Here is a 72,089-nt window from a genome sequence, read left to right as displayed (position 1 = left end):
TCAGATTATACTATAAAGCTATGGTAATCAAAATAGTATGGTACTGGTATAAAAATTGAAATATAGGTCAGTGGAACAAAATAGAAAGCCATAAACAAACCCAAGAACCTATGGTCAACTAGTCTATGACAGATGAGACAAGACCATACAGTGGAAGAAAGATAATCTCTTCAATAAATAGTGTTGGGAAAACTGGACTGTTATATGCAAAAATGAAATTATGAAATTTGTCTGTCCTTTTGTCTTTTGAGGGCTGCACCTGCAGCATATGGAGGTTCCCAGATAGGGGTCCAGTTGGAGCTATAGCCGCCAGCCTCCACAAGGGCCACAGCAACATGGGCAGCATCTGTGACCTACATCACAGCTCACAGCAATGCCAGATCCTTAACCCACTGAGTGAGGTGAGGGATCAAACCTTCATCCTCATGGATGGTAGTTATGTTTGTTAATTGTTGAGTCACCACAGGAACACCTAAAATTGAAATTAGAACACTCCATAACATCATGCACAAAAATAAACCCAACATGGATGAAAGATATAAACATACGACCAGATACTATAAGTCTCCTAGAGGAAAACATAGGCAGAACATTTTTTGACATAAATCATAGAAATATCTTGTTTGATCCACCTCTTAGAATAATGAAAATTAAAAAAAATAAATATACAAATGGAGCCTAAGTAACCTTAAATGCTTTTCCACAGCAAAGGAAACCATAAATAGAATGAAAAGACAGCCCAAAGAATGGGAGAAAAATCTTTGCAAATGATACAACTGACAAAGGATTAATCCCCAAAATATATATTAAAAAATTCATGCAGCTTTATGTCAAAAAAATCCAATGCAAAAAAATGGACAGACATAGACAATTCTCCGAAGAAGACAGACAGGTGGCCAAAAAACACATGAAAAGATGCTCAACATCACTAATTTTAGAGAAATGGAGGTCAAAACTACAACGAGTTACCACCTCACATCAGTCACAGTAGCCATCATCAAAAAATCTCCAAACAATAAATCCTGGCGAGGGTATGGAGGAAAGGGAACACTCCTACACTATTGGTGGGAGGGAAAATTGGTGCAAGTACTATATAGGACAGTATGGAAGTTCCTTAAAAAAAGAAATCTAAAACTACCATATGATCCCACTCCTGGGCATCTATACAGAGAAAACCAAAAATATACATGCACCCCAATGTTCACCACAGCAATCTTTACAATAGCTAAGACATGGAAGCAATCTAAATGTCCATGAACAGAGGAATGGATAAAGAGGATGTGGTATATATACACAATGGAATATAATTCAGCCATTAAAAAACTTGAAATAATGCCATTTGCAACAACATGGATGGATCTAAAGATTATCATACTGAAAGAGTTGATTCATACAAAGAAAAAATCATATATCATGTATATATGGAATAAAAATGATACAAAAGACCTTATTTATGAAACAGAAACAAACTCTCAGATTTAAAAGCAATTTTATAGTTACCAAAGGGAAAACCACTGGGGGGGATTGGGAGGGTGGGAATACCATACACACAACTACTGTATAAAATAGTTGATTAACAAAAACCTACTGGATTTCCCATTGTCTCTCAGCATGTTAAAAACCTGACTATTATCCATGAGGATGTGGGTTCAATTCCTTGCCTCACTCAGAGGGTTAAGGATCTGGCATTGCTATGAGCTATGGTGTAGATCACAGAAGCAGCTCATATCCTGCGTTGCTGTGGATGAGGCATAGGCCAGCAGCTGCAGCTTTGATATGACTTCTATCCTGGAAACTTCAATATGCTACAGGTGCAGCCTTAAAAAGAAAAAATTTAAAAAATAAAAAGAACCTTATTCTAGAAGGTGGATCAAACAAGATGTTCCTGTGATTCATGTCAAAGAGCATTCTGCCTATGTTTTCCTCTAGGTGTTTTACAATATCTGGCCTTATTTTTAGGTCTTTAATCCATTTTGAGTTTATATTTGGGTATGGTATTAGAGTTCTAATTTCATTCTTCTACATGCAGCTTTCCAGTTTTTCCACCATTACTTTTTGAAGAGACTATCTTTCTTCCACTCTAAGTTCTTGTCCCCTTTGTCATACATTAGTTCACCAAATGTGCTTGGGCTTTTTTCTGGGCTTTCTACCTTTCCATTGATCTATATTTCTGTTTTTGTGCCAGTACCATAGTGTTTGTTTTTTTTTTAACTATTTTTATTATAGTTGATTTACAGTGTGGTTCCAATTTCTGCTGTATAGTAATGTGACCCAGTCACAAACATACACACACACATATATATGTATATATGCGTATATATACATTTTTTTCTTACACTATCTCACAACACGTTCTATCCCCAGAGCTTGGATATAGTTCCCTGTGCTGTACAATCAGATATCATTGCTTATCCATTCTCAGTGTAACAGTTTGCATCTACTAACCCCAAAATTCCAGTCTATCTCCCTTCCTCCCTTCCCATGTGGCAACCACTAGTCTGTTCTCTATGTCAGTGAGTCTCTTTGTTTCATAAATAAGTTCATTTATGCCATATTTTACTATTTATTTTTTAATTTGTTTTACTAGTTGTTTATCACTTTTAATAGTTATTTCCCCAATACAATTTTTTTATGCTGTACAGCATGGTGTCCCAGTTACACATATATGTACACATTCTATTTTTGCACATTATCATGCTCCATCATAAGTGACTAGACATAGTTCCCAGTGCTACAGAGCAGGATCTCATAGCTAACACATTCCAAAGGCAATAGTTTGTATATATTAACCTCAAGCTCCCCAACCACTGCACTCCCTCCCCCTCGGCAACCTGTTTTAGATTAAACAGGTAAGTGATATCATACAACATTTTTTGTTCTCTTTCTCACTTATTTCTCCTAGTATAACAGTCTCTATTTCCATCCAAGCTTTTGTAAATGGCATTGTTTTGTTCCTAAAAGTCATGTTTTCTTCTCATTGTCAAGCTTCTTTGATGGTCCTCACAGAACATATGAAAAATACATTTCCAGAGTGGTCATCTTTTTGTGTTTCTCATTCTGACAAAGTGATGGGTTTATGCTTTTATGGACTAGTAATTATGTGCACAAACTTCAGCTTCCGGCACCCTAGAATCCTCCCCCAACTATTAGCATGTGGTTAGTGGTTTTCATTCTTGAAAAAAAATAGGAATAAATCCATGCTGTCACAGAGATAGTCCAACAAATTATCTCTGCAATAAATGTGTCCAGGCTTTTGGTTTTGGCTGGACTAAGCATAAGTGTATTGCTAAAGATGTATTAAAATTTGTTAATATTTTTAAGTCTCCTCTGCTTCAGGAAAGTACTACGTGAATCTGACTTGAGACATCGTATCTTCTGAGGGATGGGTTGTCTTATGGAAGTTTTATTTATTTAATTTTATTTTTAATTAATTAATTAATTAAAATTTCTCTTGTACAGCATGGTGACCCAGTTACACATACATGTATACATTCTTTTTCTTAAATTATCATTCTCTATCATAAGTGACTAGACATAGTTCCCAGTGCTACAAAGTCAGATCTCATGTCTAATCCATTCCAAAGGCAACAATCTGCATCTATTAACCCCAAGCTCCCAAATTATCTCACTCCTACCCCTTCCCCTTTGGCAACCACAAGTCTATTCTCCAAGTCCATGATTTTCTTTTCTGTGGAAAGTTTCCTTTATGCTGGATATTAGATTCCAGTTATCAGTGATATCATATGGTATTTGTCTTTGTCTTTCTGGCTCATTTCACTCAGGATGAGATTCTCTAGTTCCATCCATGTTGCTGCAAATGGCATTATGTCATTCTTTTTTATGGCTGAGTAGTATTCCATTGTGTATATATACAACACATATTCCTAATCCAATCATCTGTCAAGGGACATTTGGGTTGTTTCTATGTCTTGGCTATTGAGAATAGTGCTGCAATGAACATGTGGGGGAATGTGTCTTTTAAAGTAGAGATTTGTCCGGATAGATGCCAAAGAGTGGGATTGCTGGGTCATATGGTAGTTCTATGTATAGATTTCTAAGGTACCTCCATACTGTTCTCAATAGTGGTTGTACCAGCTTCCACTCCCACCAACAGTGCAGTAGGGTTCCCTTTCTCCACATCCCCTCCAGCATATGTTATTTGTGGACTTATTAATGATGGCCATTCTGACTGCTGTGAGGTGATATCTCACGGTAGTTTTGATTGGCATTTCTCTTATAATCAGGGATGTTGAACATTTTTTCATGTGCTTATTGGCCATCTGCATATCTTCCTTGAAGAAATGTCTATTCAATTATTTTTCCCATTATTCCATTGGGTTGTTGTCTTTTTGCTGTTGAATTGGATAAGTTGCTTGCATATTTTAGAGATGAAGCCCTTGTCCGTTTCATCATTTGAAAAAATTTTCTCCATTCTGAAAGTTGTCTTTTTGTTTTCTTTTTTTTTTTTTTTATTTTCCCACTGTACAGCAAGGGGGTCAAGTTATCCTTACATGTATACATTACAATTACATTTTTCCCCCACACTTTCTTCTGTTGCAACATGAGTATCTAGACAAAATTCTCAATGCTATTCAGCAGGATCTCCTTGTAAATCTATTCTAAGTTGTGTCTGATAAGCCCAAGCTCCCGATCCCTCCCACTCCCTCCCCCTCCCATCAGGAAGCCACAAGTCTCTTCTCCAAGTCCATGATTTTCTTTTCTGAGGAGATGTTCATTTGTGCTGGATATTAGATTCCAGTTATAAGTGATATCATATGGTATTTGTCTTTGTCTTTCTGGCTCATTTCACTCAGGATGAGATTCTCTAGTTCCATCCATGTTGCTGCAAATGGCATGATGTCATTCTTTTTTATGGCTGAGTAGTATTCCATTGAGTATATATACAGCACTTCTTCCAAATCCAATCATCTGTCGATGGACATTTGGGTTGTTTCCATGTCTTGGCTATTGTGAATAGTACTGCAATGAACATGTGGGTGCATGTGTATCTTTTAAGTAGAGTTTTGTCCGGATATATGCCCAAGAGTGGGATTGCGGGGTCATATGGAAGTTCTATGTATAGATTTCTAAGGTATCTAGTGGCTGTACCAGTTTACATTCCCACCAACAGTGCAGGAGGGTTCCCTTTTCTCCACAGCCCCTCCAGCACTTGTTATTTGTGGATTTATTAATGATGGCCATTCTGACTGGTGTGAGGTGGTATCTCATCATAGTTCTGATTTGCATTTCTCTTATAATCAGCGATGTTGAGCATTTTTTCATATGTTTGTTGGCCATCTGTTTATCTTCTTTGGAGAAATGTCTATTCAGGTCTTTTGCCCATTTTTCCATTGATTGATTGGTTTTTTTGCTGTTGAGTGGTATAAGTTGCTTATATATTCTAGAGATTAAGCCCTTGTCAGTTGCATCATTTGACACTATTTTCTCCCATTCTGGAAGTTGTCTTTTTGTTTTCTTTTGGGTTTCCTTTGCTGTGCAAAAGCTTTTCAGTTGGATGAGGTCCCATGGGTTTATTTTTGCTCTAATTTCTATTGCTTTGGGAGACAGGCCTGAGAAAATATTCATGATGTTGATGTCAGAGAGTGTTTTGCCTATGTTTTCTTCTAGGAGTTTGATGGTGTCCTGTTGTATATTTAAGTCTTTCAGCCATTTGGAGTTTATTTGTGTGCATGGTGTGAGGGTGTGTTCTAGTTTCATTGCTTTGCATGCTGCTGTCCAGATTTCCCAGCAATGCTTGCTGAATAGACTTTCTTTTTCACATTTTATGTTCTTGCTTCCCTTGTCAAAGATTAACTGACCATAGTGTCTGGTTTATTTCCAGTGCTCTATTCTGTTCCATTTGTCTGTCTGTTTTGGTACAGTCCACACTGTTTTGATGACTGTGCTTTGTAGTATTTCTTGAAGTCTGGGAGTTATGCTCTGCTTGATTTTGTTTCTCAGGATTGCTTTGGCAATTCTGGGTCTTTTGTGGTTCCATATAAATGTTTGGATTGTTTGTTCTAGTTCTTTGAAAAATGTCAGAATACACATTCTTCTCAAATGCTCATGGAACATTCTCAAGAATCGACCACATATTGGGACACAAAGCTAACCTCAATAAATTTAGGAGCATAGAAATTATCTCAAGTATCTTCTCTGACCACAATGGCATGAAATTAGAAATCAACCATGGGAAAAGGAAAGAGAAAAAACCTACTACATGGAGACTAAACAACATGCTACTAAAAAACCAACGGGTCAATGAGGAAATCAAGAAGGAAATTAAAAACTACCTTGAAACAAATGATAATGAAGACACAACCTCTCAAAAATCTATGCGATGCTGCGAAAGCAGTGCTCAGAGGGAAATTTATAGCAATACAGGCCTTTCTCAAAAAAGAAGCAAGATCCCAAATTTACAACTTAACCCTCCACCTAAATGAATTAGAAAAAGAAGAACAAAAAAGTCCTAAAGTCAGCAGAAGGAAGGAAATTATAAAGATCAAAGAAGAAATCAATAAAATAGAGAGTCAAGAAACAATAGAGAAAATTAATAAAACCAAGAGCTGGTTCTTTGAAAAGGTGAACAAAATGGACAAACCCCTGGCCAGACTTACTAAAAATAGGAGAGAAAGAACCCAAATAACCAAAATTATAAATGAAAAAGGAGAAATCACAACGGATACAGCAGAAATACAAAAAACCATAAGAGAATACTATGAACAACTATATGGCAACAAGTTTGACAATCTGGAAGAAATGGACAACTTTCTGGAATCTTGCAGCCTGCCAAAACTGAATCAAGTAGAAACAGACCAACTGAACAGTCCAATCACTAGAAATGAAATTGAAGAGGTCATAAAATCACTCCCTACAAATAAAAGTCCAGGACCAGATGGCTTCACAGGTGAATTCTATCAAACATATAAAGAGGAATTGGTGCCCATCCTCCTGAAACTCTTTCAAAAGGTTGATGAAGAAGGAATACTCCCAAAGATATTCTATGAGGCCACTATCACCTCATTCCCAGACAAAGATACACAAAAGAAACTATTGGCAATATCATTGATGAATATAGATGCAAAATTCTCACAAATCTTAGCCAACGAATCCAACAACATATCAAAAAATTATACACATGACAGTTGTTCATCCATGTTCACAAAGATGTTTCAACATATGCAAATCAATCGGCATCATACACCACATTAACAAAAAAAAAAAAGTCAAAAATCATATGATCATCTCAATAGACGCAGAAAAAGCATTTGACAAAGTTCAACATCCATTCATGATCAAGACCCTCGCCAAAGTGGGTATAGAGGGAACATTCCTGAATATAATCAAAGCCATTTATGATAAACCCACAGCAAATATAATCCTCAATGGGGAAAAACTGAAAGCCTTCTCACTCAAATCTGGAACAAGACAGGGATGCCCACTCTCACCACTGCTCTTCGACATAGTTTTGGAAGTCCTGGCCACAGCAATTAGACAAGCAAAAGAAATAAAAGGCATCCAGATAGGAAGAGAAGAGATCAAACTGGCACTGTATGCAGATGACATGATACTATACATAGAAAACCCTAAGGACTCAACCCAAAAACTACTTGAACTGATTAATAAATTCAGCAATGTAGCAGGATATAAGATTAACATTCAGAAGTCAGCTGCATTTCTGTATACCAGCAATGAAACATTAGAAAAGGAATACAAAAATACGATACCTTTTAAAATTGTACCTCACAAAATCAAATACCTCGGAATACACCTGACCTAGGAGGTAAAGGACCTATATGCTGAGAACTATAAAACTTTAATCAAAGAAATCATAGAAGATGTAAAGAAATGGAAAGATATTCCATGTTCCTGGATTGGGAAAATCGATATTGTAAAAATGGCCATACTACCCAAAGCAATCTACAGATTCAATGCAATCCCTGTCTTTTTGTTTTCTTTTTGGTTTCTTTGCTGTGCAAAAGCTTGTCAGTCTAATTAAGTCCCATTGGTTTATTTTTGCCTTTATTTCTGTTGCTTGCGGAGACTGACCTGTGAAAATATTCATCAGGTTGATGCCAGAGAATGTTTTGCCTATATTCTCTTCCAGGAGTTTGATGGTATTTTGTCTTATATTTAAGTCTTTAAGACATTTTGAATTTATTTGGTTTACGGTGTGAGGGTGTGTTCTAGTTTCATTGATTTGCATGCAGATGTCCAGTTTTCCCAGCAATTTTTGCTGAATAGGCTTTCTTTTTTCCATTTTATGTTCTTGCTTCCTTTGTCAAAGATTGACTGGCCATAGATGTCTGCGTTTATATCTGTGTTCTCTATTCGGTTCCATTGGTCTGTATGTCTGTTTTGATACCAGTATCACAGTGTCTTGATGACTGCAGCTTTGTAAAATTGCCTGAAGTCTGGGAGAGTTATGCCTCCTGCTTGGTTTCTGTTTCTCAGGATTGCTTTGGCAATGTAAATTCCATGTAAAATTTTGGATTGTTTGTTCTAATTCTGTGGAAAATGTCCTGAGTAATTTGATAGGGATTTCATTGAATCTGTAGATTGCTTTGGGTAGTATGGCCATTTTTACATTAATAATTTTTCCAACCCAGGAGCATGGAATATCTTTCCATTGTTTACAACTTGTTCATTTCTTTGATTTATGCTTTATAGTTCTCAGCATATAAGTCTTTTACCTCCTTTGTCATGTGTATTCTCAGGTAATGAATTTTTGTGGTGAAAATTTATTTTTATTTTTTTCTGTATTTTTAGGGGTACCCCTGGGTCATATGGAAGTTCCAGGCTAGGGATCTAATCAGAGCTACAGCTTCAAGCCTACACTAGAGCCCCAGCAATGCCAGATCTGAGCCTCATCTGTGACCTATACCACAGCTCATGGCAATGTGGAATCCTTAAGTCACTGAGAAAGGTCAGGGATGTAACCCTAAACCTCAAGGTTCCTAGTTTGAGTCATTTCCACTGCACCATGATGGGAAACCCCTGGAGTGCAATTTTACAAGTTACTGTGTATTTTTTTTTGTCTTTTTGTCTCTCTCTCTCTCTCTCTTTTTTTTTTTTTTTTTAGGGCCCCACCCCCAGCATAGGGAGGTTTCCAGGCTAGGTGTCTAATTGGAGCTACAGCTGCTGGCCTATGACAGAGCCACAGCAATGCCAGATCCAAGCCCTGAATTGAACCTAAACCACAGCTCATGGCAACTCCAGATCATTAATGTACTGATCAAGCCCAAGGATCTAACCTGAAACCTCGTGTTTCCTAGTCGGACTCATTTCTGCTGTGCCATGGCAGGAACTCCGGCATTATATTTTTGTATTCCTTTTCTAATATTTCATTGTTACTATAAAGAAATGCAACTGATTTCTGAATGTTAATCTTATATCCTGCTACTTTGCTGAATTTGTTTATCAGTTCAAGTAGTTTTTGGGTGGAGTCATTAGGGTTTTCTACATATAGTATCATGTCATCTGCAAACAGTGACAGTTTGATCTCTTCTCTGCCTCTTTGGATGCCTTTTATTTCTTTGGTTTGTCTGATGCTGTGGCTAGGACTTCTAATACTATGTTGAATAACAGTGGCATAAGCGGTCATCCTTGTCATGTTCCAGATTTTAGTGGAATTGCTTTCAGCTTTTCTCCATTGAGTATTATATTTGCTGTGGGTTTGTCATAAATGGATTTGATTATGTATGTATGTTCCATCTACACCTACTTTGGTAAGAGTTTTATCATGAATGTATATTGGTATTTGTCAAATTATTTTTCTGCAACTATTGAGATGATCATGTGGTTTTTGACTTTTCTTTTGTTAATATGGTGTATGACCTTGATTGATTTGCATATGTTGAAACATCCTTGTGACCCTGAGATGAATCCCACCTGGTCATAGTGTATGATCTTTTTTATATGTTGTTGGACTCGGTTGGCTAAATTTTTTGAGAATTGTTTCATCTATATTCATCAAAGATATTATCCTGTAGTTTTCTTTTTTGGTGGTATCTTTGTCTGGTTTTGGAATTAGGGTGATGGTGGGGTCATAGAATATCTTTGGGAGTTTTCCTTATTCTTCAACATTTTGGAAGAGTTTAAGTAAGATGGGTATAAGTTCCTCTTTGTTTGCTGGAATTTGCTATAAAGCCACCTTGTCCTGGATTTCATTTGTAGGGAGTGTTTTTATGACATATTCATTTCATTTCTAGTGATTGATCTCTTCAGTTGATCTATTTCTTCTTGATTCAGTTTTGGCAGGCTGTAAGACTTTAGAAAGTTGTCCATTTCTTCTAGGTTGTCAAATTTGTTGGCATATAATTGTCCCTAGTATTCTCTCATGTTTTTTGTATTTCTGTAGTATCTGTTGTGATTTTTCCTTTTTCATTTATTATTTTGTTTATTTGGGGTTTTTTCTCTTCTCTTCTTGGTTGTGCTAGCCAGAGATTTGTCAGTTTTATTACCCTTTTCAAAGAACAAGTTCTTGGTCTTATTGATTTTGTCTATTGTTTTTTGAATTTTATTGATTTCCTCTTTTATCTTTATGATTTCCTTCCTTCTGCTGATGTTAGGTTTTATTTGTTCTTTTTCTAATTCACTTGGGTGCTGGGTTAAGTTTTTGATTTGAGATTTTTCTTCATTTTTGAGGAAGGCCTGTATTTCATGAATTTCCCTCTAAGTATTGCTTTTGCAGTGGCCCAAATATTCTGAGTGGTTCTGTCTTCATTATCATTTGTCTAGATATGTTTTTAATTTCCTTATTGGTTTCCTCATTGACCCATTGGTTTTTTAGTAGCATGTTGTTTAGTCTCCATGTAGTAGGTTTTTTCCTCATTTCTTTCCTTATGGATGATTTCTAGTATCATGACATTGTGGTCAGAGAAGATACTTGAAATAATTTCTCTACTCTTAAAATTGTTGAGGTTAGCTTTGTGCCCCAATATGTGATCAGTTCTTGAGAATTTTCCATACCCACTTGAGAAGAAAGTATATTCTGCTTTTTTTGGTTGTAATATCCTGAAAATGTCAATTAAGTCTCCCTTTTCTATTGTTTCCTTTAGGATCTCTGTTGCCTTATTGATTTTCTCTCTAGACATTCTGTCCATTGATGTGAGTGGGTTGTTAAATCTTCTACCATATTTTATTCCCATCAATTTCTCCTTTTAAGTCTGTTAGTAATTGTTGGAGGTATCTGAGCGTGGCTACATTAGTGGCATATGTATTGATGATGTAATATCCTCTTCTTGAATGGATGTTTAAGCATTAAATAGTGTCCTTCTTTGTCTTTCTTTATGGCCTTCGTTTTAAAGTCTATTTTGTCTGATATGAGTATTGCAACTCCTGCTTTCCTGTCTTGTCCATTGGCATTAAATATCTTTTCCCATCCCCTCACTTTCAATCTCTAAATGTCCTTTGCCCTAAGGTGATTCTCTTGAAGGTAGCAGATTGAAGGGTTTTGTTTTTAATCCAACCTACTATTCTGTGTCTTTTGATTGTAGCAGTCAGTCCACTGATATTTAAGGTGATTATTGATAGATATGTATTTATTGCCATTTTAAAACTTGTTTTCCAGTTGACTATATGTTTCTCTTCTGTTTTTTTTTTTTTTTTTGGTTGGATGGTTTCCATTTATTTTATGCTTGAGTACTTTTCTTTTCCATTTTTGTGAATGTAATGTTTGGTTTTGATTTGTGGTTGCCCTGTTTTTTAGGTATTTTAACCCTTTCATATACCTGCTTCCTTTAGCCTGGTAGTCATATAGGCTCAAACATGTCATAAAATAAAAAAGAACCTATATTTTCTTACTTTCCTTCCCCACTTTGTATGATTTTGATGTCTTTTTTTAACATCTTCATTTTTAGATCTGTATGCTGCCTTCGTCAATGACTGCTTCCCAATTGTAGTTTCCTCCATCCTAATTCTTCTTGCCTTTTTTTTCAATTTAGAGAAGCCCTTTCAGTATTTCTTTTAGAATGGGTTTAGTATTGCTGTACTCTTTTAGCTTTGTTTGTTGGACAAAATCGTTATTTCCCCTTCTATTTTAAATGATGTCCTTGCTGGATAGAGTATACTAGCTTGAAATTTTTTTCCTTTCAGAACTTTAAATATATCTTGCCACTCTCTTCTGGCCTATAGTGTTCTGTAGATAAATCAGCTGATATTCTTATGAGGGTTCCCTTATAATTAATGATTTACCTTTCTCTTGTTGCCTTTAGAATTCTCTCTTTATCTTTAGCTTTTGCCATTTTTATTATGATATGTCTTGGTGTGGGCCTGTTTGGTTTCAACTTGTTTGGGGCCTCTGTGTTAGGGTTGGGGTTAGGGTATCTTGATATCAGTAGCCTATATATTTGGAAAGTTTTCAGCCATAATTTCTTCAAATATATTTCCAATCTCCTTTTCTTTTTCTTCTTCTTCTGGAATTCCTATTATGCATCGATTGGCCACTTTATATTTTCCCATAAGTCTCTCATATTGTTTTCATGTTTTTTCAGTTGGTTTTCTGTCTGCTGTCCTGATGATGAGTGATTTCCATTATTCTATCTTCCATGTCACTATTTCCTCCTCTGTATTGTTCATTCTGGTCTTGATTGCCTTTAGCTCAGTTTGCATCTCTGCAAATGAATTTTCTTGTTTTTTCTTGGCTCCTCCTTAAATTTTCTACTTCCATGCTAAAGGAATCTGCATTACTATTCATAGACTCTCTTAATTCCTTCAGTATTTTACTATCTGCCTTTTGAACTCAAAATCTGTCAAATGCAGTTATCTGTTTCATTGTTGACTGCTTCAGGTGAATTCTCTTGTTCCTTAAACTGGGAATGGTCATTGAGCTTCTTCATCTCGCTTGTGTTTTTATTTTTCTGTGAGTTGGGGAAACCAAACTGTAGTCTTGTAAGTCTACTTCTATACAGGGTACCCCTTTGTATTTTTTGGGGGGTTACTATTTATTTTTGGTGTGGGAGTTTGGATATTTGATGTCTGTTTCTTCAGAGTTAGCAGGCTGTTTCCCCAGTATGCTCAGAATGTTTTCATAGAGAAGGAGGCAATGGGTAGGGCCAGAAGTCAGTTCCTGTTCATTAGGCTCTCAACCTAGCAGCAAGGACCTGCAAGAAGTTGGCAGTCCTAGTTGCAGGACCCTGGGTAGTGGTAATGAGATCTAGGGGTATCTGCAATGTGACCAGGGCATTTGGCAGTAGCAACAGCAGGTTGCATGAATTCCCAGGGGAGTGAGAGCAACAATAGCTTTGGGTTCAATTGCAATGCCCACCTCTGAGGTGATTACAACCCAGGTGGTGACTGTTCAGGGACCCCTAGTGGTAGTGGGCCGTGACCACCTCTGGAGTCAGTGATAACTGTGGTGGTTTTCCCCCTGCAACCTGTAGACCTTGAATGAATCAACCCTTCTCACTTAGCCCACATAGGAGGTGCTGTACAGGTGCTCCTATATGCAGGATTCTGGGAAGTGATAGAGATCAGACATGTGGGTACTTCCTGGAGCATTTAGTAGTGGCAGCAGCAGGGCCGGTGTGTTCCTGGGGGTGCAAGAGCAACAATAGGTGGTGTTCAGTCACAATGCCTTCCTGTGTGGTGCCCTTGAGGTGAATGGGGCCACAAGTGGTGTCTGTTCATGGATGCATAGTGGTAGCAAGCCAATCCCATCTCTGGGCCAGAGATAACCACAGTGGATTGCCCCACCTCCTGTAGACCATGCCAGAAGTACTTCATCCTGCTTAGCCCCCACAGGAGGTGCTTCACAACCTGCCTCTAGTTGTAGGTTCCTGGGAAGGGACAGTAATTAAGCATCTGGCACTGCACAGAGCATTTGGCTGTGCCAGCAGCAGGGCGGGTTTGCTCTCATGGGAGTGAAAGCAACAAGAGGAGGTGTTCTGTCACAATGTCTTTCTCTGTGGTGCCCTGTGAGGTGGTTGGGGCTGCAAGTGATTTTTGATCATGTATTCTCAGTGGCAGTGGGCACACACACTTTTGGAATCAGAGATAACTGTGGTGGTTTGCCCCCACCACCTGCAGACCATGCAAGAAGCACCCTGTCGCACTTATCCCACAGGATGTGCTGCACCAGCTGCCCCTAGTTGTAGGGTCTTGGGAAGAGACAGTGACCAAGTGTCTGGCCACCAACCAGAGCATTTGGCAGTGGCATCTGCAAGGCAGGTGTGTTCCCAGGGGAGTAAGAGAAACTGTGTGGTGCTTGGTTGCAGTGCCCTCTTTTTTTTATCTTTTTGCCAACCCCTGAGGTGACTGGGGTTGCAGGTGGAGCCCACTGACAGGCCCCAGTGTTGGCCAGCCTCACTCCCTCTGGCCTCTGAGATGCCTGCTGCGTTTTGTCCCTGCCACCTGTAGATCCTACAAGAGGCACCATGTCACACTTAGCCCCCTGATGCCCTTAGCCCATATAAGAGGTGTCTGGCTGCTGGTAACCTGCACAAGTGCCCAATCTCCCCTAAAGTAGTAAGAGGCTTCTGTCTGCCCATAGTCTGTGCCAGAGCCACCCTGCCCTCTGAGATCCAGCAGGCATGCACACTCAGTGGTGCAGGAGTTTCCTATGGCATCCGCCCCTCCTCCTCTCACCCTCCCCAACAATGGCAACTTGCCTATCCTGATGGTCTGGACCTTCTCCCAGGTTCCCTCTGCCCTGACATTCCCCCCCCCTCAGCCCATGGCATACCCCACCCCTGTCTATGGTGCTCTGCTCCTTAGCCCCTCAGGCTGTCCCCACACATCCAGCAGTCATCTCCTAGGACTGACCTGCAGAGCCTAAGTCTCAGTGCCCAGCCCCATCCAAGAGTCTCAAGCTGTGGTGTCCAGGCTGGTGGTTCAGATGATTGTTTGGCTCTCACTCGCTTTGCTGTTCTCAGTCCAGCTGATGTGTTTTCTCAGCGACTTTGAGGTCCCTCTGACTCAGCTGATCTTTCCATCAGTTATGTGGCTACCCAGGATGTGGGTTCTTCTTCTCCTTCACAGCTCCCTCTTGGGAATGCCCGTCCTGTCCTGATTCTTTTTCTCCTTTTTTTTTCTTATGTTTACCCAGTTATGTCAAGAGCTTCTTGCCCTTTTTGGAGATGTAAGTTTACTTCCAGTGTTCAGCTGATGTTCTGTGTGAGTTGTTTTACTTGTAGATGTGTTTTTTTTTTTTATGTGTTTGTGGGAAGAGATGAGTGTGACTCCTTACTCCTCTGCCGTCTTGCTCCTGATCTAATTTTCAAATGTTTTGTTTGGAATTTTGAAACTTGATAGACTTGTCTTTGATTTTCTTTTCCTGCCATGTACCTGCCAGAATTTGGCATTAGGAGTATGCTTGGCTTATAAAAACCATTACAAACTGTTTCCTCTTTTACTATTCTGGTGAAGAATTTGTATAAGACTGCAGTTATTTCTTCATTAACTGCAAGAATTCATCAGTTAAATCTTTTGTGACTTGATAGTGCCATTTGGGTAATATCTGATAAAGGATTCCATTTCTTTAGTAGATATCAAGCTATTCAGATGTTTTCTTTTGTGAGCTTTTATATAGTTTTATTTTTTAAGCATTTGTTCATTTTACTAAAATATTGAAATTTATTAGCTTTAAGTTGCTCATAATAGCCTTGTATTGTCTTTATATTAAAAAAATCAGGGCTGTTAAAACCACAAATAAAAAATTAATGAATATTTACACATGTATATATTCATGTAGTCAGTGTACAGATAAAAATCTAGGACATTTCTATCACCCCAGTTGTCCTCTATAATACCCCAATGGTAAATAGTATCTATTTATTTATTTATTTTATTTTGCTTTTTAGGGCTGCACCTGCAGTGTATGGAGATTCCTAGGCTAGGGATCTAATCAGAGCTATAGCTGATGGCCTATGCCTCAGCCACAGCAGTGCAGAATCCGAGCTGCATCTGCAACCTACACTACAGCTCATGGCAATGCCAGATCCTGAACCCACTGAGGGAGGCCAGGGATTGAACCCACAACCTCATTGTTTCTAGTCAGATTCATTTCTACTGCACCACAATTGGAACTCCTTTATATTTATTGATTAAATTAATTTTGACACCTATCAGAAAGAAAATTCTGGCTTAGATAGTTTCACTGTTTAATTTTCTCAATCATTTAAAGAAAAATTAAAGTTAACTTTTTGTCTATAGTAAATAGACAAAAAGGGAGCAGTTAATTCGTTTTATGAAGATAGGAAAAATTGACAAAAAATAAAATTACCATTTTAATAACCAAATCTGTTCCAATTATCTATCTTTGTGTAACAAACCACCCCAAAATTAGTGACTTTAAATGACTACATTTATTTTGCTCATCTCCAGCTCAGGTAGGGCTTGGTTTGAATAGCTCATCCCTGCCCCTAGTCACCTTGGTGACTAGGAGGCTGTGGTATGGACCATCTTTAGGATGCTTACACTAATATCTTTTGGTTGATGCTGAATATTAGCTGGGACTTTAGCTAGGCCTGTTGGCTAGAATGCCAATATATCATCTCTCTAAGTAGTCTAGGCTCTCTCACAACGTGATGGATGGATTCCAAAGTCAAGTTTCCAGGTGTTCAATATCATGCATTGCAGGGAGCCAAGGAGATGCAGGGACTCAAGGGAGGGACCTTGCCTCATGGCAGAAAAACCCAAAGGCAGGTTTCTAACCAAGTAAGGGAGCTCACCTGAGTGGTGAAATCTGAAGGTGGGCTTCTGGTCAGGATAGAAGCTTGTTTGTATGGTAAAAAACCGAGGGCAGGCTGAGGCCTGCCTGAATGGTAAAAAACTGAGGACAGGCTGAGACCTACCTGTACGGTGCAATCCGAGGGTGGCCTCAGGTTACACAGCTCTCATATTGATGTTGATGGGGAAAAATTGGGGCTTTCCAGGGAAAACAATTTCCATGTTTGCACCAGAGAACATGGATTGTTTCTTGGGTGACCTAGTCTTTCCTGTTGTTTTATTTGTTATTCAGTTTTTTCCTCAGTCTTTCCTGATTATTTACTTATTATTTTTATTTTCATTTTTATTCTCCTGTGGTGATTTGTGATTTAACAAAATTACAACAATAATATAACAAGAATTTCATCCTGAAGGACTTTCCCTATTTAAATCCAACTTAGTTAAAACATAGTGTTTATCTACTAACTAGTTATAGAGTAAACTTTAGAGTTAGGATTTTAATGAGGTTCATAAAGTTAGACACATATTATTCTTGATCAAAAGAAACCTAGCTGTGAGTTTTGTCCTTGATTTTAGAAGCTTTTAGTGATTTGTATTTTCTCACACTGTCTCTCTGCCAAGGACACTTTGAAGATAGACACTAGTCTGAAGGAAAGAATTGTTATGTGGCCTCTTCAGTTTGTAAAAATTGGCTGGCCGTGGGATGGTTTGTGCTGGGTCTCCTCTCTCCCACATGATATGTTGTGCCTGTTTGTCCATAAATTGTCCTCACTAAATTTAGTTAAGTTGAAGATTTTATAACATGACAAATTGCTGCTGTACCATGTGATTAAAAAACAAAATCTAAAAGTTGACCAATGTACTTTTAACACTATGATGTAATCTGTAGTTAGAAACTATCTATATAATCAACCACTTATGCCAATAAAATATGAGCAGTCCAGCGCCCTGAAAGAAGGGACAAAGAGGCTGTCTCCCTTGCATTTGCTGGCACCATATGTCTCCTTCAGGGAGTGCACTCCCTGGCTGCTGGAGCTGGCCTCCAGCAATTCATTATCTGGACAATGTAAATTTGTAATCTTAATACATTATTCATTGAATGGTTAATTTTTTTAAGAAACTGGCAATACCAAGTATTAGCAAGAATATGGGCAACTGAAACTCTCATATATTCCTAGTGGGAATGTAAAATGGTATGACCACTGAGAAAACTATTTGGAAGCTTCTTATAAAGTGAAACAACATATATTTATCATGTAAACATATATCCATCCAGAGAGTCATACATAGATGTTCATAACTGCTTTATGCATGATAGCCAAAAACTAGTTACAGACCAAATGTTCATCACTGGTAGAGGCAGAAACAAATTATAGCATATTAGTACAACAAAATCCTACCCAGTAAGAAAAATAGTGATAAATTGTTGATATATCCCACAACATGGATGAATCTCAAACACTGTGCTGAACAAAAGGAGTCAGATACAAGAGTGCATATTCTAAGATGCCATTCATTTGACTCTTTGAAAAAGGCAAACCTAACCTATACCTGCAGTATTCAGGGTTCTGGCTGCAAGAGAATGGACTGGGAGGGGGAGATTGGATGGGATATGGATACAAGGGGACTTTTGGGGACAGTATAGTTAGACATATAACATTAATATAATATTTTGAACCAGAATCTCAAGCATTCTTCAAGAAAATTGTGTCATATGCCACTAAACTGTACTTGTGGATATTGGAAGTTTCTGAACTTCTTTAAAGGAGGAAATTAGGACAAGAATCTTTTGCAAGGGGTCAGCTATGAGACTATCCATTTACACAGATAGTGCATTTTGGTCATGGACCATAGTTATAAATCAGTACAAATAGCATCAACCCTTAATGCTACTGTTTAAGAAGAGAAAGAAGTAAAGCTTCAAATTTGTTTTAATGGGGTCAGAACTGGGCTAATTTGGTCTGTTACATGAGCTGCAGAGAGGAAATTGGGAAATTATGACTGTTGGCTCTAACAAGGATCCAGGGAACTCCTTCCCATGATGCCCTGTCTGTATGTGGCCAAAGGAAAGCCCTGTTAAGCCCCTACTGCTATTAGCCTGATGACCCTGTTCCCTATTCAGAGTTGCTTGTTCAGGTTTCAAAATACAAACATGAAATACATCAAAATTCCTGAAGACCTAGGTTGAGTGGCGTCAGAGGACCATGTGCCTCAGATATTCTTAAACACTCTTCTTTCTGGTCTTCTCTGCTCCAGCTGATACAGATAACTGTGATTACTCTGACTTCCCCTTCAAACCTGGCTCTGGCTTGGCTTTGCAGACCTTCACTGAGCTCCTTGGCTCCTCATCAGGAATCCTAGCCTCTCCTCACTCTCCCTTCCACACCCAACATGTGTATTCAACAGCAGTTTAGCAATCTGACTTATGCTTCTGCCTACTTGCCATCTGTATGCATTAATCCTGACCCTGAACCTGATTCCGTGTAACCCCTTTACAATGGTTGCAAGGAAGAATCTGAGTCCTTCCCTCCTTCCTCCTGAGTAGGACATAGACAGTGCCTTCTATACAGCAACTAGGGCAGTAATATGAAAAGAAACTTTAGACAAATAGTTATGAGCCAGCAGCTCTTGCCATTGGAATAATCTCTCCATCATGTCCAGGCCAGCTCTTACCTGTTTGCAGATGCAGTAGGTGAAGAAGCAGCAGTAGTAAGTAAAGGGATCTCATCTCATCACCCTGGCCTGACAGGCAGAGGTTGCCCTGAGTCTCTGGAGCAGCTCATTGTTGTCTCTAAGATGAGGGTTTTCTGAGGTTATTGTCAGGAATAAGGATGAGAAACTCAGGGAAAGGAAAAACACAATGGGTAATGGCAAGATAAAAATAGCACAAGGCCCTTGAGAAGGAAAAAATGACAAAAGTTAAAAGATGAGCTTATGAGAGAATTCTGGACCTCTTTCTGAGTATTTGTGAAACTTTCTGATGTTAACTGGCACCGTAACTGAATGGCTGTTACAGGAATAGTATGATCAAGGTAGCACATACTGGCAGAGATAATGAAGGAGAAGCAGTTCCATCCTAAGATAACCTACAGTGCCCTTGAGAGGCTCAATAGGAGTGAGTAGACTTTCTCACTGGAGGCAGAATATTTCAGGATATCATAGAATCATCTGCTGATCTGTATCACTCTTCTCTTGATGAAATACACAATCATTTGGGTCTTAAGTGTCTATCACCCTGCAGGACATGGTTATTAGAATGTATCCAGTCAGAAGAGACTAACATTTGTGAGCCATCATATTCTCCATGGAACGATGAAGGGAAAATTAAATTAGCTTGTGTTTTTCTAATCTCTTGGAAGAAATTATTTAGTTCTGAGACATGGTCCTCAATTAGTGTAGGGTTCAGATATTCCTCTTGCTAATGGTTGCAGTATTAACTCCAAAATAGGAACAATGTTTCAGTGAATCTTTTATCCTATGTGGGCAAGCTTTTCTTTAGGTGTGGAATTTGAATAGAAATCAGGATTAGGCATATATTTAGATAGATCTGCAAGATACTGATAACAAAAACATAATTTAAAAAGACAACTGGGAGTTCCTATTGTGGTGCAGTGGAAGCAAATCCAACTACTATCCATGAGGTTGAAGATTTGATCCCTGTCCTCATTCAGTGGGTCAGGGATCCAGCATTTCCATGAGCTGTGGATGCAGCTCAGATCCCTCAGTGCCATGGCTGTGGTGTAGGCCGACAGCTGTAGCTCTGATTTTACCCCAGTCTGGGAATTTCCATATGCCATACGTGTGGCCCTAAAAAAAGCACTAGTTGCAGAGCCTGGATACACTGGGTCTTGTACCATATCTTCCTCTAAAGCATAGCATAATTCTTCTAATCACTTCACTTCTGAATCTTAGCTTATTCTTCTGTGAATCAAATGGAAGTGTTAAACTAAATGATTTATTCTTAATGTCTAATACGCATCAAAATACTTGGGGGAGAACCTCACTTTAGCTTTTAAATAATAATTGATATATAATCTGGGTATTCTAGAAAATTTAACCCAGAAAACCTGAGTAAGTCTGAGGAGAGTATATTTTTAAAAAGCATCTCACTTGGTTATGACAATGACCAATGTTTGGGGATCTCTAGACCATATGAAGTTGTAGTTCTATCTAGTTCTTGAACCTCATTGTTCTTCTATAAAAAAATGAGTATACAAGAAGGGAAGGGCACGGGAGATTAAAGGTGCTAAAATAGGAATATTGAGAAATTAAATGTAAATCAGGTGATATAAAATCACCTTCTCTCTATTGACTGGTGATGCAATTTCTGCCTTCCAATGTTATGAGTTTGAATTCTATCTCAAATATTTACAAGTGGCAAGTGATTTAAGTAAACTTAGCCTCAATTTCTTCAGTATACAATCTTAGCATAATACCTCTACTTGCTACTTTTGTTTAAGGATTAAAAGAGACAACCTGTAAGCAGTGCTTAGTTGAGTGCTGTCATACAACAAGTAGCTAGTAAATGTTAGCTATAAGATGATGATGTCCATGACAAAAACTCCAAAGGGGGAAGAAAAGCAGAACATCTTTCTAATTCAGAAGAAAAGATGAGAAAATAAAGGGCAATGAGACCTTCATATTCCCATCACTCTAAAATGAGATAATGGAAGAGAGACAAGATGGTGGAAGAGTAAGGGGACACGCTCACCCTCTCCCACAAACACACACACACACACACACACACACAAAAAAAAAACACATCACAGGTTTAAAATGACTCACACAGAACAGCAATAATTGCTGGCAGAAGAACCTAAACTCCAATAACGGCAAGAATCTCATGATATAACTGGGTAAAACAAGAGAAAAGAGGAGAGTGAGAGAAGGGGAATCAGGGCTGGAGGGGCACTCCCAAAAGGGAACTGTGGAGGAGAAAGGGATCCCAAACCTGGGAAAATCACCTACTCAATGGAAAGATCAACTGAATCAGAGGTATCTCCGGATGCAGAGAAGAGTGCAGCAGTAAGTCTGAGATCTGAAGAGCAGAGTGAGAACCTAACAGATCATCCAAACTATTGGCACAGTCACCAAAAATGGAGATGCTTGGGTGGGGGCTGGACACCAAGACCTTGGCTCAGGAGTTAGTCCCCGGAATGGGATGGGTTGGGTGGTGCAGAGACTGCTTGGGGAACTAGGAACTGGCCAGTCAGGTTGACAGGGAAGAGACTGCCCCAGGGGTCTAGGAAGCGGTCTATTGGATTGGTGGGGCAGAGACTGCCTGGGAGTCTGGAAAGTGGAGCATCAAGGGTGGAGGGAGCAATACATAAGGCTGGGGAGCGTAAAGCCCACATCAGAGAGAACCTGGCAGAAGAGCTGAATCTGCAGGAAAGACACAGTGCCAGTGTTGGGGAGGGTAGAGGAGAAGGGGTGGGCTGCCATAGAATACTCCCCACACCACAGCGAGCTCATGTGCCTGTCAGCTATCAGAAAGCTGTGCTTCCCAGTGCATCCCCCCTCCCTCTACCCAATACTTGCACGCCTGAACTGAGACTGCCTGCTGTCCCAAAGGGCTGGCCTCACAATTTGTGGGAAGCTGACCACCGCAGGGGCTTTCCCTGCCCTGGCCTCCCTGCCCTCTAGAGGGGTTACAACCCTGTAGAGCAGCACCCAGCACCATCAGGCCCCTAGAAAAGGACCACAGCCCAGAAAAGCTAGAACAAGCTCAGTCCAGCCATGCAATATCTGCCTCCATTGCAGAGTGGTCCTGCCAATTTAGCTGCCCATGGAAAGATCTTCTTGGGTTCTCAGTGTCCCAGCTAGACACTCTCACACTCAGAGGGTGCTGCACTCCTGTGGAATAGCTGCCCAGCACTGCCATCCCACTGCAAGAGCCCCCTGCAGCCCAGAAAAGCTAGAACAAGCTTGGCCAGGCCATGCAAAATCTGCCTCCATTCTGAGGTGGTCCTGCCAATTCAGCTGCCCTGGGGAAGAGTCCTTTGGGTTCTTAGTGGCCCAGCCAGCTGCTCCACCCTTGAAGGGTGCTGCACTCCTGTGGAACACCTGCCTAACACTGCCAGCCTACTGCAAGAGCCTACTGCAGCCCAGAAAAGCGAAAACAAGTTTGGCCTGGCTGTGCAAGACCTGCCTCTATTCTGAGGTGGTCCTCCCAAATCCGGCTGCTCTGGGGAAGAGCCCCTTGAGTTCTTAGAGACCCAGCTATCTGCTCCCACCATCAGGGGGTGGATCACTCCTGTAGAACAGGTGCCCAGCACTGTCAGCTGCCTGGAAGAGCCCCACAGCCCAGTAACACCAGAGCAAGCTCTGCCCAGCTGTGTGAAATATGCTTCCATCTCGGTGCAGACATCCCAGTCCTGTCTGCTCTCAGGAAGTCCTCCTTTGCTCCAGAGAGAACATGTCAGCCCTTCCCACTCTGCTTCAAAGAAGACTGACAAACAATACCAGCCCTCAGGAAACATTCCATGGCAGTGACATGGCAAACCCTGCCTGGCGATGGAGAGTACAACTCCCCCAGGAAAAAGAAAAGTACAAGCAAGATGAAGAAGCTGAGAAACCACCCCCAGTTAATCCAAAAGAAGATGTCACCTAAAGCACTCAACAATGAAACAGATCTCTGCATTCTGATGGACTTGGAGTTCAAAAGGGAAATAGTGAAAATACTGAGGGAATTAAGAGAAGATATGAACAGTAATGCAGATGCCCTCAGAAAGGAACTAGAAAATATAAGGAGGAGCCAAGAAAAACTAGAACATTCATTGGCAGAGATACAAACTGAACTAAGGGCAGGAAAATCCAGAATGAATAATGCAGAAGAACGAATTAGTGATGTGGAAAATAGAATAATGGAAATTACCCAAAAAGGACAGCAGACAGAAAACCGAATCAAAAAGCAGGAAAGCAATATAAGAGACCTATGGGATAATATAAAGCAGGCCAATCTAAGCATAATAAGAATTCCAGAAGGAGTAGAAAAAGATAAGGGGGTGGAAAAATATTTGAAGAAATTATCACTGGAAACTTCCCAAATCAAAAGGATACTGAGTTCAAGATACCGGAAGCACAGAGGGCCCCAAAATAGTTGTACCCAAATAGAACCACACCAAGACACATTATAATAAAAATGGCAAAAGTTAATGATAAAGAGAGGACCCTAAAGGCAGCAAGAGAAAAGCAGAATGTTACCTACAAGGGAACCCCTATAAGGTTATCAGCTGATTTCTCTACAGAAATTCTACAGGCCAGGAGGGAATGGCAAGAGATATTTAAAGTGCTAAAAGGAAAAAATAAAAAATATGCAACCTAGAATACTCTATCCAGCAAGAATACTTAAAACAGAAGGGGAAATAAATTTTTTCCAACAAACAAAACCTAAAAGAATACAGCAATACAAAACCCAGGCTAAAAGAAATACTGAAAGGGCTTCTATAAACCAAAAAGAAAGGAAGGAAAGGGAAGAAAAAATAAAAAAAAAAAAGAGGAAGAGCTAGGATTGAGGAAACCACAATCAGAGAGCAGTCACTCAAATAAGCCAGCATACAGATTTAATCATGAGCATGTTTCAAACAAAATAAAATTAAAAAGAAAAAAAAAGAGTCATCAAAATCATAAAATGTGGGCAAGGGAAGTAAGGAAATTAATAGACTTTTTTTAAAAAAAATTGATTTGTGTTTATCTTCTTAAGTTTAGCATAGTAATGAAGTGTTTGCAACTACAGGACCATCAGGCTAAAACACAATTATAGGATGGGGATAGCATACCTAAAAACAGGGCAATCCTAAGCCAAAAGCAAATATTGCATTCGCAAAAAATGAAAAAAAAAACCAAAAATAAAACTCAAGCAGAAAATAATTAGAGACCATCCAACCAAAAAAAGAAAGGAAGAATGGAGAACCATAGAATCAACTGGAACACGAGGTTTAAAATGGCAATAAATACTCATCTATCAATAATCACCTTAAATGTCAAAGGACTGAATGCTCCAATCAAAAGACACAGAGGGGCTGAGTGGATACAAAGGCAAAAACCTTCAATCTGCTGACTACAAGAAACTCACATTAGGACAAAAAATACAAAATAGACTGAATGTGACAGGGTGGGGAAAAATATTTCACGCCAAAAGACATGACAGGAAAGCAGGAGTTGCAATACTCATATCAGACAAAATAGACTTTAAAACAAAAGACATAAAGAAAGACAAAAAGGACACTATATAATGATTAAGGGATCCATTCAAGGAGAGGATATTACTATCATCAACATATATGCCCCAAATATAGGAGCACCCAGATACATACAACAAATATTAACAGACATAAAGGGAGATATTGATGAGAATAAAATCATAGTAGGAGACCTTAATACCCCCCTCACATCAATGGACAGATCCTCTAGACCGAAAACCAATAAAGCAACAGAGATCTTAATGGAAGCAATAGAAAAGTTAGACTTAATTGACATCTTCAGGACACTACATTCAAAAAAATCAGAATACACACTCTTCTCAAGTTCACATGGAACATTCTCAAGAATCGATCACATATTGGGACACAAAGCTAACCTCAACAAATTTAGGAGCATAGAAATTATTTCAAGTATCTTGTCTGACCACAACACTATGAAATTAGAAATCAACCATGGGAAAAGAAATGAGAAGAAACCTACTACACGGAGACTAAAAAATATGCTACTAAAAAACCAATGGGTCAATGAGGAAATCAAGAAGGAAATTAAAAAAATACCTTGAGGAGTTCCCGTCGTGGCACAGTGGTTAACGAATCCGACTAGCAACCATGAGGTTTCGAGTTTGGTCCCTGCCCTTGCTCAGTGGGTTAATGATCTGGTGTTGCCGTGAGCTGTGTGTAGGTTGCAGACGCAGCTCGGATCCCGTGTTACTGTGGCTCTGGCATAGGCTGGTGGCTACAGCTCCGATTCGACCCCTAGCCTGGGAATCTCCATATGGCACGGGAGTAGCCCAAGAAATAGCAAAAAAAAAAAAAAAAAAAAGACAAAAAAAATTAGCTTGAGACAAATGATAATGAAGACACAACCTCTCAAAATCTAAAGGGATGCCACAGAAGCAATGCTCAGAGGGAAATTTATAGTGATACAGGCCTTTCTCCAAAAAGAAGGATGATCCCAAATTGACAACTTAACCCTCCACCTAAACGAATTAGAACAAGAAGAATAAGAAAGACCTAAAGTTAGCAGATGGAAGGAAATTATAAAGATCAAAGAAGAAATCAATAAAATAGAGATTCAAAATACAATAGAGAAAATTAATAAAACTAAGAGCTGGTTCTTTGAAAAGGTAAACAAATGGATAAACCCCTGGCCAGACTCACTAAAAAGAGGAGAGAAAGAATCCAAACAAACAACATCAGAAATGAAAAGGGAGAAATCAAAACGCATACTGCAGAAATACAAAAAAAAAAAACATAAGAGAATACTATAAAAAACTATATGCCAACAAATTGGACAATATGGAAAAATGGACAGTTTTCTAGAATCTTAGAGCCTGCCAAACTGACTCAAGAATAAATAGACCAACTAAACAGACAAATCACTAGAAATGAAATTGAAGAAGTCATAAAAACACTCCCTACAAATAAAAGTCCAGGACCAGATGGCTTCACAGGCAAATTCCATCAAACATATAAAGAGGAACTGGTGCCCATCCTCCTTAAACTCTTTCAAAAGGTTGAAGAAGAAGTGATACTCCCAAAGACATTCTATGATGCCACCATCATCATAATTCCAAAACCAGACAGAGATACCACCAAAAAAGAAAACTATCGCCCAATATCTTTGATGAATATAGATGCAAAAATTCTCAACAAAATCTTAGCCAACTGAATCCAACAACATATCAAAAAGATCATACACCATGACCAGGTAGGGTTTATCCCAGGTTTACAAGGATGGTTCAACATACACAAATCAATCAATGTCATACACCACATTAACAAAGAAAAGTCAAAAATCATATGATCATCTCAATAGACTCAGAAAAAGCATTTGACAATGTCCAACATCAACTCATGATCACAACTCTTGCCAAAGTGGGTATAGAGGAAACATTCCTAAACATAATCAAAGCCATTTATGACAAACCCACAGCAAATATAATCCTAAATGGGGAAAAACTGAAAGCCTTCTCACTCAAATCTGGAACAAGACAGGGATGCCCACTCTCACCATTGCTATTCAACATAGATTTGGAAGTCCTAGCCACAGCAATTAGACAAACAAACAAACAAAAATCCAAATAATAAGAGATCAAACTGTCATTGTATGCAGATGACATGATACTATACATAGAAAACGCTAAGGAATCCACCCAAAAACCACTTGAACTGATTAATAAATACAGTAGAGTAGCAGGATAGAAGATTAACATTCAGAAGTCAGTTGCATTTCTGTATACCAACAATGAAATATCAGAAAAGGAATATAAAAATACAATACCTTTTAAAATTGCACCTCACAAAATCAAATACCTTGGAATACACCTGACCAAGGAGGTAAAGGACTTATATGCTGAGAACTATAAAACTTAAATCAAAGAAATCAAAGAAGATGTAAAGAAATGGAAAGATATTCCATGTTCCTGGATTGGAAAAATCAATATTGTAACAATGGCCATACTACCCAAAGCAATCTGCAGATTCAATGCAATCCCTATCAAATTATGCAGGACATTTTTCACAGAACTAGAAGAAACAATCCTAAAATTTATATGGAATCACAATAAAACCACAATTGCCAAAGCAATCCTGAGAAACAGAAACCAAGCAGGGGGCATAACTTTCAAAGACATCAAGAAACACTACAAAGCCACAGTCATCAAAACAGTGTGGTACTGGTATCAAAACAGACAGACAGACCAATGGAACAGAAGAGAGAACCCGGAAATAAACCCTGACACCTATGGTCAATTAATCTTTGACAAAGGAGGCAAGAACATAAAAGGGGAAAAAGAAAGTCTATTCAGCAAGCATTGCTGGGATACCTGGACAGCTGCATGCAAAGCAATGAAATTAGAACACACCCTCACACCATGCACAAAAATAAACCCCAAATGGGTGAGAGACTTAAATATAAGATGGGACACCATCAAACTCCTAGAAGAGTCCATAGCCAAAAAACTCTCTGACATCAACAACATAAATATTTTCTCAGGTCAGTCTCCCAAAGCAATAGAAATTAGAGCAAAAATAAACCCATGGGACCTCATCCAACTGAAAAGCTTTTGCACAGCAAAGGAAACCAAAAAGAAAACAAAAAGACAATTTACAGAATGGGAGAAAATAGTTTCAAATGATGCAACCGACAAGGGTTTAATCTCTAGAATATATAAACAACTTATACAACTCAACAGTAGGAAACCAAATCAATCAATGGAAAAATGGGCAAAAGACCTGAAAAGACTGTTCTACAAGGAAGATATACAGATGGCCAGCAAACACAGGAAAAAATGCTCAACATCCCTGATTATAAGAGAAATGCAAATCAAAACTACCACAAGATACCACCTCACACCAGTCAGAATGGCCATCATTAATAAGGCCACAAATAACAAGTGCTGGAGGGGGTGTGGAGAAAAGGGAACCGTCCTGCACTGTTGATGGGAATATAAACTGATATAGCCACTATGGAGAACAGTATGGAGGCACCTTAGAAATCTATACATAGAACTTCCATATGTCCCTGAAATTCCACTCTTGGGTATATATCTGGACAAAACTCTCCTTAAAAGAGACACATGCACCCACATGTTCATTGCAGCACTATTCACAATAGCCAGGATATGGAAACAACACAAATGTCCATCAACAGATGATTGGATTAGGAAGCAGTGTTGTATATATACACTATGGGATACTACTCAGCCATAAAAAATAACGACATAATGCCATTTGCAGCAACATGGATGGAACTAGAGAATCTCATCCTGAGTGAAATGAGCCAGAAAGACAAAGACAAATACCATATGGTATCACTTATAACTGGAACTAATATACAGCACAAATGAAACTTTCCACAGAAAAGAAAATCGTAGACTTGGAGAATAGTCTTGTGCCTGCCCAGGGGGAAAGGTAGGGAGTGGGAAGTATCGGGAGCTTGGGATTACTGGATACACCTTGAAGTGGTTTTACAAGGAGATCCTGTTGAATAGTATCAATAACTATGTCTAGATACTTATATTGCAACGGAACATAGGGTGTGGAAAAATGTATACATGGAAGAGTAACTTGGTCCCCATGCTGTACAGTAGAAAAAAATTAAAATAATGCCATTTATAGCAACATGGATGGAACTAGAGAATCTCATACTGAGTGACATGAGCCAGAAAGACAAAGACAAATACCATATGATATCACTTATAACTGGAATCTAATATCCAGCACAAATGAACATCTCCTCAGAAAAGAAAATCATGGACTTGGAGAAGAGACTTGTGGCTGCCTGATGGGAGGGGGAGGGAGTGGGAGGGATCAGGAGCTTGAGCTTATCAGACACAAGTTAGAATAGATTTACAAGGAGATCCTGCTGAGTAGCATTGAGAATTTTGTCTAGATACTCATGTTGAAACAGAACAAAGGGTGGTGGAAAAAAATGTAATTGTAATGTATACATGTAAGGATAACTTGATCCCCTTGCTGTACAGTGGGAAAATAAATAATAATAATAATAATAAATAATAAAACAAGAAAATAAAATTAAATTAAATTAAAAAAATAAAATGAGATAATGATGAAGGTTTTAAAATAAATTTTGTATGGACTGGGGCTATGGAGAGAATGTAAGTTGTCACTCATCTCCGTCCACTCGTGTCTCCATAATGCTGCAAAGATGAGACTGATTAGGGCTATGGACCAAGTCCAAGTCTTGATAATACCAGAGGTGAACATGCAATGACAACTTGGAGGAATCCCCTCCACATAAAAGGTTGGCCAGAGTGAAAGAGAGAGTAAAAATAAAGCTGTAATACTCATAAGGAAGAGAAAGGAAGGAAGTGGGGTCAGCTCAGAGGTGATGTCTGGACTGGGGATTAAAATGAATTTAAAGGAGATTTCAGAGGTGGAAGATTTGGGAGGCAGCACATGAAGCGTTCTAGAGGAAATCTCACATTCTAACTGTCCTTTGTACCTCCCCAATGCTGCAGAGCCATGGAAGACCAATCCAGCATCTCTGAATTTTTCCTCCAAATCTTATCTGGGTCACCAGCAACAGCAGTTATTCTTTGGAATCTTCCTGGGCATGTATCTTGTCACCTTGACTGGGAACCTATTCATCATCCTGACCATCGGCTCTGACCCCCACCTCCACACACCCATGTACTTCTTTCTGGCCAACCTGCCCTTTGTTGACATGTTTAACATCCTCCACTGTAAAGAAGATGCTGGTAAATGTACAGACTCAGCATCACAACATCTCCTATGCTGGCTGCCTCACACAAATGTATTTCTCTCTGATGTTTGGTGACCTAGACAGCTTCTTTCTAGCAGTGGTGGCATATGACCACTACATGGCCATCTGCTGCCCTCTTCACTACTCCACAGTAATCTGTGAGTCTCTGCCCTGCTGCTTGCCTCATGCTGGGTCTTCACCCACGTTGTTGCCCTCACTCACATCCTCCTCATGGCTCAGCTGTCCTCCTGTGTTGTTGGGGAAATAGCTCACTTTCTCTGTGACATAATTCCTCTCCTGAGGCTGCCCTGTTCTGATACCTGCATGAACAAATTTATGGTTTTTGCCTTAGGAGGCACAGTGGTCACTGTTCCCTTTCTGTGCATTGTCCTCTCCTATGTACACATTGAAGCTGCCATCCTGAGAGTCTTAACTCATGGTGGGGGATGCAGAGCCTTTTCCACCTGCAGTTCCCATATCTGTATTGTCTCTGTGTTCTATGGGACCCTCTTCAGTGCCTACTTGTGCCCTCCTTCTGTTGCCTCTGAAGGGAAGGTCTTTGCAGCAGCTGTAATATACACAGTGGTGACCCCCATGTTGAAACACTTTATCTTCAGCCTAAGGAACAAGGACATGAAGGGCACCCTTAGGAGGCTCCTTAGTCATAGGATAATTCTTTCTTCTTATATAGGCCGAGAGAAAGTCTCTATGAAAAGACAGAGGCTTGGAACCAGACACACATGGCTCCAGATTGGGGTCTTCCACACACTAGCCATGCAAACATAATCCTGTTACCTAAACTTTCTGAGCCTTATCTTTCTCATCTGTAAGATGGAGCATATAACCTCTATCTAAATGGGGGACTTGGAGAATTAACTGAGATTAACAATGAAATGCATCTAGCAGAGTGGCTTCTAGTAGTACATTTTCAATAGATGAGAGCTACTATTATCAATACTGTTGTCACTCTGCATACCTCCTCTGCTCAGAAATATAAAATATTTTCTCTGAGGAGTTCTTGTGTGCTCAGTGGTTACCAAACCCAACTAGGATCCATGAGGATTCGGGTTTGATCCCTGGCCTCTCTCAGTGGGTTAAGCAACTGGCATTGCCATGAGCTATGGTGTAGGTCACAGATGCAGCTTGAAACTGGCATTTCTGTGGCTGTGGCATAGGCCAGCAGGTGTAGCTACAATTGGACCCCTAGCCTGGGAACCTCCAAATGCCATGGGTGCAGCCCTAAAAAAATTATTTTTTTCTCTGAGATTCATTTATTAGATAACTAAACACCTAATGCTTCCTAGGTGATGAGAGCTGTTATAAGTGCTAGGGATAGAACACTGAGCAAGATATGGACCCAGCTTTCATAACATTTTCATTCCAGATTGTCAATTTGTCAGTTATAAAAAATTAGAGGTTATCTCTCTTGTTTATATCACTAAGTGGAGGTTAAGACAAAAGAAATAAAGGGCAGGAGATTATATTCCAGGAGATGAAGAGTAGGTACAGTTTCCCATCAGAAGAATGAAATTCAAAGTTCAGATTTCCATTCTGGTTACTCCATGTCCTATGATTTGCCACAATCTCATTGAGAAGAATGGTTGAGTTGCTTGTGTTGTCTCTTCACCCTGCTGCTCTTAAGTGTTCAACACAAAGGTCATTTGTGTGACCTGTAGGTGTGAACAAAGCACCCTCTTTCCTTATTTGCCTTCAGGTTTGGCTTCAGAGCTAAAAGGGGCACCAGCAGGTTAAATTAACTGCAGAGATAGAAAAAAATTATTTATGGGCATCTAGGTTTCTTTCTGTCTCTAAGAATCTTAGAAACATTAAAAAATATTATTGTTGATCACAGACATGGAGAGCAGACTTGTCTTTTCCATGGGAGGCAGGAAGTGTGTGGGATGGTTAGGGAGTTGGAGGTTGGTAGAGGCAAACCACTGCATTTAGAATGGATAAATAATGGGGTTTTATTGCACACACAGGTAACTATGTCCAATTTCTTGGTTTAGAACATGATGGAAGATAGTATGAAAAAAGATGTACAGAAGAAATTGAAGGGACATTGTAAATCAACTATACTTTAAAAAAATTTTAAAATATTATTGTTTAAAAATAAAGACCATATCATTTTGACTTCCTCATATCCCTCTGGAGGGACAAGAGTCCACTGGCTTCCTCAAACCCCTCCCAAAGCAGTTTGTTTCTCAGACTCAGTCTATCTTAAAATGTTTCTTAATTCCTATATTTCTCTATAAATAATTACTGAGCATCTTTCAAAGAATCAAACCCTCCCAGGCTTCAGCAGTACCTGAGGATGCCATTTGCATATGGTCTGAAACAGGACTTGAACTTGTGTTCTCTCCAGGTCTCCCTTCCAGGTAGTCTCTCTAGGGGTCCTTGATTGTGTGAGGAGAGCTTTCCCATATAATCAGAGATGGGGCTCTCATCTCCTTCTCTCATCTCCTTATCTACCACTCTCATCTATTGACATCTACTCTCCTAGACTATGGGCCACTGAGAGTTTCCCCAAGCCATTTACATCTACCTCTCTTGTGTCCTCTGAACTGTCTAGATAATATCCTCTACTCCTCATGATCAGCTTTTACAGGATGGAGTCTCCTGGCAGAATCTCAGGCTCCTGATGACAGAGTTCATGGACATGAGGGAGGCTAAGATATGAGATTACCTGGCCATCCATGACCCCTCTGATATCCTGGACTTGCTGCTCAAACTGACCCAATCAGCTCACCTTCATTACTCATTTTGACCCCCAATAAATCATAATCCACAGACAGTAAATTACATGTTTGAGCCCTGGCTGGGGCTAGACTTAGGCTTTTCACACAGGCCCCAAGCAGATGAGACTGGGTCCCATCCAACACGAATCCTTCCCACTGTATTCAAATTTCCCAACTTCTCATCTCTTCATACATCCTATCAAACCCACCCCCTTCCCTAAATTTCAGCTTCAATTAATATAGGTCACCCATGTCAACTAAGGTTACTATGATGTTGACATTAAGATCATTCATGCTGAATATCAAATTATTTCTGTCTTTGTATTTTGGTTTTTTAAAGTATATAAGATGTGCTTTTAATTGGGATCTGTGCAGGGGTGGGGTGATGTGGTTCATGGGACCCATTAACTCTTTGGGATTCATTCCTTCCTCTTGCTTTTTTTTTTCTTTAAGCACAGGCATCTCTCACCCAGATATCAGGAAATACTACAAAGTCACAGTCATCAAGACAGTATGGTACTGGTATCTAAACAGACATACAGACCAATGGAAGAGAATAGAGAACCCAGAAATAAACCCTGACACCTATGGTCAATTAATCTTTGACAAAGGAGGCAAGAACATAAAATGGAAAAAGAAAGTCTATTCAGCAAGAATTGCTGAGAAATCTGGACAGCTGCATGTAAATCAATTAAACTAAAACACACCCTCACACCATACACATAAATCAACTCAAAATGGCTGAAAGACTTAAATATAAGACAAGACACCATCAAACTCCTGGAAGAGACCATAGGCAAAACACTGTCTGACATCAATATCATGAATATTTTCTCAGGTCAATCTCCCAAAGCAACAGAAATAAGAGCAAAAATAAACCAATGGGACCTCATCAATCTGACAAGATTTTGCACAGCAAAGGAACCCCAAAAGAAAGCAAAAAGACAACTCACAGAATGGAACAAAATAGTTTCTAAGGATGCAAGTGACAAGGGCCTAATCTCTAAAATATACAAACAACTTACACAACTCAACAGCAAAAAAAAAAAAAAAAAAAAAAAAACATAACATCCCAATTGAAAAATGGGAAAAGGACCTGAATATACATTCATTCTAGGGAGATAAACAGATGGCCAACAATGCTCAACATCCCTGATTATTAGAGAACTGCAAATCAAAATTATTATGAGATACCACCTTATACCATTCAGAATGGCCATCATTAATAAGTCCTCAAAAAACAAATGCTGGAGGAGGTGTGGAGAAAAGGGAACCCTCCTGCACTGTTGGTGGGAATGGAAGCTGGTACAGCTATTATGGGGAACAGTTTGGAGGTACCTTAGAAATCTATACAAGGAACTACCATATGACACAGCAATCTCACTCTTTGGCATATATCCAGATAAATCTTTTCTTTAAAAAGACACATGCATGTTCATTGCAGCAATATTCACAAACACCAAGACATGGAAACTACCCGAATGTCCATTGATAGATGATTGGATTAGGAAGATGTTGTATATATACACAATGGAATACTACTCAGCCATAAAAAAGAATAAAATAATGACATTTGCAGCAATATGGATGGAACTAGAGACTCTTCTACTATGAGAAGTAAGTTATTAAGAAAACAACAAATACAATATGATATCACTCATACCTGGTATCTAATATACAGCACAAATGAACCTTTCCACAGAAAAGAAAATCATTCACTTTGAGAATAAACTTGCAATTGCCTAGGGTGAGGGGGAGGGAGTGGGATGGGTTGGGAGATTGGGGTTAATGGATGCAAACCATTGCTTTTGGAATGGATTAGCTATGAGATCCTGCTGATTAGCTCTGAGAACTATGTCTAATCACTTATGATGGAATATGATAATGGGAGAATAAAGAATATATACATGTATGTGTAACTGGGTCACTATGCTGTACAGTAGAAAAAAAAGATTGTTAGGGAAACAACAATAAAAAATAAAGATTTATGTTCTTTTTAACTTTTTTTGTCTTATTTTTTGGCTGCACCTGTGGCATATGGAGGTTCCCAGGCTAGGGTCCCAATTGGAACTGTGGCCTCTGGGCAGATCCACAGCCACAGCCACAGCCACAGCAACATGAGATCTGATTTGCCTCTGTGACCTACACCAGGGCTCACAGCAATGCCAGATCCTTAACCATTGAGCAAGTCCAGGGATTGAACCCACATACTCATGGATACTAGTCAGGTTTGTTAACCAATGAGCAATGATGGGAACTCCCTATTTTTAGCTTTAAGAAGGATATAAACTGTTGAAATGTCACTAAGGGCTGCTTTCCAGAAGTATTTATTAACTGGTGATCTCATTGCCCATTCGTGGTTTTCAAAAATGTAGCAACCTTTGTTTTAAGCCCAATGAGATGCTTTACTGTGCAAGGTCATGAGTCAGACCTGGGATGCTCCAAATAAAACTCATACTTAGAGGGTTCCAAAAGTTTTATGTACATATTCATATCAATATGACCTTTGGCTGCCCACAACTAAGGAAAGCCAATATAGCAGGATAGGTGGCAATAAAGCACTTCCCATCAGGCAAGTCGATTCCACATTTCTTGAGAAAAATCCATGCAGAGCAGTATCAACAGCCCATGGCTGAAAATGTGCACAATAATATTGATTTTTTTTAGGTGATGAGTCTTACAGGTGCAAGCAAGTGGTCAGGGATCCAATAGACAGATGTCCAGTGCCCGTGGGGAAGCTGAGCCAGGCACTCATGGGTGTGTCTGGCCAAAGGAGGCATCCTTTCTCTAGACCAGCAAGAAGGTCACAGCCCTATTCAGGTTTTGGCTCTGGAGCTGGATGAGACTGAGTGGCTCCATGTCTGCCGCTTAATCAGGTGGGATGTGGGTGGAAGATGCCCTTTGTCCTTCTACAAAGAAAGCAAGCATGTCAAATGGCAACTTCATCAGCACCAGGTCAAGGGTGACTCTGAAGCAATCTTAAACAAGTAGAGAATAAGATCCTCTTCTGATCTGTCTCTTCTCATCTACTCACCCATCCATTTCTGCTTAGTCATTTGGTTCTAGCTCAGTCAGAAAGATGTGTTGCTCTAGCCTATGACTACTGTGTCCCTTTGATTTGGGGAAGATAATCTACCATGGTCCCATAGGTACCATAATTCAGGAGGATCTGTGCAAGGTCTGCTCCAAAATTCATCTCTGATTCATAGGGAGGCAAAGCCAGTTATTATTCTCAGTCAGTTGTCATCCTAAGCCAAATTTGGCATTTTATTTCTTTCAAATCAAAAAATATATATTAGATGTTTTTATGATTTTTCTGTGTACACAGAAGAGGAAATGGAAGTTCATAGGAGTTAAGTGGACTGTGTGAGGTCACACACTTGGATAGATACAGCCTGCAACTGAGATCTGCCTTTCCAAAATACTCTCCCTTTACAGCTATATGGTGCTGCATCTCAGGAGCATGTTTTTAAACATTTCTTTTCTTGGCCATGCCCATGACATGTGGAAGTTCTCAGGCCAGGGATTTAATCTGAGCCACAGCAGTGACAGCACTGAATCCTTAACCACTAGGCCATTAAGGAACTCCTCAGAAGCATCTTTGATCCTGTCCATACTTAACTAACCACAGCCTGAAGTAAAAGAACTAGGTGGTTCCTGGCTAAAAAATATATTACTTAGACTCATCACTAAAACCTGTTCTCACTAAGCTGAGTAGAAATGACTTCCACAAAGACAGATAAGGAAGAAATTGAATGAGATAGGTGCATATTCAGTGGGGGTAACAGAAGACTCCAGACCATGGATTCTTTTTGTTTTTCACATTCTATGTCTGGACACACCTGCAGGCAGAAAATTCCATGGACAACTCTGCTGAGAGTGAACCACTGAGAGAAGGGCACGTCAGTCCATAAGTGATGTTATTGCTCAATCTAACACACAAGAGAAATAAACAAAAATACCAATGGAGAATTATCAATTTATAAAAAGTAATTTCTAGGAGATAAAAATAACTAGAATAGAATGAATTTCAAGTTATCAAAAATTTAGTGAGCATTTATACCAACTTGGGCTCAAGAGAAGGGGTATAGGATCTGGGGTTATGTGACTACTTGTGTCTGTTATAAAGATGAGCAAACATCATTGAGACAAGACTGCTGCCTTGTGGAAGAATTCCTCCATGGCCCCCTTCATGTCCCTGTTCCTTAGGCTGTAAATAAAGGGGTTCAGCAATGGGGTGACCACTGTGTACATCACAGAGGCAACTATGTCCTTGTCACTGGAGGTGTTGGATGAGGGGACAAAATATAGCCCAATAATTGTTCCATAATACAGAGAAACTACAGAGATGTGTGAGCCACACATGGACAAGGCTTTGCAGATGCCCCTGGTGGATTGAACCTTGAAGATTGTGGTGCCAATGCCGCATAAGAAACCAAGATGCATATTAGTGGGAGGATAATGATGACCACTCCTGCTATAAACAGGAGGGAGGTGTCTGAGCAGGAGAGCTTGAGGAGGATATTGAGTCACAGAAGAATTGGGTGATGGTATTTTCAGCACAAAAGGACAGCTTAGTATGAGTAGGATGTGACACAGGGCATTTCCACAGGAGAAAATCCAATACACAGGTATTAGCAAGGTACACATTCCCTCTCTCATGATGGTGGCATAGTGGAGAGGGTGAAAAATTGCCACATACCTGTCATATGCCATGGAGGTGAGAAGGAAATTGTCTAGATCAGTAAAAAATAGGAAAAAAATATATCTGTGTTACACTTTCTGCATAGGGAATGAATTGATCCTGAGTCTGTATGTTTGTCAGCATCTTAGGGAAAGTGACAGAGGAAAAGGAGATGTCTATGAGGGCCAGGTGGCTGAGGAAGAAGTACATGGGGGTGTGGGGGCAAGAGTCCAGGCTGATGAGCAGTATTATGAGCAGGTTCCCCAGGACTGTGGTCAGGTACATGCCCAGTAACAGGGCAAAGAACACACCCTGCTGCTCTGGCTGGATGAGGAGCCTCAGGAGGATGAACCCAGGCATGATGCTCTGGTTCTCCCTCCTCATACTCCTCTCCTGTCTGCTGGGGAATGACAGAGATTGAGAGAAGCAGAAACCAACAGATTTTGATTTATAGCAGCCAGATCAAAAAGGAGGCTTTTCTGCTGGTGAATATGCCAAGGTTTGAGTGCATTCCCCTGTCCCTGCAAATGTCTTTAAAATGGATTATATGATCATGTTAAATGAGCAAATTTACAAACAGAGAAGAAAGTTTGATGCAGAAGAGAAACAGCTCAGTGACATTTTTCCATCATCTAGGGGAGAGGTAGCTTCTAAGTCATTTGTAGCTGTGTCTAGTCAGTGAAGATAAAGTGTCACACTGTCTTATCAGAGGGATAGTAGATTAAAATGTCCTTAATTTCTATGCTGTTTCTATACATTTAAAAGCAATCATAAGGAGTTCCTGTTGTGGCTCAGTGGTACCAAAATCGACGAGTATCCATGAGGATGCAGGTTCGATCCCTGGCCTCATCCAATTGGTTAAAGATCTGGCATTGCCATGAGCTGTGGCATAGCTTGCAGATGCCGCTCAGATCCACCATTGCTGTGGCTGTTGTGTAGTTTGGAAGCTACAGCTCTGCATTGACTCTTAGCCTGGTAACTTCCATACACCATAGGTGTGGCCTCTGAAAGACCAAAGAAATGAAAATAAAATAAAAGTACATTTTTTAACCTTTTATTTTTTTTCTAGTGTATACCATGGTGACCCAGTTTCACCTACATGTATGCTTTCTTTTTGCTCACATTAAATGTTCCATCATAAGTGACTAGACAGAGATCCCAGCTATACAGAAATACATAATAAATACATAAATTTTTTTAAAAGTTTGACAGAATACTGTAAACAAGTTATAACAGAAGAAATAAAAATCATTGTAAATGAAAAAATACAAATAAATAAAAATTTAAGTAAGCAATCCTAAGAGCTGAACTTCATTCTGTAAAATATTGAACTTTTAAATCTGAAACCACTTAATCAGTAGCATATGGAGGAGGACTAAACAACATATACTCAAAAAAATGGATCAAAAATATTCAAAATGTCCATTATGTATAAAACTTGAAGAAAAAAGAAACATCTGTTGATTTAACCAATAGCTCAGTCTTGCAGTGTCACTTCTTAAAAGCTAAAGATTTTACTGGCAGCTACATATTGTACTACTATTCATATTTATCATTTTCCAATCTCCTCTGGTTTCAACAATCTCTCATGAGCCTGTGAAAATCTACAATCTCTAAAAAAAGAGTTGTCAAGAAAGACCTAAGGGAGAATCACGCTATGTCTCCTCCCCCAGATTTAGGAACTAGAAATAAAAATTTGCTTAAGCAAGAGCAGGAGAAGTATTGGGCACCTGTGTACAGAGAAACACACACACACACACCTGATTCTGATGAAAAATATGCTCTGCTCTAAACTTTATACTCAAGTGATCTAGCTGCCAGGACTGTGGACTGGCTTCTCAAATTCTCTGTAGGACACACTTAGACTAGATCTAGTTACAACTTCTGTGGTCCTGAAACTCTCAATAGCATCAGAGAGAAAAGCCATGTGCCTGGAGTTTACTCTTCAGTTAATCACCATTCAGAAATGGAGATGTAAGGACTATGCTCTACCCACAAGGGAGAGGACCAAAAGGACAGGGCACCAAGATCTTGGTTCAAGATATGCATTAAACCTGTGTTAATTGCTCAGTTTTTCTCCTCCTGCCTGCAGGACAGATACCCTAGGGAACTGGTCCCTAAACTGGGATGTTCTGTAGAATCGCCTGGGGAGCTTGTTAAACATGCAGATCCCAGCTCCACATCCACTGAGGCTCATTCATGAGAACTGGTGCCAGGTGATTCTCAGGCAGATGGTTCTCAGGGCAGACTGTGAGGTAATACTGTCCTTAGGAATAATATCAGGGAGATGCCCTGTGTGTGGAGCCAAGAAGGAGATGTGAGGAACCTCCTTCCTGTCCTTCCTACCAGATGCATGTTTCCCCTGACAGGTCATAGCCTGGGATGTGAAGAGGGATTTTTCTCTCCAGGGGACATTCCTATTTGATGTGCTGCTTTTAAAATCAATTCTGCGTCCTGATGGAAATCCAAGTAAAACAGACATGAAAACAAAGGATAAAATCAATGTACTTCACCTTTCCATTGTTCATTTTTTACCTTCCTACAATGGCTTTTTATTAATTTTATGTTTTCATAAATGTAATTTATCTGATATGGTATTTTATTCCTGTTTTCTATGATAATTTATTATAATAGTATTTGCATTTCTACATTAATGCATATCAGTACCTCAGTCTACTTAAAATTTTTAATTTTTAGCTGATCATTGGTTGAAGTAAAACAAACATTCATGGTGAAACTTTACTAAAGATTATACTATGCCTGGAAATCTCTTTTGATAGTTATCTGATGAAAGTTAATTGACTCACTCCAAAGTATCCACTCTATGGTCTCCATTGTTTTAGTGACTGACTGCCTGTGGCTTGCTCCTTTGTTTCCTTTTCTTAAATTTATTTTTCCCACTGTATAGCAAGGGGATCAAGTTATCCTTACATGTATACATTTTTCCCCACCCTTGTTCTGTTGTAATATTATGTCTAGACGTAGTTCTCAATGATACTCAGCAGGACCTCCTTGTAAATCTATACTAAGTTGTGTCTGATAAGCCCAAGCTCCCGATCCCTCCCACTCCCTCCCCCTCCCATCAGGCAGCCACAAGTTTATTTTCCAAGTCCATGATTTTCTTTTCTGAGGAGATGTTCATTTGTGCTGGATATTAGTTCCAGTTATAAGTGATATCATATGGTATTTGTCTTTGTTTCCTGGCTCATTTCACTCAGTATGAGATTCTCTAGTTCCATCCATGTTGCTGCAAATGGCATTATGTCATTCTTTTTTATGGCTGAATAGTATTCCATTGTATATATATATACAACACTTCTTCCGAATCCAATCATCTGTTGATGGACATTTGGGTTGTTTCCATGTCCTGGCTATTGTGAATAGTGCTGCAATGAACATGTGGGTGCATGTGTCTCTTTTAAGGAGAGTTTTGTCCAGATATATGCCCAAGAGTGGGATTGAGGGGTCATATGGAAGTTCTATGTATAGATTTCCAAGGTACCTCCAACTGTTCTCCATAGTGGCTATGCCAGTTTACATTCCCACCAGCAGTGCAGGAGGGTTCCCTTTTCTCCACACCCCCTCCAACACTTGTTATTTGTGGCCTTATTAATGATGGCCATTCTGACTGGTGTGAGGTGTTATCTCATGGTAGTTTTTATTTGCATTTCTCTCATAATCAGTGATGTTTCTTTTTATCTAATGTTCTTGGAGTGGAGTTGACTTACAGCATTGTGTTAGTTTCAGGTGTACGGCGAAGTGAATCTGCCATACAGATGCATATATCCATTCTTTTTTCTCATAGAGTTTATTACCAACTATTGAGGAGATTTTCCTGTGCTATACAGTAGGTTCTAGTCAATTATATATTTTATAAACTAGAGTGTATATGTTATTCCCACTGCCCATTTCTTCCCTCCCCACAATGGTTTCACCTGTGGTAAACTGAATTTTGGTTTTTGAAATCTGTGTGTTTTAGAAATAAGTGCTTTTGTTTCATTTTTTATTATATTCCATTTGTAATGGTACCACAATATACTTGTCTTTGTCTGACTTAACTTCACTCAGTGTGCTAATCTCCAAGTCCATCTATGCTACTGTAAATGGCATTATCTCATGCTTTTTTCTTGCTGAATAATAGAGAGGATGTAGTACATGAATGAAACCCTACCATTGAAAAGGTCCAGAAAAAATACATGAAGAATGGAAATCCAGGTTGAATGCCATGTAAAGAAAGGCAACTTGGGGTTATCAGACACAATTTAGGATAGATTTACAAGGAGATCCTGCTGAGTAGCATTGAGAACTATGTCTAGATACTCATATTGCAACAGAACAAAGGGTGGGGAAAAATGTATACATGTAAGGATAACTTGATCCCCTTGCTATACAGTGGGAAAAAATAAATTAAAAAAAAGAAAGGCAACAAAGGCAGATTGCCTTCCTTCAACTATGGGACAACCTAAGTCAGAGCTTATGGAATTATATAACTGCATAATAAACAAAGTAACTATTGTGCTATTCTTCCTATGTGTCAGATAGCAAATTCCTTCCAAATACTTTTTTTTCTTTTTCACACCCCAAACAAATTAGAGTTAGGACATTACCACAGCCTTAAATATCACTCCAAATCCTATCTACATACTATTTGTAGTCTTATATTTATGTATAAATTTTGTAAACATACTGCACTTTGCATGGGATGGATAACCTACACAAACAGACAAGATGAAAAGCTGGAAAAGCTGAGGTAAACACTTGAGGCTCAAAAAAGACACAGACCCAAGAACACAATAAGAGAGATAAATGAATAATACAAACCAAATTAATCTAAATAAGGACAAAAGGGGGGAGAGAAACCAAAAAATGAAAAAATCTCCCCCCAAATCTCTTTGAATTAAGGAAGTTTTAACAGGGTATGAGCAAACAAACAATAAAAAAATGCAAAAATGGCACAACTATAACCTAGCAGAGAGCATTGAGAATTTAACATTTCTGCATACTATTTTCAGTATACAGCTAAAAAATACATATGGATGAATTTATTTGCAATAAAACTATGTTAAAATGCACAAAACCTTCCCAGGTAAAATTGAAGAAGATATAAATAGAGATATACCTTGTATATAAATTGGATAACTGAATATAATCATGGAGCAGGCTTTCCCCTCAATTGATCTACGGGGTCAATTCAATCAAAGTCAAAATCTCAGCAGCTTACTTTTATATTTTTATTTTATATTATTATTATATTATTATTATTAATAATAATAGTTATTTCCCTAATGCTTTTTTTCTACTGTACAGTATGGTAACCCAGTTACACATACATGTACACATTTGATTATTGCAGATTATCATACTCCCTCATAAGTGACTATACATAGCTGCCAGTGCTACAAAGCAGTATCTCATTGCTAATACATTCCAAAGGCAATAGTTTGTATCTATTAACTCCCAAGCTCCCCAAGCACCCCACTCCATCCCCCTCCCCCTTGGAAACAAGGAGTCTATACTGCTAGTCCATGATTTCTTTTTCTGTGGAGACATTCATTCATGCCTTAGATTCCAGATGTGTGATATCAGATGGTATATGTCTCACTTTCTGATTTACTTCACTCAGTATAAGAGACTCTAGTTCCATCCATGTTGCCTCAAAAGGCATTATGTCGTTCTTTTTTATGGCTGAGTAGATTTCCATTTTGTATATGTACCACATCTTCGTAATCAAATCATCTGCCAATGGACATTTGGGTTGCTTCCATTACTTGGCTGTTGTGAACAGTGCTGCAATGAACATGTGGGTGCATGTGTTTTTTAAAATGTTTTGTCTGGATATATGCCCGAGAGTGGGATTGCTGGGTCATATGGTGGATTGATGTATAGATTTCTAAGGTACCTCCAGACTGATCTCCATAGTGATGGTATCAGCTTACATTCCTACCAACAGTGCAGAAGGTTCCCTTTTCTCTACATACATTCCAGCATTTGTTATTTGTAGATATATTAATCATGGCCATTCTGTCTGGTGTGAGGTGGTATCTCATATTATCTTTGATTTGTATTTCTCAAATAATCAGGGATATTGAGCATTGTTTCATGTGCTTGTTGGCCATCTGCACATCTTCCTTGGAAAAGAGTCTATTCAGATCTTTTTCCCATTTTTCCTTTGGCTTGTATATCCAGAGATGAAGCCCTTGTCACTTGCATAATTTGAAACTACTTTTTTTCCCATTCTGTAAGTTGTCTTTTTGTTTTCTTTTTGGTTTCCTTTGCTGTGCAAAAGCTTTCAGTTGGATGAGGTCCCATTGGTTTATTTTTGCTTTTATTTCTGTTGCTTTGGGAGACTGACCTGAGAAAATATTCATAAGGTTGATGTCACAGAATGTTTTGCCTATGTTTTCTTCTAGGAGTTTGATGGTGTCTTATATTATATTTAAATCTTTCAGTGACTTTGAGTTTATTTGTGTGCATGGTGTGAGGGTGTTTATTTGCATGCATCTGTCCAGGTTTCCCAGCAATACTTCCTAAAAAGACTGTCTTTTTCTCATTATATATTCTTGCCTCCTTTGTCAAAGATGATAGGAGAAATCGATGGGAATACAATCATATTAGGAGATTTTAACACCCCACTCATTACAATGGACAAATCCTCTAGACAGAACATCAATAAGGCAAAGAGATCCTAAAGGACACGATAGAAAAATCAGACTTAATTGACATTTTCAGGACATTACATTCAAAAAAATAAGAATATACATTCTTCTCAAGTGCACATTGAGCATTCTCAAGAACTGATCACATCCTGGAGCTCAAGGCAAACCTCAACAAATTAAGAGTATAGAAATTATTTCAAGTATATTCTCTGACCACAATGGTATGAAACTATAAATCAACCACAGGAAAAGACAAGAGAAAAAACTTATAACATGGAGACTAAAAAACATGCTGCTAAAAAACCAATGTGTCAATGAGGAAATCAAGAAGGAAATTAAAAAATACCTCAAGACAAATGATAATGAAGAAACAGCCCTTCAAAATCTATAGGATGCCACAAAAGTAATGCTCAGAGGGAAATTTATAGCAATACAGGCCTTCCTCAAAAAAGAAGAAAAATCTCAAGTCAACAACTTAAGCGACCACCTAAATGAATTAGAAAAAGAAGAACAAATAAAACCTGACATCAGCATAAGGAAGGAAATCATAAAAATAAAAGAGGAAATCAATAAAATAGATATCCAAAAAACAACAGACAAAATCAATCAAACAAAGAGCTGGTTCTTTGAAAAGGTAAACAAAATTGACAAACCTCTGGTTAGACTCACCAAGAAGAGGAGAGAAAAAAACCCAAATAAACAATATGAGAAATGAGAAAGGAGAAGTCACAATGGATGCTGCAGAAATAAAAAAAAAAAAACATAAGAGAATACTATGAACAACTATATGCCAACAAATTTGAATACCTAGAAGAAATGGACAGCTTTCTACTGACTTACAGCCGCCAAAACCGAATCAAGAAGAAATAGACCAACTAACTGAAGAGATCACTAGAAATTAAATTGAAGAAGTAATAAAAACACTCCCTACTAATAAAAGTTCAGGACAATTGGCTTCACAGACAACTTCTACCAAACATACAAAGAGGAACTTATACCCATCCTCCTTAAACTTTTTCAATAGGTTGAAGAAGGAACACTCCCAAAGACATTCTATGATGCCATCATCACCTTAATTCTAAAACCAAAGATACCATCAAAAAGGAAAACTATTGGTCAATATATTTGATGAATATAGATGAAAAATTCTCAACAAAATTTTAGCCATCCAAGTCCAAAAACACATAAAAACGATCATGTAACATGACCAGATAGGATTCATCCCAGCTTCACAAGGATGGTTCAACATACGCAAATCAATCAACATCATACACCACATTAACAAAATAAAAGTCAAAAACCACATGATCATCTCAATAGATGTAGAGAAAGCATTTGACCAAGTTCAACATCCATTCATGATAAAAACTCTTACCAAACTGGGTATAGAGGGAACATACATACATAATCAAAGCCATTTATGACAAATCCACAGCAAATATAATCCTCAATAGAGAAAAGCTGAAAGCCTTCCCACTAAAATCTGGAACAAGACTCTCACCACTGTCATTCAACATAGTACTGGAAGTCCTAGCCACAGCCATCAGACAAACCAGAGAAATAAAAGGCATCCAAATAGGAAGAGAAGAGGTAAAATTGTCACTGTACGCAGATGACATGTAACTATATATAGAAAACCCTAAGGACTCAACCCAAACACTACCTGAACTGATCAACAAATTCAACAAAGTAGCAGGGTATATGATTCACATTCAGAAATCAGTCACAATTCTGTATACTAACAATGAAATATTAGAAAAGGAATACAAACATACAATACCTTTTAAAATTGCACCCCAAAAAATCAAATAACTTGGAATACACATGACCATGAAGATAAAGCAGCCTACTATTAAAAGTTAATTCTTAAATTTATTTCAAGGGAAAGGGAAAGAAAATAGACAAAACACTTTTTAAAAAAAGCAGTTTGCACTGTAGCTCAGCAGGTTAAGAACCAAATATTATCCATGAGGATGTGGGTTTTATCCTTAGGCTTCTTAATGCCAGTAAGGATCCAGCATTGCCATGAACTTCTGTGTAGGCCAAAGCTGAATCTTGGATCCCACATTGCTGTTGGTGTGGTCCGGCCTGCTGATGCAGCTCCTATTTGACCCCTAACCTGGGAACTTCCATATACCATGACTGTGGCCAAAAAAAGAAATAAAAAGGGAGAGAGAGAAAAAACTGCTGGATTAAATTTACCTAATTTTAAAATTGTTTATAAAACCATAGCAACTAAAGGAACAGTAATTGTTTGAGGATAAGAATATAGATCAATGAATAAGTTTAATAGAATGAATATTTTGAAATAGATCAGTATTTATAAGTTCTGCTAAGATTTTAAAAATGCAGTAAGGCAACTGAATGTGGACGATTCTGATTCAATAAATTTTCTGAGCATAAATCAAAATCAATATGTCTTAAATGGACATATTCTTATGCTGGACCACAAGCAAAACATAACTAGAAAAGGGTCAAATGTGTCAAACTGTAACTCTAAAACTATATTGAAGAGAACATTGGACATAGTCTTGAAAAATATAGGGCAGCAACATCTACTTAATAGGACAAAAAAAAATGAACAAGAAAAGAAAAAAATATGATTTAGACTTCATAAAAATTAAAAGTATCCACCCTTGAAAAGAAACTTTTAATGGAAAGATTAGCTTCAGACTAGTTTAAAATATTTGTAAAATGTATTTCCAAGAAAGACCTGAATCAAGAACATATACAAAAGACAAGCAACACAATTATTTTTAAAACTATGTGTATTAGATTTGAAAAGATATTTCACCAGAGAAGACATATAGGAGATCGCTCTGTAAAAAGACACACATCATTTGTCATGAGATAAAAGGAAATGAAAACCACAGCGAGATACCACAGCAAACCCACTAGAATGGCTGATATCAGATGACTGACAATACCAGAGGCAGTGAGGATGTTAGTAGAAATTGGAACTCTCACACATGGTCGGCAGTAATGCACAACATAGAGCCTTGGTGAGAAATTGTTAGTGAGTTTCTCCTAATGTTAAATATATTACTGACCCAACAATTCCATTCCTAGGAATTTCTGCAAAAGAAATAATACCCTATTGCCATAAATATTTGGATACAGAGCTATAAACATGAACATATATATGGGATGAAGGTGATACTGATACACAAGAAGGGAAAGCTATTATTCATTATTCTTGGTCAGGGATCATGTTAAGCCAAATTAGGTATCATTTGTTTTAAATCAAACATATTTTAGATGTTTTGTAATGTTTTTGATTTCCACAGAAGAAGAAAGGGATATTCAGAGGAGGGAAGGCAATTGCCCCAGGCCACACACTCTGGCAGGTACAGCCTGCCACTAACATCTGTTTTCCCAAATATTCTTCTCTTACAGCTATGTGGTGCTGAGCCTCAGAAGCAGTTTTGATCACATTCATCTTTTACTATGTACAGGCTGAAGAAAGAGAACTATGTGTTCCCTCACTGAATGTAGAGGAGATTATTACTTAGGCTCCTAACATAAAACTGGTATCATGAAACTGAGTAGAAATGGTTTTCACAGAGATTCGTAATGAAGACTTTGAAAGAGACAGACACAAAATTCACCGGGGGCAACAGAAGACTCCAGACCATGGGTACTTTCTTTGGCTTGCTTATCCCCAGTCTGGATGGACTGGCATTTTCTGCAACTCACACATACAGTCAGAACACTCTAGAGACAACTAGTCTGGGATTGAAGTGCTGAGTGATGGCAAGAGCAGTGTCTTAGAGTGATCAGTGTTTCAAAAATCCATAATAAGCCCTGAGGAGCTGAACTCATAGCTGTGGACTGTTTCCTGGATCAAGAAAGGCTGCTCTACAGTTTCTTCTCCTCACCCACCAAAATCACCACCAACATCCCAAAACATGAAAAGAATGCTGAAAGGGAAGTGAGGAAAAGAAAGGACATACTTTACCAAGTCCTAGCTCTGGCACTTTTCTATGCCATGGGAGCCTGCTAAGCCTGGAGCTTCCACAAATTCATAATGATACTCGTGTCCTCTCCCAAGTTTCTAGCAATGACCATCCTATCCCCTGCTCTATGAATTTGGCTGTTTTAATTTCTATATAAAAGTGGTACCATGCAGTATTTGTCTTGTTTTGAGTTGGACTTATTTCACTAGCATAATGGACAAAGATCCAGTTATTTAAGAGGAATAAGTTCTCCTGAGGTCACATGTACAGCACAATCACTATGGTGAACCAGATTGTATTGTACACTTGAAATTTAATCCCCTAGTACAGTGGATCTTTAGTTCTCTCAGACCACACACAAATAATTTAAAATGGTAACTAAGTGAAAGTGATGAATATATTAATTAAAGATTGTGGAGGTTATTTCGCAAGGAATGGTATATCAGAATATGAATCTGGACACTTTAAATGTATACTGCATTCATAGAAAAATTTTACCTCAATAAAGATGTTTTATAAACAGCTAATAAATTCCCAGGAAATAAAAAGAGAGACATTAAGTACTATCAGGCATATAATTTCTCAGTGTTGTAGTCAAGAACATTAATCAGTTGTGAGGGGACAAACTGGTGGAAGAGTAGGGGGACACGCTCGCCCTTTCCCATAAACACACACACAAAAAAACACATCTAAAGGATAAATGAGTCCCAAAGAACAGCAACCAATCACTGACAGAAGACCTATACTCCAATAATGGCAAGAAGTTGGTGACATTACTAGGAAAAACAAGAGAAAAGAGGAGAGTGGAGAAGGTGAATCCAAGCTGGACAGGCGCTCCGAAAGGCAACTGTGGAGGAGAAAGTGATCCTGCACCCTGGAAAGTCACCTACTCAATGGAAAGATCAAACAGACCGGAGGAATCTCCAGATGCAGAGAAGAGTGTAGCAGTAAGTTGGAGTTCTGAAAAGCAGATCGAGAACTGAATGGACCACTGAACTACAGGCACAGTCACCAAAAATTGAGATGCCTGAGTGGGGGCTGGGCTCTGAGACCTCAGCTCCAGAGGTTAGTCCTTGGGGGGGCGGGGTGGAGCGGGGAGTGCTTGGGAGGTCTAGAAATGGTCTGTCAAGTTTGAGGGGCAGAGACTGCCTGGGAGACTAGAAAGCAAAGCTGTCACAGGGGAAGGGAGTAATACTCTAGGGGCGAGGAAGTGGAAAGCACATCAGAGGGAACCTGGGAGAAGAGCCTGGTCTGCGCCATGTTGGGGAGGGGAGGAAGAAGGGGTGGGTCCCCATAGAATATTCCCCACACCACAGCAAGTTTACCGGCCACTAGCTATCAGAAAGCTATGCTGCCCAGTGCATCCCCTCCCCCACCCCCACCACCCCCTATGCACTCATTGGAGGGCTGGCCTAAACTATTGCCTGAAGCCTACCACCACAGGGGCTGTCCCTGCACAGGTCTGCTCGCCCTTTGGAAGGGCTACACCCCCACGGAGAAGCACCAAACACCACTAGCCCCCAAGAAAAGGCCTGGAGCCCAGAAAAGCTAGAACAAGCCTGGCCAGGCTGTGAAAAGATCTGCCTATTTCTCCAACAGTCTTTCCTAGTTGGCCTGCCCTGGAGAAGAGCCTCTTGGGTTCAAAATGGCACAGCTAGCTTCTCCAGCTCTCAGGAGGAGCCACAATTCCACAGAACAATGGCACAGGACTGCCAGCTCCCAGCAGGACACTCCACACCCCAGAAAATCTACAGTAAGCCTGGCCAGGCGGTGAAAAGATCTGCCTACTTCTCTGAAGTCTTTCCGAGTTGGCCTGCCCTGGGGAGGATGCTGCTGGGTTCTCAGTGGCCCAGCTAGCTTCCAAAGCCCTCAGGGGGAACCAAACTCTTGTAGAACAGCTGCATAGGACTGCCATCTCTGGGCAGGACCCCTGCAGCCCAGAAAAGTTACAACAAGCCTGGCCAGGCTGTGAAAAGATCTGCCTAATTCTTGGACAGAATTTCCAAGTTGGGCTGCACTGGGGAAGAGCCTTTTGGGTTTTCACTGGCCCAGCTAGCTGCTCCAGCCCTCCGGGGGGGGGCACACTCTTGCAGAACAGCTGCAAAGGACTGCCAGCTCTCCGCAGGACTCCCTGAATCCCAGAAAAGCTAGAATAAGCTTGGCCAGACTGTGAAAAATCTGCCTGCATTCTCAGACAGTCCTTCTGAGTTGGGCTGCCCTAGGGAAGAGCCTCTTAAGTTCTCAGTGCCCCAGATAGCTGATCCAGCCCCAAGGGGGTGATGCACTCCTGAGGAAGAGCTATCCAACACTTCCAACCCCTGCAAGAACCCCACAGCCTAAAAACACCAGAGCAAGCTCTGCCTGACCGAGTGAAATCTGCTGCCATCATGGTGTGGACCTCCCAGTCCTGTCTGCTCTCAGGAAGTCCTTTGCATCAAAGAGACCCTGTTAGCCCCATCAACCCTCTAGAAAAGACACACTGCCTCAAAAAAGACTGACCAAAAATGCCAGCCCTCAGGAAACATACCACGGCAGTGACAAGGCAAACATTGCCCAGCCACAGAGAGTAAACCTTCCCCAGGAAAAAGAAAACTACAAGCAAGATGAAGAAGCTGAGAAACCACCCCCAGTCAAACCAACAGGAGAACTCACCTAAAACAGTCAACAATGAAACACATCTCTGCAGTCTGATGGACCTGGAGTTCAAAAGAGAAATAGTAAAAATACTGAAGGAATTAAGAGAAGATATGAACAGTAATGCAGACACCCTCAGAAAATAACTAGAAAATATAAGGAGGAGCCAAGAAAAACTAGAACATTCATTGGCAGAGATACAAACTGAACTAAGGGCAGTAAAATCCAGAATGAATAATGCAGAAGAACGAATCAGTGATATGGAAGATAGAATAATGGAAATTACCCAATCAGGTCAGCAGACAGAAAACCAAATCAAAAAACAGGAAAGCAATATAAGAGACCTATGGGATAATATATAGTGGGCCAATCTACACATAATAGGAATTCCAGAAGGAGTAGAAAACGATAAGGGAATGGAAAATATATTTGAAGAAATTATCGCTGGAAACTTCCCAAATCTAAAGGATACTGGTTCAAGATACAAGAAGACAGAGGGCCCCAAACAAATTGAACCCAAGTAGACCCACACCAAGACACATCAGAATAAAAATAGCAAAAGTTAGTGATAAAGAGAGGATCCTAAAGGAAGCAAGAGAAAAACAGAATGTTACCTACAAGGGAACCTCCATAAGATTATCAGCTGATTTTCCTACAGAAACACTACAGGCCAGGAGAGAATGGCAAGAGGTATTTAAAGTGCTAAAAGGAAAAAATATGCAACCTAGAATACTCTATCCAGCAAGAATATCATTTAAATAGAAGGGGAAATAAATTTTTCTTCCAACAAACCAAAACTGAAAGAATACAGCAACACAAAACCCAGGCTAAAAGAAATACTGAAAGGGTTTCTCTAAACCAAAAAGAAAGGAAGGAAGGGGAAGAAAAAAAAAAAAAAGAAGAAGAGGAAGAACTAGGACTGAGGAAACCGCAATCAGAAAGCAGTCACTCAAATAAGCCAGCATACAGATTTAATCATGAACAAAATAAAATTAAAAATAAAAAAAAGAGTCTTCAAAACATAAAATGTAGGCAAGGGATGTTAGGAAATAAATAACATTTTTGTTTGTTTGTTTGTATGTTTCTCTTCTTAATTATAATATAGTAATGAAGTGTTTGAACCTACAGGACCATCAGGCTAAAGCACACAATTATAGAAGGGTTATCGTACTTCAAATACAGGCAATCACAAGACAAAACCAAATATTTCATTCGCAAAAAAGAAAAAAAAACAAAAAACACTCAAGCAGATAATAACCAGAGACCATACAAAAAAACAAACAAACAAACAAAAAAAACTTCAAGGAAGAATGGAGAACTGTAGAATCAACTGGAACACGAGGTTCAAAATAGCAATAAATAGTCATCCATCAATGATCACCTTAAATGTAAATGGACTGAAAGCTCTGATCAAAAGACACAGAGTGGCTGAGTGGATAAAAAGGCAAAAACCTTCAATATGCTGCCTACGAGAAACTCACCTTAGGACAAAGGATACATATAGATTGAATGAGAGAAAAGCAGGAGTTGTAACTCTCATAGCAGACAAAATAGACTTTAAAACAAAAGACATAAAGAAAGACAAAGAAGGCCACTACTTAATGCTTAAGGGATCCATCCATGGAGAGTATGTTACTATCATCAACATGTATGCCCCAAATACGGAGCACCCAGATACATACAACAAATATTAACAGACAAAAGGAGAAATCGAGGGGAATACAATCAGAATAGGAGATTTTAATACCCCACTGACACCAATAGATAGATCCTCTAGACAGAAAACCAATAAAACAACAGAGATCCTAAAGGAAACAATAGAAAAGTTAGACTTCATTGATATCTTCAGGACACTACATCCAAAAAAATCAGAATACACACTCTTCTCAAGTGCACATGGAACATTCTCAAGAATTGACCACATATAGGAACGCAAAGCTAACCTCAATAAATTTAGGAGCATAGAAATTATCTCAAGTATCTTCTCTGACCACAATGCCATGAAATTAGAAAACAACCACGGGAAAAGAAATGAGAAAAAACCTGCTACACGAAGACTAAACAACATGCTACTAAAAAACCAATGGGTCAATGAGGAAATCAAGAAGGAAATTAAAAACTACCTTGAAACAAATGATAATGAAGACACAACCTCTGAAAATCTATGGGAGGCTGTGAAAGCAGTGCTCAGAGGGAAATTTATAGCAATACACCCTTTCCCAAAAAAGAAGGAAGATCCCAAATTGACAACTTAACCCTCTACCTAAACGAATTAGAAAAGAAGAATAAAAAAGACTGAAAGTCAGCAGAAGGAAGGAAATTATAAAGATCAAAGAAGAAATCAATAAAATAAAATAGAGATTCAAAAAACAATAGAGAAAATTAATAAAACTAAGAGCTGGTTCTTTGAAAAGGTAAACAAATGGACAAACCCCTGGCCAGACTCACTAAAAAGAGGAGAGAAAGAACCCAAATGAAAAAACGATAAATGAAAAATGAGAAATCAAAACAGATACAGCAGAAATACAAAAAAACATACGAGAGTACTATAAACAACTATATGCCAACAAATTTCACAATCTGGAAGAAATGAACAAGTTTCTAGAAGCTCATAGCCTTCCAAAACTGAATCAAGAAGAAACAGACCAACTGAACAGACCGATAATTAGAAATGAAATTGAAGAAGTCATAAAAACACTCCCTACAAATAAAAGCCAGGACCAGATGGCTTCACAGGTGAATTCTATCAAACATATAAAGAGGAATTGGTGCCCATCCTCCTTAAACTTTTCAAAAGGTTGAAGAAGAAGGAATACTCCCAAAGACAGTCTATGAGGCCACCATCACCCTCATTCCAAAACCAGACAGAGATACCACCAAAAAAGAAAACTATCGCCCAATATCATTGATGAACATAGATGCAAAAATTCTCAACAAAATCTTAGCCAACTGAATCCAACAACATATCAAAAAGATCATACACCATGACCAGGTAGGGTTCATCCCAGGTTCACAAGGATGGTTCAACATACGCAAATCAATCAACGTCATACACCACATTAACAAAAGAAAAGTCAAAATCATATGATCATCTCAATAGATGCATAAAAAGCATTTGACAAAGTCCAACATCCATTCATGATCAAGACCCTCACCAACGTGGGTATAGAGGGAACGTTCCTGAACATAATCAAAGCCATTTGTGACAAAGCCACAGCAAATATAATCCTAAATGGGGAAAAACTGAAAGCCTTCTCACTCAAATCTGGCACAAGACAGGGATGTCCACCCTCAACAATGCTATTCAACATAGTTTTGGCAATCCTAGCCACAGCAATAACACCAAATAAATAAAAAGCATTCAAATTGGAAGAGAAGAAATAAAACTGTCACTGTATGCAGACGACATGATACTATACATAGAAAACCCTAAGGACTCAACCCAAAAACTACTTGAACTGATTAATAAATTCAGCAAATTAGCAGGATAGATTAACATTCAGAATTCAGTCGCATTTCTGTATACAAGCAATGAAACATTAGAAAAGGAATACAAAAATACAATACCTTTTAAAATTGCACCTCACAATATCAAATACCTCGGAATACACCAGACAAAGGAGATAAAGGACTTATATGCTGACAACTATAAAACATAAATCAAAGAAATTAAAGAAGATGTAAACAAATGGAAAGATAGTCCATGTTCCTGGATTGGAAAAATCAATATTGTAACAATGGCCATACTACCCAAAGAAATGCAATCCCTATCAAACTACCCACGACATTTTTCACATAACTAGAACAAACAATCCAAACATTTACATGGAACAACAACAAAGACCAAGAGTCACCAAAGCAATCCTGAGAAAAATAACCATGCAGTAGGCATAACTCTCCCAAACTTCAAGAAATATTACAAAGCAGAGTCATCAAAACGGTGTGGTATTGGTATGGAATCAGACAGACCGACAGTGCAATAGAATAGAGAACCCAAAAATAAACCCTGACACCTATGGTCAATTAATCTTTGACAAAGGAGGCAAGAACATAAAAGGGGAAAAGAAAGTCTATTCAGCAAGCATTGCAGGGATACCTGGACAGCTGCATGCAAGTAATGAAATTAGAACACACCCTCACACCATGCACAAAAATAAACTCCAAATGGTTAAGAGACCTAAATATAAGACGGGACACCATCAAACTCCTAGAAGAGAACATAGCCAAAAAACTCGCTGACATCAACATCATGAATATTTTCTCAGGTCAGTCTCCCAAAGCAATAGAAATTAGAGCAAAAATAAACCATGGGACCTCATCAACTGAAAAGCTTTTGCACAGCAAAGGAAACCAAAAAGAAAACAAAAAGACAATTTACAGAATGGGAGAAAATAGTTTCATATGATGCAACAGAAAGGGCTTAATCTCTAGAATATATAAGAAACTTATACAAGCCAACAGCAAAAAAAGCCAATCAATCAATGGGAAAATGAGCAAAAGTCCTGAATAGACTGTTCTACAAGGGAGATATACAGGTGGCCAGAAAACACATGAAATCATGCTCAACATCACTGATTATAAGAGCTATACAAATCAAAACTCCCATGAGATACGACCTCACACCTGTCAGAATGGCCATCATTAATAAGTCCTCAAATAACAAGTGCTGGAGGGGCTGTGGAGAAAGGGAACCCTCCTGCACTGCTGGTGGTAATGTAAACTGGTACAGCCACTATGGAGAACAGTATGGAGGTACCTTGGAAATCTATACATAGAACTTCCATATGACCCCGCAATCCCACTCTTGGGCATATATCCAGACAAAACTCTACTTAAAAGAGACACATGCACCTGCATGTTCATTGCAGCACTATTCATAGCAGCTAGGACATGGAAAAAACCCAAATGTCCATCGACAGATGATCGGATTCAGAAGATGTGGAATATATACACAATGGAATACTACTCAGCCATAAAGAGAATGACATAATGCCATTTGCAGCAACATGGGTGGAACTAGAGACTCTTACTGAGTGAAATGAGCCAGAAAGACAAAGACAAATACCATATGATATCACCTATATCTGAAATCTAATATACAGCACAAATGAAACTTTCCACAGAAAAGAAAATCATGGACTTGGAAAATAGAATTGTGGCTGCCTGGGTGGAGAGGGAAGGGTTGGGAAGTATTTGGAGCTTGGGCTTATCAGACACAACTTAGAATAGATTTACAAGGAGATCCTGCTGAGTAGCATTGAGAACTATGTCTAGATACTCATAGTGCAACAAAACAAGGGGTGGGGAAAAAATGTATACATGTAAGAATAACTTAATCCCCATGCTGTACAGTGTGAAAAAATATAAATAAATAAAATAGTGTCTAATGAAAGTTTTAAAAAAATAAACTGAAACAAAAAAATAATTTTATAACTTAAATAATAGGATAATTTTAAAAATATTTTAAATATACATGGAAACAACAGCCCTAGTATATCCATACAATGGAATACTACTCAGCAATGAAGAGAATGAACTACTGGTACACAGCAGAACATGAATACATCTCATTATGTTACACTCAGCAAAAGAAGACAGCGAGAAAATAATACACTCTGCCTGATTCCATTGAAATAAGCTTCTAGGAAATGCAAACAAATCCATGTGATGGAAAAGGGAAAGTAGTTACCCTGAAGACAGATGGGAGGTGCAAAGAGAGGGCAGGAGGGCAGACATCAGGGAAATTCCTGATCTTGATGACTGTGGTGATAATTTCATGGGTGTGTATATATGTCAAAACTGGTCAAATGTATCATTAAATTTTTGACCTTTTTTCTTAAAATTAAAGTATACTTGATTTAAATGTTGCATCAATTTCTGCAGTATACCAAAGTGACAGAGTGTTTGGGTGGTTTGTTTGTGTGTGTGTGTGTGTAATAAACTTTCTTATATTATCTTCCATCATGGTCTATCCCAAGAAACTGGATACAGTTCACTGTGATACACAGTAGGACCTCATTGCTTATCCATTCTAAATTCAATAGTTTGTATCTACTAACCCAAAACTCCCCATCCATGCACTCTCCCCCCCCCCTTGGCAATCACAAGTCTCTTCTATGAGTCAGTTTCTGTTGCGTAGATAGGTTCATTTCTTCCATGTTTTAGATTCCACATATAAATGATATCTTATGATGTTTGTCATTCTGACTTACTTCACTTCGTATGAGACTACCTAGTTGCATCATGTTGCTGCAAATGTCATTACTGCATTCTTTTACATGGCTGAGTAGTATTCCATTCTCCATATGTACCACATCTTCTGTATCCATTCATCTCTTGATGGAAATCTAGGTTATTTCCACATCTTGGCTATTGTGAACAGTGCTTCTAAGAGCATAGGGGTGCATGTATCTTTTTGAATTGTAGTTTTATCTGGATATATGCCCTGAAGTGGGATGTCTGGATCATATGGTAGTTCTATATTCAGTTTTTTGAGTCAAATGATATACTTTTGGTATATGAAGTTTATTGTATGTCACTTATACCTCCAACACTCTGGGTGTTTTAAAGAAACAGTAACAAAATCAAGTATGGTCATGTTATTCCTCTATGGAATCCCTTCCAGCAGGTTCCCAAATCAGACTGAGAACCAAAAACTTGACTACGATGCTTAATTTCATATGTCAACTTGGCTGGATACAGTACCCAGATATTTGCTCAAACACATCAAAATATTTCCATGCCAGTTTCTTTATGGATGAGATTAATATTTCAATCTGCAGAATATGAATAAAACAGACTGTCCTCCATAATGAGGGTGCTCATTATCCAATCAGTTTAGGACCTTAAGAAAAAGAACGACTTCCCACAAAGAAGAGGCACTTAGCAGCCCGCCTTCAGACTCAAACTGCAACTTTCCCTGGGTTTCCAGCCTGCCAACCTACCCTGCAGACTTTACCCTTGCTAGCTTCCACTATTATGTTAGCAAATTCTTTAAAATAAATCTTTTGGACACCCTGTAGCATATGGAAGTTCCTAGGCCAGAAATCATATCAGAACCACAGTAGCCTCCTATGCTACAGCTGCACCAATGGGATATTTTAACCCACTGCAGAGACACCACCAATCCCATAACACCACAACAGGAATTCATGCAATCTCTTTCTCTTACACACACACACACACACACACACACACACTATTGATTCTACTTCTCTGCAGAATCTTGACGAATAAATGTACCATGACATTAATTGCCCTAACAATCTGGTCCTCTGATATCTCTGAACTAATCACCAACCATCCCTCCTGACTTAATCCTGTCCAGGAACAGAGGCTCCATTAATATCCCTGTGATAGGCCAGGTACCATCTTCCCTCAGAGTATTTCTAGGTGCTGATCTCCATGCTTTTGCCCAGGCAGCCCAATGGCTCACTTCCCTGTCCTTACTAGTGTCTTGGATGTTCCCTTCCCACTGAGCTCTACCTAGGCCACATGGTGTGAAATTATGGACCACACACCAGCACTCCCCCCTTTATGGTTTTTAGGGCTATACATCGGGCATATGGAAATTCCTGGGCTACAGGTGGATTCAGAGCTGTAGCTTCCAGCATACACGCTGAAACCAAGCCCCAACTGAGACCTACACCACAGCTCATGGCAACACTGGATCCTTAAACTACTAATCAAATTCAGGGATCAAACCTGTGCCCTTTTTGATATTAGGTTTGCTACCACTGAGCTGTGACAGGAAAGCCTTGCTCTCCCTTTTATTCCTCTTTTATTAACAGATGTTTTTACCTACCAAAAACTTAGAAATTATTTATTTCATACATAGAAACCCATATACTGTAGAACTTTCATCCCAGCAAATAAATGATGACAATTTTAAAAATAAGTTTATGGTGGGTTAGAGGGTTAAATCTTGCTATGGAAATAAAGGAACATGATGAGCTGGATCAAGAGATCTGGAAGGTAAACTCCACAAGGGGAAATTTTTTTTTTAACTTGTATACTCAAAATATAGAACATTGCCTGGCATATTCTAGTCATGCAGGAGATATTTTTTGGGTGCAAATACTTTAAATTCAGGGTTTTAGCACTTTTTCATATTAGATGTGAGCTCTCTGGGGAAAAGACAACATTCATTTCTAAGGCTAAAGTTAATCTAATAGCTGTGGACTGTTCTCAACACAAACATCCAATTGAGGGGGAAAATTTAGTTTTCCTGGAATGGGAAAATTTGGTAATTGTATTGACTACTCAGTGCTCCCCTACTGTCAGTAGCACAATCGAGTTAAATTTTTTTAGCTTAAACAACCATCAAAAGTACTATATAAACTTGATACTACATTGACAATGTAAGCATTGTGGGCTTCACTAAAATGAAACATTAGAAACTTAACTGAATGGTTTTAGTTGGAAAGTGAGAAGTCAAGACTAGGAAGCAACCCAAATGGCCATCAACAGATGAATGATAATGTAGATGTGATACGACTATATAATAGAATATTGCTCAGCCATAAAAACAATGAAATAACGCAATTTGTAGCAATTTGATGGAGGTAGAGACTATCATACTGAATGAAGTAAACCAGACAAAGTCAAACATATGTCATATGATATAGCTTATATACGTTATCTGAAAAAAATTATACAGGGACTTTCTGTTGTGGCTCAAGGGAAATGAATCTGGATAGTAACCATGAGGATGCACGTTCAATCCCTAGCCTTGCTCAGTGAGTTGTTGATCCAGCACTGCCTGGGCTATGGTATAGGTCACAGGCACTGCCTAGATTCTACATTGTTGTGGCTGTGGTATAGGCTGGCAGCTATAGTTCCACTTTGACCCTTTGCCTGGGAATTTCCATATGCTGCTATATGAACATAAAAATGCAAAAACAATTATGCAAATTAACTTATACACAAAACAGAATAGACACCCAGACATACAAAACAAATTTATGGTTACCATAGGGTTAAGGGTAGAAGGACAAATTATTTGTTTGAGATTAATATATACATATTGCTGTATATAAAACAGATAGCTAACAAAGACCAACTGTATAGCACATGGAACTGTACTCAATACTTTGTTATAACATATAAGGGAAAACAACCTGAAAATATACATATATACTACATAATATATGAAATATCTAATCACTTCGCACTACACTTGAAACTAACACAATATTGTAAGTCAACTATCCTTCAAATTAATTATGTAATTATTCAACTATGCAATTTAAAAACCAATGCCCAGGAAGAGATAACCATAAAAACTTAAAATGTACATATACTTCAAAAAGCTGTAAAAAACAAAATGTAGTAATAATACAATATATTGAAAAAAGTTTAAACATAATTACACATATACACAAAGAAGTTTGGTGCATTGAAAACCACATGTTGAATGTGTGCTGTGGGTAATGTCATATTTAGGGTTATGGAAATATAAATGGACAAGAGATATGAATGTGGAAGGGGCCCTCCCAGACCAAAGGGATGGCAATGTGCACAATCAGCATATGTGCACACATGTGCAACTTTGTGGCAGTGTAACATCATCTGTATCCACGTGCAACTTTGTAGCATAGACCATCTGACCAGAATTTACAGAACGTATTTACATTATAAGGGGGACAGAGGGACCAAAGTATAAAAGAAAAAAATAATGGAGGGTACATAAGACAGCACACCACTGCATTTCAGGCTCAGCCTTTGGATAGGAATGAACTGAGCCAGTGCCAAAGTGAATAAACACTGATTGCTAGTGAAAAAATCTTGGTTTACCCCCTTTCCCTATGCAAGTCCTCAACATGATTAAAGTGAAAGAGATTGCTTCAATAACAATGACCATTTAAAAGACAATTAGAAAAGTTCTAGAGATATGGGTGCTGAACATAAAATTTTTATGGCTTTTCTAATAAGGGCAGTGAATTAAATAAGAATATGCTTAGGTGATTCTCACCTGCCAAAAAGGTTATTGTTTATGAAAAGAATCCACAGAACCAATGTCATGTCTCTGTTACTCAGGCTGTAGATGAAAGGGTCCAGCATGGGGGTGACCACTGTGTGCATCATGGAAGCAATGATGTCTTTGTCATGGGACTGGTCTGATGAGGAGGAAATGTACACAGCCATCATTGTCCCATAGAATAGAGACACCACAGAGAAGTGGGAGCCACAGGTGGGGCTTTACAGATCCTTTTAGTAGAGGGGATCCACAGGATGGAGATCCCAATGCAGCCATAAGAGACCAGGATGCCACTCAGTGGAATAAGTAGAACCTCAGCCCCTGCAGTGAATATGACCAGCTTATTGAGAGAGGTGCATGAGCAGGACAGCTTAAGCCAGGCAGAAAGTCACAGAAGAAGTGGGGGAAGATGTCAGCAGAGAAGGACAGTTGATCCAGCAGGAGAGTGTGGGTCAGGACACTGACACAGGATAGGAGCCAGGATCCAGCCAAGAGACATATGCACAGCTCTTCCCTCATGTTTATTCCATAATGTAGAGGGTAACAAATGGCTACATACCTGTCATAGGCCACTACCACAGAAGAAGGTTATCAATGCAAGCAAAAAATATAAAAAAATACTTATTTGTTACACATTCTGCATAGGGAAGGATTGTTCCTGAGTCTGAATGTTCATTAGCATCTTAGGGAGAGTGACAGATGAAAATGAGACATCCATGAGGGCCAAGTTGCTGAGGAAGAAGTACATGGGGGTGTGGAGGTGAGGGTCCAGCCTGATAGGTGGGATGATGAGCAGGTTCCCCAGCACTGTGGTCAGGTACATGCCCAGGAACAGGGCAAGGTACACACCCTGCTGCTCTGGCCAGATGGGGGGCCCAAGGAGGAGGAACTCAGACATGCTGCTCTGGTTCTCCCTCCACTTGTTGTTTTCTCTCCTCTGTGGATGGAGAGAAAGCAGAAATTCCTGGAACTTAGAAGTACCAAGCATAGCAGTTACCATGTGGTCACATATTTTCTAAGAGTGACTGTGTCAGTGTACAGATAGGTCTCACTGCAGTGCACTCACACACTGATGCCTCATCCAGTCTAGTGAGAGCAACACAGTGTGACTTCTCTGAACACTGACACTGTCACAGGGAGAAAGTACTTGATTTAATCAAACCCTTCAGTGGAAATAAAGAACAGCTTATTCTCATTTTTACAAAGTGGAGACATCATGATTGACAGCAGAGAAAGAGTAATAAAGAAGTACAGTCGCCTCCATGGCTCTACTCTCAGATTGCTTATGTTCTTGTGTCTAACACACACACACACACACACACACACACACACACACACTACCCATACATATATATACACTTAAGCATTATTTAGAAATTAATGTACCATGTACAAAATAAAGTGCTCAACACATAAATTTACATTTTATAGTTAAAATGACTGTAAGAAATAAAAACAAGGAATGCAAGCAAGAATGAAAGAAAGAAAAAAGAGAAAGAGGAAGAAATGAAGGAAGGAAGGAATGAAGTTTGGAAGGAAGGGAACAAGGAAGGAAAGGAGGAAGGAAAGATATTATGAAAGTTCCTCAAAAAATTAAATAGAATTTCCATGTGATTAAGGAATTTTATTGCTGGTTACATACCCCAAATAACTGAAAGCAGGTGTCAAAGAACTATTTATACACCCATATTTAAAACAATACTATCCGCAGTAGCCAAAAATGGAAATATTTCATGTCCTTTGGCAAATGATTGGGTAAATAAAATGTGGTCTATACATACAGTGGAATACGCTTCAACCTTGAAAAGGAAAGAAATTCTGAAACAGCCACAACATGAATGAACCTTGACAACAGTATGCTAAGTAAAATCATGCAGTCACAAAAGTGTAAATACTCTAAGATCCCATTCATATAAGATTCCTAGAGGAGATAAATTGATAGAGATGAAAAATGGAATAGTGACTGCCAGGGGCTGGTGTGGGGGGAAAATGAGGTGATATTGTTCAGTGGGTACAGAGTTTCCATTTGGGAAGAGAAAAAATTCTGGAGGTGTATGGTGGTGATGGTTGTACAACAACATGAAATATTATTGTCCCAGAAATATATGCAAAAATTATTGAAATGTTAATTTTTGTTACATATATTTTATCATAATAAATTTGTTTTCATTTTTTATTACTCAATGAACTCATTACATTTATAGTTGCATAATGATCATCACCATCTAATTTTATAGGATTTCCAACCCACAACTTATATATCACAGGTCAATAAATATTGACAAAAAATAGCAATCAAAAGAGAGTGATGCAAAAAAAGTAAATAAATCAGCTCATTATTTGGGCAGGATGGGTAAGCAGACATCAGGAACTAAAAATGATGAAGACACAGGAGGCCATCAAGCAAGATCAAGTAGCTTCCTGAAAATGTGGGTTTACATCGGAGATCTCCCTCTCACATGCAGGAAACAGTATAGGCCAAGACCATGGACAGCCCTTGAAGATTAGTAGGTTCACAGCACTTGACTCATTGCATTTTAAAATTTTTCCAATAAATAGCTTCCTTCATATCTGCCATTGTCTGTCTATACTCTTCCATCAACAGCCTTTTAAAATGGCTCAGTTCTGAGCATACATGCAAAGTGAGGGACATGAGAATTTGCCTGATGAGATGACCAGAAAGCCAAGATATTATAGATGCTGTAGGACCAAGGACCTATATCAGGATTCAGAGCCATCTGATTAACTAGACAAGGTTTCAAAATTGATCCCACCCTTTAACCAAAGTGGAATTGTGAAAATAATTAAACATCAGTGAGGAATATTGTGAGAAGTTCTGTAGCCTTCAAACCATCTGGACAAAGTGCCACCAACTTAGCATTAAGAGGATTTGGTTGTCTGTTTGTGTCTAGAACTGAGAAAAAGGAAGACTCAAGCTGTGAGACTATCTGACCAAGTCAAACACATACATGTATTTCCACGGCCCTCACTAGACCCTATCTGCTCTACAGCCAACCAAGGAAAGAGAAGTTGTGAGTGTGTTATGCACAAAAACATGTTAGCATGACACAGAGTGACACAAAAACAAAACCCCAGGTGATTCTATTTGTCTCTCTCCAAGCTATATTCATTGTAGTTGGAATTGAGGTTTTTATGGATTCATACCAACTTACTTACAACGTTATAATGAAATATTTTCTCTCACCAAAGTGGGGATAGAGGGAACATTCCTGAACATAATCAAAGCCATTTATGACAAGCCCATAGCAAATATAATACTCAATGGAGAAAAATTAAAAGCCTTCCCACTAAAATCTGGAACAAGCATTGATGCCCACTCTCACCACTGCTGTTCAACGTAGTATTGGAAGGACTAGCCACAGCAATCAGATGAAAATAAAGAAACAAAAGGCATCCAAATAGGAAGAGAAGAGATAAAACTGTCGCTGTATGAAGATGTCAACATACTATACATAGAAAACCCTAAGGACTCAATGAAAAAACTACTTGACCTGATCAACAAATTCAGTAAAAGAAATAAAAGCAATCCAAATTGGAAAGGAAGAATTAAAAATATCAGTTTGTAGATGACATGATACTATACCTATAGAATCCTAAAGATTCGACCAGAAAATTCTGAGAGCTCATCTATGAATTTGGCAAAGTTCATGATACAAAATTAATACACAGAAATCCACTGCATACCTATATACTAACAATAAAAGAGCAGAAAAAGAAATTAGGGAAGCAATCCCATTTACCATCAATCCAAAAGAATAAACTACATAGGAATAAACATGCCTAAAGAACAAAAGACTGTACTCTGAAAACTATAAGACACTGATGAAAGAAATCAAAGATGACACAAATAGATGGAAAGACATACCATGCTCTTGGATTGCAAGAGTCAATATTATCAAAATGACTATACTACCTAAGGCAATCTACAGATTCATTGCAATCCCTAGCAAATTACCAAGGACATTCTTCAGAGAACTAGAACAAAATATTTTAAAGGTTTTTTTTGGAAGCACAAAAGACACAGAAGAGCCAAAGACATCCTGAAAAAGAAACATGGAGCTGGAAGAATCAGGCTCCCAGACTTCAGACTATACTACAAAGCAACAGTCATCAAAACCATATGGTACTGGCCAAGACAGAAATATATATCAGTGGAACAGGATAGAAGCCCAGAATTCAACGCACAGCCAACTCATCTATGACAATGTAGGCAAGAATATACAATGGAGAAAAGACAGCTTGTTCAATAAGTGGTGCTGGCAAACTGGATGGCCACATGTATGAGAATGAAATTAGAACACTCCTAAAACATACACAAATATAAACTCCAAATGATTCAAGACCTAGATATAAGACCAGACACTATAAAACTCTTAGAGAAAAACATAGGCCAAACACTCTCTGTCATAAACATTAGCAACATCTTCTCAGATCCACCTATCAGAGTATTGACAATAAACCAAAAATAAACAAATGGGACCTATCAAACTGAAATACTTCTGCACAGAAAAGTAAACCCTAACAAAATGAAAAGACAACCCACAGAATGGGAGAAAATCTTTGCAGGTGAATCAACAATAAGGGATCAATCTCCAAATTTTATAAACACTGCCTGCAGCTCCATACCAAAAAAAAAAAAACAACCCCATCAAAAATGGGCAGAAGATCTAAACAGACAGTTCTCCAAAGAAGACATAAAGATGGCCGAGAAACACAGGAAAAGATGTTCAACATCACTCATTAGTAGAGAAATGGAAATCAAAACCCCTATGAGGTAGCACCTTACACCAGCCAGAATGGCCATCATCCAAAAGTCTACAAACAATAAGTGCTGGAGAGGGTGTGGAAAAGAGGAATCCTAGTACACTGTTGGTGGGATTGTAAACTGGCACAACCACTGTGGGAAGCAGTATGGAGATTCCTCAGAAAACTAAAAATATAACTACCATTTGATGCAGCAATCCCACTCCTGGGCATCTATCCAGAGGAAACCTGACTTGCAAAGACACATGTACTCCAATGTTCATTTACAATAGCCAAAACATGGAAACAACCTAAATGTTCATCGACAGAGGAGTGGATCAAGAAGATGTGGTACATATACACAATGGACTATTACTCAGACATTAAAAGAATTAAAAACCAGCATTTTTAGCAACATGGATGGACCTAGAAATTATCATGCTGAGTGAAGTAAGCCATACAATGAAACACCAACATCAAATGCTTTCACTGACATGTGGAATCTGAAAAAAAGGACAGACTGAACTTTGCAGAACAGATGCTGAATCACAGACATTGAATAAAAATGGCCTCCAGAGGAGACAGTTTGGGGGATGGGAGATGTGCCTGGGATGTGGGATGGAAATCCTTGAAATCAGATGTTATGATCATTATACAACTACAGATGTGATAAATTCATTTGAGCAATAAAAAATGGAAAGATATTCCTTGTCCTGGATTGGAAAAATTCATATTGTAAAAATGGCCATATGACCCAAAGTTATATACACTCAATGCAATCCTTATCAAAATACCCATGACATTTTTCACAGAACTAGAACAAACAATCCAAAAATTTATATGGAACCACATAAAAACCAGAATTGCCAAAAGCAATCCTGAGAAACAAAAACCAAGCAGGAGACATAACTCTTCCAGACTTCAAGCAACATTACACATACACAGTAATCAAGACAGTGTAGTACTGTTACCAAAACAGACAGACAGACGAATGGAACAGAATAGAGAACCCAGACATAATCCCTGACACCTATGGTCAATTAATCTTGAAAAGGGGCATGAACATAAAAGGGAAAAAGACAATTTCTTTCAGCAAGACTTGCTGGGAAACCTGGAAGGCTGCATGCAAATAAATGAAACTAGAATACACCCTCACACCATGCACACAAATACACTCAAAATGGCTGATGGACTTAAATATAAGACAAGGCACCATCAAACTCCTGAAGAGACCACAGGCAAAACACTGTCTGATATCAACCTCATGAATATTTTCTCAGGTCAGTCTCCCAAAGCAACAAAATAAAGGAAAAATAAACCAATGGGACCTAATCAAACTGACAAGCTTTTGCCCAGCAAAGGAAACCAAAAGAAAACAAAAAACAACTTCAGAATGGGAGAAAATTGTTTCAAATGATGCAAGGACAAGGGTTATCTCAGGATATAAAGAACTATCAATCAACAGCTAAAAAGCCAACCACCTAATGGAAAAATGGGCAAAGGACCTGAAGAGACCATTCTCCAAGGAAGATATACTGATGGCCAACAAGCACATGAAATAATGCTCAACATCCCTGATTATTAGAGAAATGCAAATCAAACTACCATGAGATACCACCTCACACCAGTCAGAATGGCCATCATTCATAAGTCCACAAAGAACAAGTGCTGTAGGGGTTGTGGAGAAAAGGGAACCCTCCTGACTGTTGGTGGGAATGGAAGCTGGTACATCCACTATGGAGATCAGTCTGGAGGTACCTTAGAAATCTATTCATAGAACTACCATATGAACCGGCAATCCTACTCTTGGGCATGTATTTGGACAAAACTTTCCTTAAAATACACATGCACCCACATGTTCATTGTAGCTCTATTCACAATAGCCAAGAGCTGGAAACAACCAAATGTCCATTGACAGATGATTGGATTAGACAGATGTGGTACATATAGACAATGGAATCTTCTCTGTCATAAAAAAATGACATAATGCCATTTGCACCAATATGAATGTAATTAGAGCTCTCAGGCTGCGTGAGGAAAGCAAGAAAGGGTAAGACATATACCTGAATACAGACTGAGCTTAAGGAACACAACTTATTCCCACCCCATCTCCAGAGGCCCAAGCCAGGTACTCAAACAAATGATGAGGGGGAGGAAGTTGATGATTAAAATTAAAATGATGTGCCCTTCATGATAAGGTGATTTTCATTTTGCAGTGTTCTCCTGGCTACACTAATTCACAGGAATGGTCTTCAAAGCAAATGGGGCCATAATGTTCCTAGGACAACTAGGAACTTCTGAGGCCCAGCTGGCTCCTCTCTGAAGAAACTATTCTTTCTTCCATCTCCCTTGATATGTGTGTGCACACACAGACACACACACACACGCATCTCTCACACACACACTCACACATACATACAGCTCCTGATTTTGCCCAATAAATGCTAGCATATACATGAAACACAGTTGAATATGACAAGAAATTCAAGTGAGAGTTCTAAAGGCTTTTTTAATGGAACTGAACTTGGAAACATTTTTCCAGATGAACCCCAGTCCAGTCTCATTCAGAACATCCATGGGGAAAACTTGAAACATTACAGGTGTCCAGAACTCAAACTACACTCTAGCCTGATGCCTACTTATCAGAGTCCATTGACCTCCTATTTGTATATTTTGCAAATCAGCACTTATAATACTAGTGAAACTCAGCGGCCTTTTCAAGGGATAGAGGAAATTAGATCAAAGTCCTTGGACTCTGTAATATTGACCGCCTATCTTTATTTAAGGAACATTCTGCTCTAATTTTTTCTAATTTAGAAACCAAACCAGCATCTCTCCACACCCAGACCTCCTACTATTTGAGTTCCTCCTGGTCATGTACCTGGTCACTGTGCAGGGGAACTGCTCATCATCCTGGCCATTGGCTCTGACCCTCATCTGTACACCTCTGCATCCTTCTTCCTGGCCAAACTGTACTACATTGACACCTGCTTCTTCTGCACCATTGTCCCAAAGGTGCTGGTCAACATCCAGACATAGCACCACATCATCTCCTACACTGGGTGCCTCATGCAGATGTACTTCTTCATGACATTGGCCCTGCTGGATCACTTCCTGCTGACTGTGATGGAAGTCATCACATTGGCTGCCTCCCCCTCCACTACACCACAATCATGTGCATCCAGCGGTGCCTGTTGGTGGTCACCACATCCTGGCTCTGTGCTCACCTCCTGGCCTTCTCACTTATTCTCCCCATGTCTCAGTTCTCTTTCTGTGCCTCACATTCTATCCTACACTTCTTCTGCAATCTTCGCCCATTCCTCAAACTTGCCTGCTCAGACATGCACATTTTTTAGGACATGATGTTTGCAGCAGGAGCATTCTCAGCTGTGGTCCCTCTCACCTATGTCCTGGTATCTTATGCCCACATCATCCACACCATCCTCAGGGTCCCCTATCCTGGGGGAAAGCATAAAATCTTCTCTACCTGTGGTGCTCAACTGACAGTCATCACTCTCTTCTATGGGACCCTCTTTCTGGTGTATTTCCAGCCCTCCTCCTCCTACTCTGCATCACTGGAATGGTGGGCACCCCCATGATGAACCCCCATTCTGAACCCCTTTATCTACAGCCTGAGGAACAGTGACATGAAGGAGGCCTTGTGCAGACTTGTTGGGTATGGAAGATATTCCACCCCATAAAAAGTCCTTCCCTAAAGCACAGGCCCAGATTTTCAATGTGTTTCTTCCCTCCATGTGCCCAATATAAATGTGAAAACCTCATTCAAGACAGGAGGCTTTGTCTTCCAAGCAAATGCAAGCAAATGAAGACCTAGGCTTTTGCAGGACTGAAATGGGGCCAACAGACCAAGGTCAGAACTATAGTCTGGAGAGAGGGAGTGACCAGCAGTCCCTAAAGGGTGACTTGATGTGTGGGTATATGAATCCAGGCAGATTCAACCCAGAGTTGGGAACATTAAAAATACCAGGAAGCATTTGGCTTCTAGAAGGAAACCCAATAGAAGCATAGTGTAGGACTATAAATTCTTCCCCAAGAGCCACAAATTCTGGCAAGACTAGGCATGTCAGGACCTCAGCCAACTCACTGGTCTTTGGAACCAATTCTGACACTTCCTAAGAAGAAACTCACTCATGGGGACTGGCATCAACATGGAGACAATCACACCAAGTAGGCAGAATCTATGTGTGGCTTGGGAGGGCCAGAATAGTCTAGAAAATGAAAGAAAGATGAAGAGATGTGTCCAAGATCAGATATCTGGGCTTAGATCTTTGTCTCTGCTAAGTGATTTTGTTTTTGTTAGCTGTGGTCAATATTTATTTTTTTTAAACACTGGTTCATTTTCTTTTCTCCAACTGAAAAATCATTCATGTCATTATCATGAATGTCTAAAATATAAAGAATTTTTTCAAATCCTTCCTTGAAAGAAACAACTGTGCATACTTCAAACAAATTCTTAGGGACCTTTTCTCTGTGTATTTATTTTATATTGCGAAGATGACAATTTTTCACATAATGTTAAACCATGTATGCTTTCCACATTATTGTTATCCACACTGTTATGTTTTTATAAAGTCTCATAATTAATATCATAGTAGAAGCAGCTTCCATTTTTAATATAATATTCAATTTTGGGTAATTAGATCTTTCTAATTATCCATGATATTATACATAATAATACAGTGAAGACCATTGTGAATAAACCATGGAGAGAGAGAGATTTTTCCCATATCCTTGCAATAAATCTGAAGATGTGGAGTTGCCATGTGGAGCACTTTTCAGGCTCTGATACATGTTGCTAAAATAGTTTACAAAACTGTTAATGAAGGGAAAAAACACTGTTATTGATTTACATCCCAACTGATGGCCTTATGGGAGTGATTCTTTCTCTGCATTCTTTGTGTTCCAATTTTTTTTGTCTTTTTGTCTTTTCTAGGGCTGCACCCTTGGCATAAGGAAGTTCCAAGGCTAGGGGTCTAATTAGAGCTGTAGCTGCCTGCCTACAACACAGCCACAGCAATGCGGGATCCAAGCTGCATCTGTGACCTACACCGCAGCTCAGGGCAATGCCAGATCATTAACGCACTGATCAAGGCCAGGGATTGAATCCCCAAGTTCATGGTTCCTATCAGATTCATTAACCACTGAGCCATGATGGGAACTCTTGTGTTCCAATTTTTCACTCAATTGTTATAAATATGATAAGGTAAAAAATGGTACTTCTTTTCATTTGTTTGAATTTTTGCCTTACTGATTGTTTTCATAAGGCTGTATATACATTTTATTTTATCTTTTTTATTTTATTTTATTTTTGTTTTTTAGGTCTACACCAATGGCATATGGAGGTTCCCAGTCTAGGGATCAAATCAGAGATACAGCTGCCAGCCTATACCACAGATACAGGAACACAGGATCCAAGCCACATCTGTGACCTACACCGCAGCTCAAGGCATCACCCAATCCTTAATCCAATTAGCAAGGCCAGGAATCGAACCTGCAACCTCATGGTTCCTAGTCAGTTTCATTTTGGCTGCACCATGATGGGAACTCCCCATAAATACAAGTTTTTATTCTTCTTAATAATTTTTTCATGTTGTTTGACTCTTTTAAAGACTTGTGTAAGTTATCTTTATATTAAAGATTTAAAATTTGCACTCTCCTACTCCTAGTGCAAACTATCCCCAGTAACTTTTCATCCTTCAGTTTTCTTTTTGATTTGTTTACGTAAATGGGTTTTCAGTTTACAAAAATGAAACCGATAAAAAAAATTCCTCCTTGTGACTCTTCTGCCAGTGTTATCATTGGAACTCCTTCTCTGTGGAGAGTTTCATGTTGGTAATAAACAGTTTTTTCATTTCAGTGAGATGTGTTATTTTTTAAGAAGAGTCTTACTGAGATGTAATTTATATAACATAAAATTCATTTTAAGGTATATAATTCAGCTTTTAGTTTGTGGTATGTTATTTATTTATTTAGTGGCTACACCCACATAATGTGGAAGTTCCCAGGCCAGACATCAAACCCATGGCACAGTAGTGACCTAAGCCATAGCAGTGACAACACCATATCTTTAACCCACTGTGCCACCAAGTAACTCCAGAGTGTTGTTTTTCCTTTTACTGAAACAGTACATGACTTTTAGAATGATATTATATATTTAATTGGCTCTGCTCCTTACACATCTAACTCTCTTCCAGAATTTCCTAGAACTTCCCTCATGGTGCAGTGGGTTAAGCCACAACTGTGGTACAGGTTACAAATACAACACAGGTTTAATTCCTGCCCAGGAATTACCACATGCCATGGGCGTGGCCAAAAAAAAAGGTGTTTCCTGCCCATTTCAGGTCCCATAATTATTCAAAGCCAGATGCTGACTATAACAGGCTCTCATTCACTCACATATAGCATATACATTTTCCCTCAGGGCCTTTCGTTCTAATATTATTTCCTCCTCTGTGGTGCTTTACTGCAAGCCCACCTAGTTTAAGTACCATGTCATCTTCAAAAAGTACCCTCCCACACCAGCCACTCTAATCATTAGACAGGATCTCTTTTACTTGT

The 72,089-nt window shown here is 39.0% G+C and overlaps 2 protein-coding genes and 1 pseudogene across 2 annotated transcripts; 2 read left to right on the top strand and 1 right to left on the bottom strand.

The window, feature by feature from the left end:
- The first annotated feature begins 29,858 nt into the window (after positions 1 to 29,858).
- On the top strand, positions 29,859 to 30,885 carry LOC106507861 (olfactory receptor 1N1-like). The gene is given in 4 exon segments (XM_021082225.1): positions 29,859 to 29,914; positions 29,916 to 30,062; positions 30,064 to 30,257; positions 30,260 to 30,885. Coding segments are annotated over 4 exon segments (1,023 nt in total).
- Positions 30,886 to 36,977: 6,092 nt separating this feature from the next.
- LOC106507859 (olfactory receptor 1J4-like) lies at positions 36,978 to 60,916 on the bottom strand. The gene is made up of 3 exons (XM_021082224.1): positions 60,741 to 60,916; positions 37,833 to 37,921; positions 36,978 to 37,573 (listed from the first exon to the last, which is right to left on the bottom strand). The coding sequence occupies exons 1-3, from the start codon at positions 60,914 to 60,916 to the stop codon at positions 36,978 to 36,980; spliced, it is 861 nt and encodes a 286-aa protein (XP_020937883.1).
- A 117-nt stretch (positions 60,917 to 61,033) lies between these two features.
- Positions 61,034 to 69,156, top strand: LOC110258936 (annotated as a pseudogene).
- Positions 69,157 to 72,089: the final 2,933 nt, after the last annotated feature.

The sequence above is a fragment of the Sus scrofa genome, unplaced genomic scaffold (assembly GCF_000003025.6).
Source record: "Sus scrofa isolate TJ Tabasco breed Duroc unplaced genomic scaffold, Sscrofa11.1 Contig59, whole genome shotgun sequence".
Lineage (NCBI taxonomy): Eukaryota > Metazoa > Chordata > Mammalia > Artiodactyla > Suidae > Sus > Sus scrofa.
This window is presented reverse-complemented; position numbering and strand designations above follow the sequence as displayed.

Bases quoted from the DNA above. Each gene is read 5' to 3' on its own strand.
- LOC106507859 (XM_021082224.1), bottom strand. From the start codon at position 60,916: ATGATGGCTGTGTACATTTCCTCCTCATCAGACCAGTCCCATGACAAA. The intron at 37,922-60,740 runs GTGAGAATCACC...GTCATTCCCCAG, and splicing joins AACAATAACCTTTTTGGCAG to CAGACAGGAGAGGAGTATGA. The intron at 37,574-37,832 runs GTGTGTTCTTTG...TTACTGATCTAG, and splicing joins CATCCAGCCAGAGCAGCAGG to ACAATTTCCTTCTCACCTCC.